This window comes from Dendropsophus ebraccatus, chromosome 7, assembly GCF_027789765.1.
Source record: "Dendropsophus ebraccatus isolate aDenEbr1 chromosome 7, aDenEbr1.pat, whole genome shotgun sequence".
In the NCBI taxonomy this organism is placed as follows: domain Eukaryota; kingdom Metazoa; phylum Chordata; class Amphibia; order Anura; family Hylidae; genus Dendropsophus; species Dendropsophus ebraccatus.
The window spans coordinates 24,066,496-24,138,584 of NC_091460.1; the positions used below are offsets into that span (position 1 = coordinate 24,066,496).

The following is a 72,089-nucleotide window of genomic DNA, read 5'->3' on the forward strand; positions in this document are numbered from 1 at the left end:
GCTCCTTCACTCCCTGCCACTCCTCCCAAGATGCAGGGAAAAGCTGGATACAATCCTGGGGAACTTTTCCTAGTTTCCCAGGATTGGATCCAGCTTTTCCCTGGCAACCAGGATGGAGTGGCAGAGAGAGGAGCAGGGCTGAAAGCTGGCGGGCTTGATGAGCCGATCACTGATCAAACGAATCACTTTGCTTCATTTAGATGATCGATTCAGTCATCTCTAGTTTTATTATACAGAAAAAGGATAGCAGAAAGAGATCAGTGGGTAAAAGTGATTGAGCTGGGGGTAGGTAAAGAATTTGAGGACAAAGGAAGCTAAAATAGCTAAAATGAACATTCAAGGTTAAGAGAAGGGGCATAGGAGAGAGTATGGAGTAACATTACCTTATATTCACTTCTTGTTTAAGTTTGGTTTTAATTTTGTTATTACACTTTGACTAGAAAAATTTTGCACGAAAGCACAGATGACCATGGTCACAAATAACCTAAACTTCATGATATATAGTGAATTCACTACTCAGTAGTACAAGGTGTGACACATGGGGTGGGTGGGGAATGGAAGAGTTTAGTAAAGACAGGGGGATCACATAGAGGAAAAATACACTATACACTCCATTAACAACAACTCTCTGATGTCTATCCTTCAGCCTACCATAAGTTCACGGAACTATCCAGGGAATAAATCCAACTCCCACTAAATTCTCTATCAGCTCTTTATGGGGAACTGTATCAGAGGCTTTGCTGAAGTCCAGATAGGCGATATCCACAGCACCACCGTCATCCAACACTTTTGTTACATAATCAAATAAATCAGTAAGATTAGTCTGACATGATCGGCCCGCAGTAAAGACATGCTGGTTTGGATCCATCAAATTGTTGATTCTTAGGTGATCCATTATCTTCTTTCTTAGAACTGTTTCCCTATTTTATTTTCCTACTACATATGTTAACCCCTAGACGACCCTGGGCATACCCGTATGTGCTGGGCCGCCTAGAGGTCTTCAGAGCAGGGCCGCTCGCCGGCCTCGCTCTGAATAGCCACATTCCTGGGTGCTGCATGTAGCCCGGGACCACAGCTATTATCGGGCACGGTCCGATCCCCGTGCCTGCTAATTAAGTAATCAGATGCAGCTATCAAAGTTGACAGCTGCATCTGATTACTATTTGCAGCCTTATCCCTGGTGTCTAGTGGGGGGATCGCCCTCCCGCGACGAAATCGCGGAGGGGCAATCCCCGTGTCCTATACCAGCCGGGGTCTGCACTGTAATGGCGCTGATCCCGGCTCAGCACTGAGAGATGAGTGTGCATATACTAGAAGTCCCCCAGGGGAGCTTCTAGTATAAGTGTAAAAAAAACAGTGTTTTTATTAATAAAAAGCCCCCTCCCATAATAAAAGTTTGAATCACCCCCCTTTTATAAAACACCCCCCTTTTGAAACACCCCCTGTTATAAATAAAAATAAATAAACAAATAAACATGTTTGGTATCGCCGCGTGCGTAATTGGCCAAAATATTAATCTATCACATTCCTTATCTTGCACGGTAAAAGGCATAAGCGCCAGAAGATCCCAAAGTGCAAAATTGCGCATGTGTGGTCGCATCAAATCCAGAAAAATTTTAATAAAAAGCGATCAAAAAGTCGCATATGCGCAATCAAGGTACTAATAGAAAGTACAGATCATGGGGCAAAAAATGACACATAAGGCAGCCCCATAGACCAAAGGATAAAAGTGCTATAAGCATGGGAACAGAGCGATTTTAAGGAACATATATTTGTTAACAATGGTTTGAATTTTGTAGCCATCAGATAAAATAAAAGTTATAATCGTAACAACTTATATAACAAGACAATTTACCTCAGGGCAAACAGCGTAAAAACAAAAACCCTCCAAATAATTTTTTTTTTTTTTTTGCTCCTGAAAGTTTGCTTCCTGGTAGTGGTCTCATGTGCTGGCTCTTAGGTGTGTCACCAGGGCTGGAGATGGGTGCCGGGGATCTTCTTCCCACTCCTCCGACTCCATGGCAAAAGAGAAAGTTTCCAGGGCAACAAAAAAGGTTGGGTGATTGTGGCAGCTCACTATTTACATAGCCCTCACAGAGGGGTGTACTCTTCCTCCTCATTGGGTTCTAGATAATGCATGAACTCCGAGAGGTAGTGTGCTTTTATGGAGCTCTTACCAATAAATAGGGAATTAAATTGTCAAATTCTACAAAAGTGTCTAGAATTTGACAAGATGTCTTCTGATGTCCCACTCCTGCTCCTTCTTCAATCCAAACCTTCTAAAAAAATACAGGGGCGGAGTAGCAAAAAGAAGGTGTGACAGGGTGACAGAAGTCTTCCTAGCCCAACTGAGGATCTGCCTCTAAGGGTTCTTGAAGCGGGCTAAAGAAAGCATGGCGGCCATGGTGGGACTGCTGCACGCTCAAAGCATGATGAGCTCAGTAGGGCTGCTGCACGCTCACCTTGCCCACCTTGGACGCAGGAGCAGCCACTTGTCATGACTATCTCCTCCTTATGGCCCGGCAAAGACATCAGCAGATGGCCAGACTCCAGGGAAGCACCACACTGCCCAATGGTCGCCATACTTCCTTGTAATCTACATTTGCTTTATAAGGGGGCAGAGTCTCAGCTCCCTATTGGTGTTTACCACACTTTTCTGCTCCAGGTTTTGATCAGTTTTTTTTTGGCCGCAAAATCACAAGCAGAAACAATCCAAAGAGCCGCTTCTACCCTCTAAATCAGGGGTGGGGTTCCTTTAGCCCTCCACCTGTTGCAAAACTACAATTCCCATCATGCCTGGACAGCCAAAGCGTAGCATTGGCTGCCCAGGCATGATTGTAATTGCAATTTGCAACAGTTGGAGGGCGAAAGGATCCCCATCCCTGGTCTAAATGAACGGGACACTAAAATGCACTTTTTTGGTGTTAAAAAAAAAAAAAACTCCCTATGGTCCTACTCTAGTTGTTGCTATCGTTTAGCTTTTTTAATGCGGTTTGTTTAGGGTTCAGTTTGGTTCAAACTCAAACTTTTCGGTAAAGTTAAGCTTTAAAAAAAAAAAAAAAAAGACATACATTTTTCCCCAAATAACAGGTCTGCTTTAAATCAGCAGAATAAAATGTTATTTTTAGATTTTGGATGTCAAATTTTTATTTTATTTTGTCTTGTATTTCACTTTTCTTGTAGAGATTATTAAATAATTCAATGCATTATAACCTGCATTGTCCAGACTTATAAGTTTACAGTATAATTCACTGGAATGGATGTGACATTGAATTGTCCGGTATAACCAGATGAGAGATCAGAGCTGCAGTCACACTCCGCACCCCCTCCCTCACTTCTCACTACATAGATATTTATATAACACATCCAGTTACCTGAATATGGAATTACACAGTATGGAGAAAGAATCAAAGTCAAATAAAATATAATTAACCAAATGACAGGAGCGGCCCCCTCCTCCGTCATGACAATGCCAGGTGGGTGAAGGAGGAATTCCCCTGCCATCTGCTGTTCTTTCTAACTTTAATAACAGGGGAGGAAACATAATGATGGCTCTAGAGAACGAGGACAGAACTTTTACTTATTTACAGCTCATGAACTTTCTTTCTAGTGGGAATTGGTCGCTGAATTTTCTCTTAACTCTTCTGTAACATAAGAATAATACTTTTTCTTTTACTAAACAAGAGCTGAAATCAATATGAATGGCCATAAAATACATTGAATATAAGGATCAATAGAAGAAACACCATGTAAAAGTAAATAAATAAATGAAAAGATGACATTTCTCATTCTGTCAGTATTGTCCTTAATAGTTTATTTATTTTATTTTTTAAAATACTTTCACATTTTTAATAAATAAATACATTCTATTAAAATTGTGCTAACATTTAGACCTGTACATTACACAGTAGGACCCAAATACAAATGTTGTTCTGATAAACTTCAACTTTACACCAGCGCCAGTTCGCAGAGGGATACTCCTGGTCCGTTGATCCCGCATGGATCATTCTACTTGACATTGACTATGCAAGAAAAGAGTCCGTGGAGCCTCGGTTGCGAGTCTCAAAACACTCTTGTTTTGCATATTTAAATTTTTGGGGGCATCAGTGGAGACTCTTGATTGAGTTTAGTGATTACTGTGTTTTGTTGGTTGATTTGTCATAGCCCCAACTAGCCAGAATCCTGCTCCAGTACCCCGAAACGGCTGTCTGTGGATGGCTGCCTGCCTTGACAAGCCCTTGTCATGATCACAATACTCGCACCTTGAGTTAGACGTTGACAAGAAGGGGCCACTCTGTTGTTTCCCCTTTTATGTTCCAATACTCGCAATTGAGTGGGGCTATCTATCAAGGTGGTGTGGTGCTCTCCCCACCATGGAGGCACCTCGTGGTAACAGGCTAGGGATGCCATGTTTTGAGACTCGCAACCGAGGCTCCACGGACTCTTGTTTTGCATATTTAAATTTTGGGGGGCATCAGTGGAGACACTTAATTGAGTACTTCATTGGAATTTTTCACTGATCTCCTTGAGTTCAGTGATTACTGTGTTTTTTTGGTTTACTTGACATTGAAGAAATGTCTTGCAAAGCCCCTACAAAATATAACCCTTTTGAGGTTGTTGTTGTTTTTTTTTTTTTTTTTCAAACATATTTTTATTGTTTTCACTTTTTACATCATAAACAGCAGGTAATCAAAAAGTCAGTAAAAGTACATCTGTGTGCCAGAAGAGTAATCTAGACAGAATCCAGAGTGTAGGAACAGATAAAAAGGATGCCTGCTATGCAAAATTTTCTAACATAAAAACCAGAGAAAAACATCCCCTAAATTCTCCCTCCCAACCCCTGAATGCCCTCCCCCCCTTCCCCCAAAACATCCCCCCCCCCCTCTGGCAGGAATAGGTACTCGCATCTACCCGTCAAATACAGTACTTAATCTTGAATTTTCAGGATTCCTAAAGAGCCCGCAATATCCGCCTTCAGATACCATGTGGTGTTCCGGAATCTCCGCCTGGTCTATAAAAGTTATTATAAACGTCTTCCATTTTAAAAAAATGATTTTGCTCTCAGTTTCCTTGCTGGTTCAGCATCCAATTGGTCCATTTGCAAGTAATGTTTCATTTGTGAAAGGATGTGTTCTACAGAGGGCATCTCCACCGTAAGCCACCTCGCCAGTATGCCGCGTTTAGCTACCAAAATCCATAAATGAAAGAGATGTGTAATCCTAACATCAGGTGGAGGGATATGTAACATATGAAGTGGGGAGTAAGCGGACAGGTGAAATGAAGTTTATTCTCCAACCAAGCTAACAATGTCGACCAAAATGTCTGGACTATGGGGCAGGAGTATAAACCATGTTCCAGATCCGTACCCAGCTCTCCACACTTCGGGCATGCTATGATTCTATCGGGGTGGGCCTGTGTTCTAGGGAATGTGAACCCAAACGTGGCATGGTGCATTATTCGAAATTGGGATTCCCTCCACTGTTCAGAAATAACAATAGACCGTATAGTGTTCCACCCCTTCAAGGCCTGAGCCAGTAGATCTTCCATAGGCCACTTAGCTTCCCAATATTTCAAAATAGTGGACGCCGGCCCTTTGGTAACTGCATCTCTAAGGGTCATATATAGAGCAGAGAGAGAGTGCATAGGAGTAGAAGCTGTAACATACGTAGATATAGGATTAGAAGACAGTTCTGTATTCAAGTTGCGTAGGCGGGAGAGTAGGAAACTATGAATTTGGTGGAAGGCCAAAAAGTGTCCCGGGCCCAACTCAAACTTAGTCTGCAACTAAGGGAAGGTAAGATACAGTTTCTTAGAGGTGCACACCAAGTCCTGGACTCTCAAAATACCTCTAATCTTCCATTGGGTAAAAAGGGGGTTTTGTTGCCCCTGGGGGAATGCTGGGTGATGCCAGAGATCTAGAAAGGCGCTAACTTGCCAAGGGAGCCCCAGGAGTTTCCGGCCTATTTGCCATGCTTTAATAGAATCACGGAATAACAAGCTAAGTTTTATGTCACGTGGCATGTCCCCGTATTTTGTGTGCAATAGGCTATTAAGGGACCAGGGACTGGCTAGGTGGGCCTCCAATGCGTAATTGGAGTAATTACTAGACCCTCGTAGCCAGTCCAGCCCATGTCTCAGAAGGCAGGCAACATTGTATAAACGAGCATCAGGTAAGTTTAGACCTCCCCTCTCTTTAGGTAACATAAGCTTCTTGTGAGCTATTCTTGGCCTCTTTGCAGACCAAATAAATTTACAGATAGCCGTTCTGATAAGATTTACATCAGTGTGTTTTAATAAAAGCGGAATGGTCTGGAGTGGATAGAGAAGCTTGGCAAATCCTAGCATTTTGACTAGGGCTACCCTAGCGAAGAATGAGAGAGGTAAGTGGGACCATCGTTGGAGGTCAGAGCGTATCTTCTGTATTATGGGGGGGGGAATTTAACGAGTAAAGGGACTCAGAGTTAGTGCCGATCTTAATTCATAAATATGTAATAAAGTGTCTAGTGGATCGCACCTGTAAAGTTAGTGGCGGCAGAGAGACGGAGGCATGACGGTGGGAGAGGTCTAGTAAATTGCTCTTGTCCACGTTGACCCTAAATCCAGAGTGCTGCCCAAAGTCATGCAAATATTGAAAGACCTTTGCCAGATCTCTACCAGTGTTGTTCAAGAAAATCAGAAGGTCATCGGCGAAGATGCAATGCGTACCTCATGTGCCCAGACTTTGACACCCTCAACATCTACCGCTCTCTGCAGCCTAAGGAACAGAGGTTCGATAGCCAAATTAAAGAGGAGGGGTGAAAGGGGACATCCCTGCCGCGTCCCCCTTTGCAGCAAAAAGGCGTCAGAGAGAAACCCTGGTGTGTGTATCCTAGCTATGGGAGATGTATACAATGCTCCTATATAATCCATGAAGGGCCCTGTGAAACCCATCTGGTTCAGCATCCGTAGCATCTATCCCCAGCTCACGCTGTCAAAAGCTTTTTCGGCGTCGATGGAAAGTAGAGCTGGGGATGGATGCATGTGGGGTCGGAGTGTTATCTCATCCAACACCGCCATAACTTTACGCACGTTCATTACTGCAGAGCGACCTCTCACAAACCCAAACATAAGATCTGGAAGAATACAGGCTTGTCTATCTGCCATGATTTTGGATATCAATTTTAGGTCCAAGTTCATGAGGGAAATTGGCCGATAAGAGGCAGGGGAGTGAGGGTCCTTGCCGGGTTTCAGCAATAGCTTTACGTGAGCGGTGTTGGATGAACTAGGGATAGGGGCACCTCCCAAGTAAGAGGAATAGCAGTGTTGGAGAAATGTTATCACTTAAAATCTTATAAAAGTCGGCTGAAAACCCATCAGGGCCGGGCGCCTTATGAGATTTCAACTTAGAGATAACCTGTTTAAGTTCCTCTAATGTGACAGGTGAGTTGAGAATGGCTAGTTGTTCCTCCGACAACGCTGGTAGTGTATGGTCCTGGAGCCAGTCAGGCACCTCAGTAGTATCAGTCCTAGTAGGGACAGAATATAGAGATTCATAATATTTCATAAGTATAGAATTAATTATCCGAGGGTCTCTCTGTGGAAGGCCGTTAGCATCAGTGAGTCCCGAGATATGGTGAAGTGTATATGTTCCTTTTGCAAAATGGGCCAGTAATCTACCAGCCTTGCTACCGTGGCGGAACAGCAAGGCATCATAATAAGATCTGCTCAGGTTCTCTTTTCGCTCTATTCACTGCTCATATTGTTGACGTGTGTCCTGCCACTTCTTTTTTGTGTCTGCTGAGGGGGAGGTTAGAAAAGCTGTATAAGCATCTCGTAGTGCAGCACTAAGCTGTTGCAGCTGTGTTGAAACCTTCTTCTGCATAACAGCTTTATAGGCCATTATGCGGCCCCGAAAAAACGATTTAGCGGTGTCCCAGGGTTATCTGGTGACAGACTTCCAGGATGTAACTGTATGTCCAGGGTCGTCTAGGGGTTAAAGCACTAAATAAGGTTCAGGAGTACAAGAGTACACAGTGAGAGGTTAGTTGAAAGAAAAATCAGAAGCAACGTGATAAAATATTATTTTACTGAAACTACTGAGTAGTAGATGCTTGGAAAAAACTTCCAGCAGATGTGGTTGGTAAATCTACAATAACAGAATATAAACCTGCCTGGGATAAACCTATATCTATCCTAAGATAATATGTCTTAGATAATATGTCTTATGTCTAAGAAGGGAAATACTAAAAAGGCAGACTAGATGGACCCAGTGGTCTTTTTCTGCCTACAATCTTGTATGTTATATGTTTAGATGGGAATGCCCCCCTAAAAAGCCACTGTCAAAAATGACTGCATCATATGCCATTAAAGGGTTGGCCACATTATCATTGTATGGCAGCTGCCCTGACTGATCTTGCCGCAGATGAGAGTGACAGCGCTGTGGCCAGTGATTGGCTGAGCAGGCTGTCACTTTTGAATAGAGAGAGTGTTGATCCAATCACTGTCCGCAGCGCTGTCTCGTCAGTAGCTGGACTGGAGGCGGGTAAAGACATTGGAGACACAGAAGAGGAAATTAGGGGAGCGTGGACAGCTGAACATATTATTATTATTATCATTATTATTATTATTATTATTATTATTATTTGTACAAGTTTCCTTGGATTTACTTTGCTCATCCGAACTCTGCTCTTCCCAGCTTCTCTCATCTTTACCTAAAACTTGACCAGCTAAACACAAACTGCAATTTGAAATGTAATACCTATATTCATATAAACCGTTCTGGTGGAATCCTCTGCTATTCGTTGGTTATAACAGGATTTTATTAACCTTTCGGTAACAGATGGCGATTTATGGCTATTTGGTTATCCATTGCCATACAGACTTTATTTATTTTGTTGCTAAGGTCACACAGAGGTAAAGGAGTGCATTTTGGGGGCATTTATTAAGAAGTTGGTCACAAGTTGGTCACAGATTTTGCTTAAAGTTAAAGAGTGATTCTTTTTTTTTTTTATGTTGAGGTCCAGAATGGATGGTACAAGTATACTTATAGCAGTTCAGGCTGCTTTTAGTGTTTTGCTGGTGAAAACATAAAAAAAAAAAAAAAAACTTCAAATCACCCCCTTTTATCATTAAATATCCGTAATTTATCACTTCCTCAAGCATTACTAAAAGAAATTAAAATGTGTAATGTCTTAATCCTTACCTTTATGTGTTTTAGATGCGGAAGTGTTCTTATACTGAATGGCCCAATGAGACAAGAGACAAGTGTGTCCCTAAAATTATTGAATTTCTCTCTTATGAAACAGATGTTGTAGCTTATGTTTTCTTATTATTGTCTCTATTGTCTTCTATAGTGATTGTATTAATAATTAGAACATTTCTTTATTTCCGGAATTCTCCTGTTGTCAGAGCTAATAATCGTAACCTCAGCTTCATCATCCTTATTTCCCTCCAGCTTAGTTTGCTTAGTATATTTCTCTATATCGGTAAACCAGAGGACACCACCTGTATGTTCCGTCACATCTCCTTTGGAATCATCTTCACTGTTGTGTTGTCATCCATCTTGGCCAAGACTATCATGGTTTGCATTGCTTTCAAGGCCACCACCCCTGGCAGCTCCTGGAGGAAATGGATGGGTGTTAGACTCCCCAATGCTATAGTGCTGATCTTCTCATCTCTTCAGGTCCTGAATGGAATACTATGGTTGACTCTTTCTCCATTCCAGGCGTTAGACATGGACTCATATCCAGGAAAGATCATTATACAGTGCAATGAGGGTTCTAGACTGACCTTTTACCTCATGTTGGGTTATATGGGGTTTCTGGCAGCGGTGAGCTTTGTTCTAGCTTTCCTGGTGAAGACATTACCTGATATCTACAATGAAGCCAAGTACATCACCTTCAGCATGCTGGTGTTCTGCAGTGTCTGGATCTGTGCCATCCCGGCCTATCTGAGCAGTAAGGGGAAGAGTATGGTTAGTGTAGAGATGTTTGCTATATTGGCTTCAGGTAATGGAATAATGTTTTGTATGTTCTTACCTAAGCTGTGGAACATACTGACAAATCCAGAACGATTTTTAGAAAAACAAACCAGAGTAACACAGGTCACATGAACAAGGTGCACTTTATATTTCTTAAACTGTAGATCTTTCCTAAAAAACAAACAAACAAACAAAAAAACACTATCTAATAGTTATTTATGTCTGTTGCCAGGGGCAACTATTACTGGCCGTGTATTGTCTCTGTAGTAGAATTTAGTGCAGTATTATATACCTAGAGATAAATTGTCTTTTATCAATAAATGGTGTGGCATCTACTGCATATGTTTCTGTTTTGCTGTTGGATTACTCCACATCCCCGCTACCTGACACATTACCCACCTCAATAACCGCCAAGTTTACAAACCGATAGATGAGCAACAAAGCGTGTGTGTGTCTGTTTGTTGTTTTGCAATAAAGATTGTTGAAAAGCTGCTTTGCTAACAGCTTAGCAGCCAATCAGCAAGCATGTATACGTCACAGTTGCCCTGTAAATCCCAGCTGTGATTGGTGAGGTGAGACATGTGACCCTGGTGTATAATAACCCCAGCCATGTGTCCTGCTGCCATTTTGCTGCTGGTTTGTGCAGGAATAGGTGAGGGTTTAAGGCAAGGAAAGCTAGGGATTGCCAAGGAGAGCAGAAAACCTTTACTAACTTTACAAAGCACAACAGTGGGGTCTTTAGTGCTGAAGAGCAGGTGGCTGTGAAAATGTTATTGAGACAGGAGAAGGGAGTGAAAGTGTCCAAAGATTCAGACCCTTATTTACACTAGAGATAAAGATGGGCGACCTTTGGGCCTCCAGCTGTTACAGAACTACAATTTCCATCATGGCTGGACAGTCAAAGCATTAGCTTTAGTTTTGCAACAGCTGGAGGACTGAAGGTTCCCCATGTCTGAACAAGGGAAAGGTTGCTGATTTCTGGCAGGGGTTGAAAGGCCTGAACGAATGTCCTAAAACAGAATGGTTGTCTGTGCTGAGGAGCTTGCAGCTGTCAGAACGTCAAGTTTTCTCTAGGATAATTTTTCCTGGGATAATTGAAAAGGGTCAAAGGCCAGCTTTTGGCCAGTATATCAGTATATATGGTTCTTCTTTAAATAGGGGACACAGACAGTTTTGGCGTTTATGACACGGCCAAATTTTTCAAATATGACGTGTCACTTTAAGCATCAATAACTTTGGAATGCTTTAAGCAATCCTTGTAATTCCAAGATTGTTTTTTTTGTGACATATTCTTCTTTATGTTAGTGGTAAATTTGGGTTTATAACTTTAGAATTTTTTTGTGAAAAAACTCCAAAATGTTGTGTAAAATTGAAAACAATAGCATTTCTCTACATTTGAAAGTCTCTGCCAATAAGGAAAATAGTAATACTACATAAATTATTTATTAATTCATATCAAGAACAGGTCTACTTTATAATAACAGCATTTGGTGAACATGCTTTTACTTGTTTAGGATGATAGAGGCCGTTAATGTTTAGTAGCAATTTTCAAATTTTCCATGAAAATTTCAAACTGAGAAATTCTTTAGGCACCAGTTCAGTTTTGGAGTATATTTTGGAGGCCTGTATACTAGAAACCCCCATAATTTACCCCATTTTGAAATCTTCACCCTTTCAAGTATTCAAATCTACAGTCACACAGTTGTTTTTAACCCTTTGGGCATTTCACAGGAATAGCTGCAAAGTAAGAGTGAAAAGTTAAAATTTGCATTTTCTTTGCAGAGATTCCAATGTAATCCTATGTATTTTTTACCACACCAATTACCGTTACCGATCCACCAATGCCGGCAATTTCCGATGCTGGAACTCTTTTGGGGGTCCAGTGGCAGTTACACTAGACTGTCAGCTATCAGCTGACAGTTTAGTTGCGCCTCCCGGTCACTGTTTGTGTAAACAGCAAGCATCTGAAGCTGCGCAGTTATAATACGTCATAATGCTGAAACTAACCTTCTACTATGACGTATTATAACTGCATGGTGCGGCTAGGGGTTAAACTGAACCTTAACTGCACTCCTTGTTAACAGTCGGAGGCTAGTTACCTAGTTGGGTTCTCTGTATTCTAAATAAACAAAAGGCTTTTCTTTCAATTGAACCACAATTGCCTCTATTGGTAACAGTCAGAGGATAGCTATATAGGTTCACTGTATTAAATTAAAAAAAGAGTTCTTCTTTAAACTGTGCTTGTTGTTAGCAGTCGGGAGCAGTAACATTTTGGGGTTCTCAATTTAAAAAAAAATGTTTTTTTTATTTGAAATTTTAATAAAATGTATCAAACAGCTTATTTTATATTACAATAAAAATTATGTTTCAAAATAAAATTTAATTATCTGCTGTCAAATGTAAAAATAAAAATTTGGAGGGTAACACCAGACTCTAGCCATGAATTATAAGAGGTTTTACCGCAAGACCTCACCATGGATTATATGGAGGTTCACCAACAGGCCATCACTATGAATTATGGGAAGAATTACCCCCAGGCCATCACTATAAATTATAAGGAGGTTCACCACCAAGTCCTCACCATGAATTATAAGGAGGTTCACCACCAAGTCCTCACCATGAATTATAAGGAGGTTCACCATCAGGCCCTTACTTATGAATTTTCTGAGATTGTGTATTAGGCCCTTACTATCCAGGATGGCCTCCCATGCCAGTTAGTAGCAACGCACAGTGAGGTTATTGTTAGGGCAGAAATGAGAGGGAGGACATGTGAATGTCAAGGTGCTTATTGTCCCATCAAACTTTTAATTCAACTTTTCAATATAAAATTTTAAATAGATTTTAAATTAAATTCAAAATTACAGTGAACAATAGTTTGAGAATTCCAGGCATTACATTTAATAACACTCAATTCGAATTAGCTAGACCTGTTGTTACACCCATTTCACAGCCATTTTTGTGGCCCAAAGTTCAGGGCCTCGTTGACTTCTGGGTTGTTAATCTTTGACTTCTGGGTTGTCAAAGTTTGAATACATTCGTCAAATCTACATATTCCGGGGTCCATTCATCACTGATAATAGTAGGTCAATGGTTTGAACTGTTAGCCAGAGGGATACTGTACTAGTAGATCACCAGTTTCACAGTACATTGCAATACCAATCTAATGAGACACTAAATCCAAGGTGGACCTTCATAACTGCCAATATAGAGATTGAAGATTTTTTGGGGGGAAAATACAAAAACTTCCCCCTCCAGTATCTAGTTACCGCACTCGCTCCCCTGCTGCTTCTAATGTAAGACCTTCTGGTCTCGGCTGCACTTCCAGTCTGCTAGCTTCTAATGTAATTCTGCTTCTTATGTCATTCTGCGCGTATCAGAACTCAGCGGCGCTAAAGATCTTTCGGTAGGATCTTTTCTGTGACCGGCCGTTCCGTGACCCGGCCGAGTCATGCAATGGCTGGTCTTATACAGCGTGTGAACATAGCCTAATACTGTAGATGTAATTGAGTATTAGCTTTGATATCTTACTATTTACTTCCTCTATTCTACTGGTTGGGATTATGAAACCTCAAACCCAGATGGTTAAATAAAAAAAAAGAAATTGTTGGGGGTAGGTAAAATGAAGAACTGCTAATAACAGCAACAAGAAATATATAGCTTCATTAAAAGGATATTCTGGCCATTTATGTGTTTTTTCATATCACATGACAGGAGGACCCTGGGGGAGCTTGGCAGGCAAGGTCTCAGCAGTAGATGCAATAATATTTTGGGCTGGAGTACCCCTTAAAGCTCTACACAGGATTGCAACGGCCAATATATCTCAGTAATTTATAACTGTATTTTGTAAGTTGTCGCTTTTTTTCTTGCTGTTTCTTTTTCATTTTTTTTTCTCTAAAATTCTAATCTATCCCGCACACCTGCCACTTTTTCTGTTTTCACATTTGTTGAAATCATTATAACACATCAAGTTTAAAATATAACCGAGAACAATATATAAAACCCTCACCCTGTGACTGTCAGTACAGACCTGATCTTTCCTTCAGAGATTCATGTCGGTCATGTATTTAAGAAAAGAGAGAAGACTCTTCACTACTTACTTGACATTCTGTTACATTGTACGTAATATTTTACCAAAATTTTGCTGGATACTTCTCTTGTGCTTGATTTTTTCCTTCGCACAGTCACAGATCTCAGCACCCGGATGCCATCTCTCCATGAAGGATTATACATTTGAATATAAATATTCTCAGGATGGAGACATCATTATAGGAGGAATCTTTACTGTACATTCATGGACTATGCCCTGGAGCTATAGTGGGGAAATATTTCCTAGAGTTGTCTGCATATTGTAAGTACAAAAAAAAACAAGGCAAAATGTAACATTTTAAATTAAAGTCTTAAAAATATGTTGTTGATGGCAAATCATCAATTTGTTTTATTTGTTTTCCCTGTTAAGAGCCAATTTTGTAAAAAAAAAAAAACCTCTCAGACCAGTAAGGGGCATTTTTACTGCCACCAACAGCCATGTCTGTTCTTGACTCTGCTCTGATCAAGTGACCAGCATCACAAAGGATAGTAGTCACAACTCATTCTACAAAGGCTTCCATACATGTCTGTATCAGTATCAATAGGCAATTGGGGCATCCATATTTGATCCCATTTCTAATTTATAGTACTCCTACATAGAAGTTGTTACAGTTGCCTCATCAACTAGACTGCTCAACATGAACTAAGACATGTCCTCTCTGATTTGAGATATTGCTGTTTTTTCCACTTTTTTACAGTTATTGATGGTTCACATTGCTAGTAATTCTTGCTCCTTACTCCATTTGAAACAAGCTTCTGGCACTACCTTTATGGTTAATACCTTGGTGGGATGTATTTAACATATATATTTCTTTATTTTAAATTGTACTATTAGGACCATGTTTAATGCAGGTACAATGTAATTTTTTCTTTATGTTGGCTTCTTGATAGATTTCTTGCCGATGAGAATTCATATGCATCACTTCACTTACATTTTCTTCTGGCAATTTCAACAATTTTTGGATTAGTGAAGAGGGCATATAACGATACATGGAAGAAGAAGCCCCATCATGGGGTTAGGTCCTCTCCAAACACTGAGAATTGGCTGCAGATTGCTTCCCATTTTATGGAAGTCAACAAATGTCCAAATTCTGGGGGAGTCATGGATGGGATGCTCATCTGGGTCAAAAAGTCACCTAATTTAAGGGCTCCACATTTCAACTACAAACACAAATTGCATTCAGTGCTGTTAGAAGTTACCAAAAGTAGACAAAGAATTATTGCAGTTGATATCCGGTCCTTTCAAAGTATTCCACATGCCAGGTTCTTCAATTTTTCCAAAATGGGTCAATAAGGGGAAGTCCGGCGTCAGGCATGAACGTAACAACATGGCTGAACATAACATGTAGCTACCTGGCAGGACCGAACCAGCACCCCACTTCTATCAGGACGCAGCCGGGGGCTCGGGAACCAGAGCAGAGGACAGCTGCGCTGGAGCAGAGGCGATATGTGCATGTAATGTTCAGCAACCTCCTCTTTAGCTATTTTGGAAAAAATGCACTTCTTCTCTAATGACTAACTGGCTTGATCTCCCCCTCCAAGAACAGTACCCAGGATGACTGGACCACCAGTCTTTGAGTTCTTGCAGCTGATGAGGGCTTTGCCCTTTACAGTCATGTGCTAAGGCCTTACCCAAGAGATCATGATTAACAAAGATCAAACATACCACTTTAGGCTTGCCCATGCCAAGAGATATCTAAAATGCCCTTTTGATATCTTAATAATATAGTGTGCTTCTTGGAGCATGGTTGGAATATGAGAACTATACATTTCATACAAAAGTGTCATTCTTCATACTTATTTTCAGATAAATGAGTACTAAGATGATCTGGATAAGGTAGCACAATCTCTAGTTTCTCTAGTTTATTTCATGTAAACATAACTGGAATTAATATCTGACAATTTCTTTTCCCCTACATGGTCTGTTCCATGGCAACTGTTACTTCGTATGTATGCAAAATGTATTTAACTTTTTACTCACTTTTTACTTATTTGCATTATATTTCTGTTAAAAAACATATTTTATTCCAATAAAATTACATTTTCTAACAATTTGTTAAATTTAATGTCATCAATTCAAAAATTAATTCCTATAAATTATTCCGTTAGCAGGGGTATCTAGTAAATTAGAACCACAGTACCTAGTCTATATGACTTCAGACATTATTGAAGTGTTGTGGATACCTTATGGTACTGTGACATTTTTCTTCTTTCTATTATTAAGCAATTTTTAAACAATTTTAGAGATTGAGGGAACTTCCATGTTTTTTCAGGTGTGTCACAGGATTGGCTTCACCCAGGAGAGCTGTGGACAGTGGTGGATCACTTGGGTACAATGACTGACTTAAAAAAATAAATATGACAAAAACATTAAAAAACACAAACCCCTTCTAACCCTATATAATAAAGTAATCAAACCATTCCATTCCCAGTCACCCCCATATGAATAACTTATTTAAATATGAATATATGAATTTTATTCTATTTGACAGCTTTTTAAAAATAAAACCTTTAAAAAACGCTTTTATTTTTTAGTCTATGTGGCGGTGTGTACTTTCTAATGATCGATGTATTTGTGTATATGCGACTTTTTTATTACTTTTTTTTACAATTTTTCTGGATTTTTTGCGACCAAAAATGTGCACTTTCGTATGTTTTTGCTCTTACATTGTTTACTGTGCAAGATCAGGAATGTGATAATTTAGTTCAGGCAATTATGCACGTGGCACACCAAATATGTTTTTTTAGGGGAGGGGGTTTTTAATTATTGAAAATTTTTTTTTTTTTTTTTTACACACTAACTAGAAGTCCCAGATGGGGACTTCTAGTATACCTAATTTGATCTCTCATTGAGATCTATGCAATATACAGTAGTTATACTGCATAGCTCAATGAGATAGGAGATCTATTGCTCTGGCTTGCTTTAGACCCTGGCTGGCTCAGATGGAGGGACCGCTCCTAGGTGATCGTGTCGCGGGGACATCCCGCCCCCACTAGACCACCATGTATGCATTTAAGCAGCCATTTAAATGCAGATGTCAGCTTTCACAGCTGCATTTAAATGGCTAATTAGCAGGCACAGCGATAAGCCGATAGCAACTAGGATCGCAGCGGTTCAGAGTGGGGTCGCCGCGCGCCCCTCCCTCTGAACTCCCCTAGCGCACCATGAAGTACCATGGATCGTCTACGGGTTAAAACCCCACAGCTATGGTAACAAGAAGAGAAATGTCCTCTTTGATCAACATAGTCATGGGGATTTGTGCCTGGGTAATACTGTTTGTGGGGTATGGGTTGCAAGGTGCACTATGGGGAGGCATTAAACTGCTGTGGATAATATATGCCTGTGTTGGAAATGGTTTAATTGGTTTAGCCCATGGTCAGTAAATCTGAAGATGGGGGTCTTTAAAAGTATGCAAATTTACTATGTGCATTTCCTAGAAGGTTATCATATTTAGTGATGAGCGAGTTTACGGGTGCTGGAAAAAGATGCATCCAGACCTCGGAAACCTCTCCCAGTTTCCCAGGACTGGATCCATCTTTTTTCCAGCGCCCGGGGAGGAGCAACAGGAAGAGGAGCAGACTTCAAAGCCCCGCAGCCTGATGAACGCAATACAGATAGGAACAAAGCGATTCGCTCATCACTAATCATATTATTGGAATTGTAAATGGGATACATTCCTTGATATTGGTAAAAAATGTAAATACTTATGATGCACGAATATTTTGTGGGGAAATTTTTGGGAGAGAAACAGGAGAGCTACAGGCTCACTGCTGGCTGATGTTGCAGTCCTTTACATCAGGCACTGGAGTAGTCAAATATGGTCCTATCTATGCTTGGATCAATTTGATAAAAGTCAGCTTCTTCACACTGGGGCAAGACAGCTTTGTCCTCCTTGGTTCCCCAATGGCTCCTGCCGCAGTAAATACCCTTTCAAATTTGACAGCTGCATCTAAGTACTTACTGTGCCCTTACCCTGGTGGTCTAGTGGGGGCGATCCCTGCATGTGTCCCGGGCCAGGGTCTGCGCCATAATGGCGCCGATCCCGGCTCGGTATTCTATTGCTTTCAGCTGCAGCAGCCGAAAGCAATAGAGAACAGATCTTATGGATCTATGCAGTATATCTATACTGCATAGATCTCTATGAGAGATCAGAGCAGGCATAATAGAAGTCCCCCAGGGGGGCTTCTAGTATTTGTGTAAAGTAAAAGAAAAATGTTTTTTTAATAACACAAAATCCCCTCCCCTAAAAAAAGTTTGAATCACCCCCCTTTCTGCATTTTATAAATAAAAATAACTAAATAAACAAACAAACATGTTTGGTATTGACGCGTGCGTAATTGCCCGAACTAATAAATTATCACAATCCCGATCTCACATGGTAAACGGCGTGAGCGTAAAAAAAATCCAAAATGCAAAATTGGGCATTTTCGGTTGCATCAAATCCCAAAAAATTGTAATAAAAAGCGATCAAAAAGTCGCATATGCACAATCAAGGTACCGATAGAATGAACACATCATGGCACAAAAAAATGACACCTCACACAGCCCCATAGACCAAAGGATAAAAGCTTTATAAGCATGGGAAGCATAGAGCATCTTTAAGGAACATATATTTTCTTAAAAAGGTTTACATTTTTTAAAAGCCAACAAATAAAATAAAAGTTATACATTTTACATATCATTGTAATCGTAACAACTCAAGGAACATGTATTATAACTCAGTTTTACCCTAGGACGAACAGCATAAAAACTGTCAGGAATGGACCCAAAATGCCCTACTCTTTCAGAGAAGGGCCATCCCAGGCCTTTTTAGCATCTAAACTTAGGAACAGTGCCTGGTCAGACTGCTTGTTGACCGCATCAATTATGTCAATCGCCCTTCATGTATTATCAGTGCCTTGGTGACCTGATACAAACCTCACTTGATCACAGACGGAAGCCTTTTACCCAACATATAAGCGAGGAGATTAGCAAACAATTTTAGGTCCGAATTGAGCAGGGCTATGGGACAGTAGTCGGAGCATCCCTATCCAGTTTGGGTATGAGAGTAATATTGAAATGTAGTATACTGGCAGGTACGGGCTAGGTGACAGTTCTTGGGAAAAGGTTTTGTAACGTGAGTATGAAAACCCATCAGGGCCTTGAGATTTCTCAGCAGGCAGGGAGGATTTTAGAACCTCAGCGAGTTCCTCAGCTGTCAGTGGGGAATTCAGGGATTCCAATGCCTCCGCCAACAGTGTTGGAAGATTGCAATTCTGCAGAAATCCCATCTTCCGTCTCTTGCAAGCCTCCATGTTGGCTGGTTGGGGTGAAGGAAGGGAGTATGATAGAATTTTTTTTTTTACAAAAATGACCACTACATCTGTGGAATTCATTTTTGTAGTAACCAGGTGGTCCTTCAAGGCCTGAGGGGATTGGGTAGCTATCTGCTCTCGGAACATCCAGGCCAATATGGTATGAAGTTTATTGCCCTTTTCATAAAACCTTTAGAATATAGCATTCACACTTATTTTTTTTTATATTTTTTTAAAGGTTAAATTTTTTTAAAAGCACCCAAATAAAATAAAAGTTGTATTTCAATGCCTATGGTAATCATACTCAAGGAACATAGACAGCATGTTTCACAGCTCATATGGGTCTTTTAGGTGAAAAAATGCAAATGCTATGGCTTTTTAACAAAAAAAAGTAAAAAAAAACAGAAGTGCAGCGACGCTGCTTAAAGAGTTAAAGTTTTTCTATAAACAAAGGAGTCTGGTGACAAAAAAAAAAGTCTGGTGATGAGATGAAAGGTCTGACACTCCTTTTAATAAGAAGTCGCTTTTGTAGATCCTCTAGCACAATGTTGCTCAACCTTTTCAAGCCAAATACCCCCATGCGACGAGATGCTCCAGCCGAGTACCCCCAAGGATGCCATCTATTAATAACATTGCCTCAGGGTAGATTCATGTGCACGTTTCACAGCAAAATCCACTGCAATACTCTGTACTCTGTTATGGCCTATGGCTCTGCATTCTCACAGAGGATTTTCATCCTGCTGCGAGAATGTATCTCCCCCAATGTAGCCTATTTACCTAATTAGCTGCCGGCCCTTAACAGATCATGCTTACCTGTCTGTACTTCCACCTGCTTCTCTGGCTCCCGGCTCACTGACAGCAGCTCATCCAATCAGTGGTTACAGTGAGACAGTGCACTGATTGGCTGAGCAGGCCGTCAGTAAACCGGGTGCCAGAGAAGCAGGTGGGATATATCCCACAGAGCTGGATATGTCCCCCTGCAGCCAGATATCTCCCCCCATGTAGTCAAGTGGCCTCCTTCTATGTAGCCAGATACCTCCCCCCATGTAGTCAAGAGGCCTTCTTCTATGTAGCCAGATATCTCCCCGATGTAGTCCGATACCTCCTCCCCATATAGTCAAGATATCTCCTTATATGTAGCAAGATACCTTCCCCAGGTAGCCAGATACCTCCCCCATGTAGCCAGATACCTCCCGCATGTAGTCAGATACCTCCCCCAGGTAGCCAGATACTGCCCGCCATGTAGTCAGATACCTCCCCACTGTAGTCAGTAGAGATAAGCGAACTTTTCAAAAGTTCAGTCCGATCGGACTTTAGGATTTTTTCAGAAAGTTCGGTCCGACCGAATTTCGGATTTCTTCGGATTTTATAGTTTAAAGAATCTATATGATATGGGGGTAGTGTATTCGGTTGAATTTTGGGCACTACATGTCAGTAACATCATTATCTTTTCAATATCTCAAAGTAATTTTTTTTTTTTTAGACTTCAATATTCACCATTACAGGGTCTATGCAGGGAAAAGGTCACAAATGCAGTGAAGGAGCAGCAGTAGTCATTGGAGGCCAGTGGAGGTCCAGCAATAGTCATTTAAGGCAAGTACAGGAGCAGCAGTAGCCAACATGGAGGCCAGGCAGGATCAGCAGTAGCCGACATGGAGGCAAGGCAGGATCAGCAGTAGCCAACATGGAGGTCAGGCAAGATTAGCAGTAGCCAACATGGAGGCCAGGCAGGAGCAGCACCAGCCAACTTGGAGGGCAGGCAGGATCAGCAGTAGCCAACATGGAAGCCAGGCAGGAGCCTACATGGAGGCCAGGCAGGAGCAGCAGTAGCCAACATGGAGGCCAGGCAGGAGCAACAGTAGTCAACATGGAGGGTAGGCAGAATCAGCAGTAGCCAACATGAAGGGCAGGCAGAATCAGCAGTAGCAAACATGGAGGCCAGGCAGGATTAGCAGTAGCCAACATTGAGGCCAGACAAGATCAGCAGTAGCCAACATGGAGGACAGGCAGGAGCAACAGTAGTCAACATGGAGGGCAGGCTGGATCAGCAGTAGCCAACATGGAGGCCAGGCAGGATCAGCAGTATTTAACATGGAGGCCAGGCAGGATTAGCAGTAGCCAACATGGAGGCCCGGCAGGATCACCAGTAGCCAACATTGAGGCCAGGCAGGAGCAACAGTAGCCAACATGTAGGTAAGGGCAGAAGCAACAGTAGTCAACATGCAGGAAAAAGGTCACAAATGCAGTGAAGGAGCAGCAGTAGTCATTGGAGGCCAATGGAGGTCCAGCAATAGTCATTTGAGGCAAGTACAGGAGCAGCAGTAGCCAACATGGAGGCCAGTCAGGATCAGCAGTAGCCGACATGGAGGCAAGGCAGGATCAGCAGTAGCCAACATGGAGGCCAGGCAGGAGCAACAGTAGTCAACATGGAGGGCAGGCAGGATCAGCAGTAGCCAACATGGAGGTCAGGCAAGATCAGCAGTAGCCAACATGGAGGCCAGGCAGGAGCAGCACCAGCCAACATGGAGGGCAGGCAGGATCAGCAGTAGCCAACATGGAGGCCAGGCAGGAGCCTACATGGAGGACAGGCAGGATCAGCAATAGCCAACATGGAGGCCAGGCAGGAGCAGCAGTAGCCAACATGGAGGCCAGGCAGGAGCAACAGTAGTCAACATGGAGGGTAGGCAGAATCAGCAGTAGCCAACATGAAGGGCAGGCAGAATCAGCAGTAGAAAACATGGAGGCCAGGCAGGATTAGCAGTAGCCAACATTGAGGCCAGACAAGATCAGCAGTAGCCAACATGGAGGCCAGGCAGGATCAACAGTAGTCAACATGGAGGGCAGGTGGGATCAGCAGTAGCCAACATGGAGGCCAGGCAGGATCAGCAGTATTTAACATGGAGGCCAGGCAGGATCAGCAGCATTTAACATGGAGGCCAGGCAGGATAAGCAGTAGCTAACAGGGAGGCCAGGGCAGGAGCCAACCTGTAGGCGAGGGCAGGAGCAGAAGTAGTCAACATGGAGGCCAGTGAAGGCCCAGCAGTAGCCTATATGAAGGCCAGGGCAGGAGCGGCAGTAGCCAACATGGAGGCCAGTGCAGGAGTAGCAGTTGAAATGGAGTGACCTGTGCAGCGGAAGCAGAATAATGAGGTCCATGGACAGACGAGAGGGTAGAAGGGCGGCAGCAGCAGCAACAGCAGGAATGGTGGAATGACCAGTACGGTCTAGTTCACATATAGGCCATAATAGAAGCAGAAAAGGTCCTACATCTTGGTGACAACACAACCAAATCCTACTCTGTGGTATCAGAAGCAGGTGTCACAAAGTCCTTATTTATCCATGTGGTGTTCATTTTGATGAAAGTCAGATGCTCCACACTATCACAGGACAATCTGGTTCTCCTGGGACTGACAATATGAACTGCTGCGCTGAAAACTCGCTCGGATGACACACTGCTGGCCGAACAGGAGAGTATGTCCAAAGCAAATTCAGCGAGTTGTGGCCAGACATCTAATTTTCCCACCCAGTAGTCCAGGGGTTCGAGGACGTTAGGAGTCCAAAAACACCTGGACTTGCTGTTTGAGGTGTGCCGCCATGTCCTGCTGCTGTTCGCGCGCCCCTGTTACCCCGGAATGTGGATGCATGAAAGCATGCATCATGGACATCAGGCTCAGACTGGTGCCGATGCTCATGCCACCCAAGCTGCTTGAGGAGGATGTGGAGGAGGCAGCGCTGCTGGTGTGGCCCTGGTGGGAATGGTGTGAATGAGAGCGTCGTGTTCCAAAGGCTGCCACTAACTTTGCACCCACCTCCTCTCTATAATATATATTTTTTTCCTCCCGTTGGGAAAGGTGAAGGAATTCACACAGCTTGTTGCGATACCGTCGCGATACCGTGGGTCCAGTAGTCTGGCCAGCCAGAACTCGTCCCGTTGACTAATCCTTTGCAAGCGTGGGTCGGCCCGAAAGCATATCAACATGCGCTTAGCCATTTCCACCAGTGAGTGGGAAGGAGTCCCCGCCTCTGTCTCCACAGCATACTGCTAATGGGTACTGCCTCCATCCTCCTCATCTTCCTCATAGCCCTGCATATCCTCCTCTGCCCCCCGCCCCTCTGGTCTGGCAGGAAGGCTCATCTCCTTCTCCTCCACCCGTCTCCCCTAAGAGTTCCTGTGTGTTCAGGTCCTCCTCCTCCTCCTCAACTTTCTCTCCCTCTCCTTCTGCCAAGCCTTCCTCCAGAGACCCAGGCTGTGACAGTGGCAAGATCTCTTCCGCCTCGCCTCGAGTTGCATAAGCATCAGCTCCAGTACATGAAGCATGGGTATGATGGGGCTCAGTCCTGTGTCTTGCCCACTGAATAGAAAGCTGGCCTCCTCAAAGGGTCGTAGCAAGCGGCAGGTGTAACGCATGAGCTGCCAGCTGCCGAGCTCCAGGTTACACAGGGGAGTCGCCGTGTCCGCCTGCATCAAGAGGAAATCAGTTAAAGCCTTCCTCTGCTCATAGAGCCGGTCAAGCATGTGGAGGATGGATTTCCACCCCGTGGCTACATTGCAAATGAGACGATGGTTGGGAACACCATTCCTCCGCTGCAGGTCGAGGAGGATGTTGTGAGAGCGACTTGAATAGCTGAAATGGTTACACAGCTTTCGAGCCATTGACAGCACAGTCTGTAAATGAGATGAAGACTTTAGAAAGTGTGTAACTATTAGGTTTAAAACATGTGCCATACACGGGGCGTGCCTCATACCTCCTTGATGCAGCGCGGAGAGAATGTTGCTCCCATTGTCATTCACCACCGTCCCAACTTTAAGATGGCGTGGAGTCAGCCACGAGAGGATTTCTGTCTCGAGCAGGTGGTGCAGCTCTTCCCCTGTGCGTCTCCTTTCACCCAGGCAGGCTAGATGCAGCACAGAGTGACACCTCCGTGCTACACTAAAGTGGTACAAGGGAGGAACACTGGCGGTTAAGGAGGTTTTGGACCTACTGGAGGAGGTGGAGGAGGACTTTGACACAGGAACCCTGCTGTGACAATGGAATGGTGTCATCGCCCTTTCCTGGCCAAGTTGCTGGGGGTCCGCCGGCCATATTACATTTACCCACTGAGCAGTAATGGGCCTTCAGCTTTACTGCTGTGGGATTGCTGGATGCATCATGGGACTCCATGATGGGACTCCATGATGCCAGGCTGCCTGCTGCTAGCAACACAGGGGCCACCAGCCGAAGAAGGGAGTGAAGCCACACTCACTTCCACAGAAGAGGTCTGACTCCAGACTCCTGACTACTGCTGCTTCCTGCTGCTGTTGACCACGGCTCTTCCTGGGCCTGCTGTGACCCACTATCACCCCGTTTCTCCCAGATGGAAAGGTGATGGCGCTTCATATGGGCAGCCATGGCGCTGGTGCCAGGATGGCAACTCTTGCCTCTTTTAATGCACCTGTCGCACAGGCGACAGATGACCACATAGGTATCCTCCAGGCAAAAAAACTGCCACAGGCTGCGAGGATGGGCAGTCGCTGCCGATACTAGGACCTGCAGTGGAGGAGGGTTCCCCAGTGGTCATCTGCTTGTCCCGGCTCCACTTCCGACTTGTTAGTTGACTACTGCTGTCTGTCTGCTTTTTAGTTTTGGTGGGCCTGCTGGCAGACGGATTCCCGGTTGACGAATCCGTCAAATAAGCCAAATCCTGCCATGGATCCCATGTAATATCCGATTTAGCAACATCCTGTTCCAGAATGATGCTATCATCCTCATCAGGCTCCTGCCCAGCCCTCTCTCATCTACTGCCTACTGCTCCCCCGCCAGGCCTAACAGGGGCCTGCGCTGATATCGCCTCCGACACAGCTATGCCATGCACTTGATTGTCCCCTATCTCTTCCCCCTCTTGCTCATCATCATCAAAGAGCAGTTTGCTGCTCGTAGACGCCAACAGTTCCCTTCCAGGCGGCGGGTCAAAAGTTAGAGGGATGTTGCTAAGGATGCCAGATGGAGGACGTGGGGGAATTGCTGCATGCCCCTGCCAAGTCAGGGTCGTGTCCAAGGTACCCACAGATACCTGGCTGGCTGTCTTACCACTCATCCTTGTGGACGTCGAAGTGTGAGCCAGCCACTCCAGGACTGTGGAATTAGACGTGTGAACACGACCCTGGTGTGTCAAAGGAAGCTCAGGCCTGCCACTGGACACTCTTACTGCTCTAATTCGGATTTCTACACTTGGTAGATGAGAACAGTATTTTCTGTGATATGTAGGACTTGTGTATATATATATATATATATATATATATGACTTGTAATATATAGGACAAGTATGGAAATTGTCTATATCTATCTATCTATCTATCTATCTATCTATCTATCTATCTATCTATATATATATATATATATATAAATATATACATAGATAGATAGCACTTTTTTTAAGACTTTTGTGCTATACACCTGCACCAGGTATTTTTGTCTCTTAGAATAAGACGGATGTGATATACACACTATCAGAAGGGTCCAAGTATAGACATTATCTTTATATATATATATACAGTATAGCACTTTTTTTAAAGACTTTTGTGCTATACACCCGCACCAGGTATTTTTGTCTCTCAGAATAAGACGGATGTGATGTACATACTATCAGAAGGGTCTAAGTATAGACATTATCTTTATATATATAGCACTTTTTTTAATGATTTTTGAGCTATACACCTGCACCAGGTATTTTTGTCTCTCAGAATAAGATGGATGTGACATACACACTATCAGAAGGGTCCAAGTATAGACATTATCTTTAGATAGATAGATAGATAGATAGATAGATAGCACTTTTTTAAAGACTTTTGTGCTATACACCTGCACCAGGTATTTTTTTCTCTCAGGATAAGACGGATGTGATATACATAATATCAGAAGTATAGGACTTGTATATCTGTACAGCATGTTTTTGTTCCGTACACCCTTTGCTGTCCTATGCCTAATCTATCTATCTTTCGCCCTCTCTATATTTCTCTCTCAATCACTGGATGTTTCTCCTATCCGTTTTCCTAATCTTTCCTTTCCTACAATATCTTCTCAGTAGTTTGTAGTACACAACAGCAGCAGCAGCAGTAGCTTTTTGTCAATGATGAGCTCTGTGCACTGCTAACAGTATGCTTCCTCTCTCTCTCTCTTTCTCAGAACACTACCTCATGCGGTCATGTGACCGCTCCTTTTAAAGCAATACCGACGTCACACAGGGGGTGGGCTAGTGCAAGATCCCTGCTGATTGGATGTGTTCCGGGCATCATGGGAAAGTGCTTTTCCTGCCCCGAACACTTCCTGCTTTCTAGAATGGCGGCTGCCATTTTAGAAAGCAAGAGAAAAAAAACGGAGCGGATTTCTAAAAATCTGAATCCGATCGGACTCGGATTTTTGGAAAAATCCGAACCGGATCCCATACTGGCCGAACCGGTTCGCTCATCTCTAGTGATGATAGAGGTGAGAGGAGATGATGATGGGGGTGTGAGGAGGAGATGATGGGGGTGAGAGGAGATGATGGGGGTGAGAGGAGGTGATGATGGGGGTGAGAGGAGGAGATGATGGGGATGAGAGGAGATGATGGGGGTGAGAGGAGATGATGGGGGTTAGAGGAGATGATGGGGATGAGAGGAGATGATGAGGGTGAGAGGAGATGATGAGAGTGTGAGAAGGAGATGATGGGGATGAGAGATGATGAGGGTGAGAGGAGGAGATGATGGAGGTGAGAGGAGATGAGGGGGGTGAGAGGAGATTATCGGGGTGAGAGGAGATGATCGGGCAGAGAGGAGATGATGGGGCAGAGAGGAGATGATGGGGCAGAGAGGAGATAATGAGGGTGAGAGAAGGAGATGATGGGGGGTAAGAGGAGGAGATGATGGGGGATGAGAGGTGGAGATGATGGGGGGGTGAGAGGAGATGATGGGGGTGAGAGGAGGTGGAGGAGGGTGAGAGGAGATTACAGGGGTAAGAGGAGGAGGTGATGGGGGTGAAAGGAGGAGATGATGGGGGAAGAGAGGAGGAGGAGGAGGAAAAGGGAGGAGGAGGAGCAGGAGATCAGCCGGCGACCACGGGAGGCGCTGGCAGTGACACCCCGTACCCTACTTGGCTTTTGCGATAGTCCCCCGACTTCCCTTCCCTCCCGGACCCCACTCTGAAGATAGTGGCAGCCCGCCCTCCCCCCGGCTCAGCATCGGGCGATGGGTCCCGAGATGGAAAGTGCAGGTGCTATGCACCCTCGGCGTCAGGGGCGCAATTGCCGCAAAGCACCCGCGCCCTTCTTCCCGGCACCCAATAGAAGCTGAGCCAGGGGGAGGGCGTTCTGCCGCTATCCTCAGAGTGCGGTAAGGGAAGGGAAGTCGGGGCACAATCGCAAAAGCCTAGTAGGGCCCGGGGTGTCAAATCCAGTTTACCCTTTATTGATCTGGCCATGCCCGCTCCTTTATGTTGGGAAAACCACGTATGACATAAGGACTAGATTGGGGCAGCACAGATATACCATTAGAAAGGGTAAACTGGATTTGCCAGTCCCCAAACATTTTATGGAGGTTGGACACACTGAGCGCGACTTGAAATTTATGATCCTAGATCAGGTTGCACCATTGAGCAGAGGAGGAGATCGGCTTACCATTTTAAAAAAGAAGGAATTCGAATGGATTCATCGTCTAAACACTTTGAGATCACATGGAGTCAATGTAGACTTTAAAATAATACCAAGATTTTGTGTTTAATTCAGATATACGTATCTGGTATGACCATTTTTCATCTCTCTGGAGTGTCACGTCCTCGCCCTCTGTAACACAGGTCCACGACACACGTGTACATTATTATATTTATCTTCTTTGTTTCTGTGTCAATGACTTACAAGTGCTTACCTTTGCCGTTCTCTTTTTGTTCATAGATCCAAGCTTTCTGTGGGAATAAGTGATCGCCTGACTTTTGCGAAGGAACATATGGTGACCATCCAATTTCTTCTATTTGATCAGGAATTGTCTGATGCAACATACATCATGAATAGAGATCTGCACCGTGTTTTTATTTATTCTTTGTTTGTGTTTTTGTCGTACATCTTATTCCATCTTATTTTCTGCTAGCATCCACCCAGTAGATCACATGGGCCCCCATGGACACAGGCAGGTTTCGTCGCTGTTCACACACGATGCAGCTTCCCAGCGGCATTGATGCGTGCCGGCGGTGATTCCCTTCAGGGATGATTATGGGACCTTCGGTCTCTAGTCCCTGGACCGTGCTAATGGGTTGGCCCTACATTTTGATTCTGGGTTCATGTATATTCTTAAACGATTTGCAGTTACTAACAAGTAAGTCTGCTATGTTGTCAGATCTCTATGCATATGCTCTTTACTAGGGGGGTCTCCTTGACGAACCTGAGACTCTCCAGTGCTCCACGGGAGTTGACTCGTGCATGCGCAGCCCGAACGTAGACACACTAGGTTGCGTTCCAAGCGGGCGTGCGTTCCATTGCCATAGCAGTCGCTCATATGGATGGTCTTAACCATATAGCTCCGGCGCATATGGTGAGCGATCACTTTTGATTCCTTTATGTTACCTTGATTTTTATAGATTGACATTGCTCTTTGTAATATTATCACATGATAAACGTATAGTGTATTTTTTCTTGGGTTTATCCCCCTTACCACATGACTTGTGATCACATGATTTGTTATTACATGGCATTGTATATGGTGGATTTGGTGGTTTCCTAACAGGAGCTGCCACTTGGCTGGGTCCTTCCAGGAGGGATATCTGGCTAGTCCTGTGTTTTGAGACTCTTCAATGAGGCTCCACGGACTCCTCTTTTGCATACTCATGTTTCCCAGGGGGCAATGCACCTAGGACTTCACTGCATTGAGCGCTTTCATTAGCAGCCGGCAGTGTTGTCATTTGGCTGTTCTCCCTGAGTTCAGCAATCTGTTTCTCTTATGGCTCTACTAGGCATTGCTCCCACCTAGCCAGAATCCTGCTCCACACTGATGAGGGGCAACACCCCGAAACAGCTGTCTGTGGATGGTTACCTAGCCTTGGTTTATCCCTTGTCATTACACTGACTTATAGGGCCACTTAATATGGTGGATTTGGTGGTTTCCTAACAGGAGCTGCCACTTGGCTGGGTCCTTCCAGGAGGGATATCTGGCTAGCCCTGTGTTATGAGGCTCCACGGACTCCTCTTTTGCATACTCATGTTTCCCAGGGGGCAATGCACCTAGGACTTCACTGCATTGAGCGCTTTCATTAGCAGCTGGCATTGTTGTCATTTGGCTGTTCTCCCTGAGTTCAGCAATCTGTTTCTCTTATGGCTCTACTAGGCATTGCTCCCACCTAGCCAGAATCCTGCTCCACACTGATGAGGGGCAACACCCCGAAACAGCTGTCTGTGGATGGTTACCTAGCCTTGGTTTATCCCTTGTCATTACACTGACTTATAGGGCCACTTAATATGGTGGATTTGGTGGTTTCCTAACAGGAGCTGCCACTTGGCTGGGTCCTTCCAGGAGGGATATCTGGCTAGTCCTGTGTTTTGAGACTCTTCAATGAGGCTCCACGGACTCCTCTTTTGCATACTCATGTTTCCCAGGGGGCAATGCACCTAGGACTTCACTGCATTGAGCGCTTTCATTAGCAGCCGGCAGTGTTGTCATTTGGCTGTTCTCCCTGAGTTCAGCAATCTGTTTCTCTTATGGCTCTACTAGGCATTGCTCCCACCTAGCCAGAATCCTGCTCCACACTGATGAGGGGCAACACCCCGAAACAGCTGTCTGTGGATGGTTACCTAGCCTTGGTTTATCCCTTGTCATTACACTGACTTATAGGGCCACTTAATATGGTGGATTTGGTGGTTTCCTAACAGGAGCTGCCACTTGGCTGGGTCCTTCCAGGAGGGATATCTGGCTAGTCCTGTGTTTTGAGACTCTTCAATGAGGCTCCACGGACTCCTCTTTTGCATACTCATGTTTCCCAGGGGGCAATGCACCTAGGACTTCACTGCATTGAGTGCTTTCATTAGCAGCCGGCAGTGTTGTCATTTGGCTGTTCTCCCTGAGTTCAGCAATCTGTTTCTCTTATGGCTCTACTAGGCATTGCTCCCACCTAGCCAGAATCCTGCTCCACACTGATTAGGGGCAACACCCCGAAACAGCTGTCTGTGGATGGTTACCTAGCCTTGGTTTATCCTTTGTTATTACACTGACTTATAGGGCCACTTAATATGGTGGATTTGGTGGTTTCCTAACAGGAGCTGCCACTTGGCTGGGTCCTTCCAGGAGGGATATCTGGCTAGTCCTGTGTTTTGAGACTCTTCAATGAGGCTCCACGGACTCCTCTTTTGCATACTCATGTTTCCCAGGGGGCAATGCACCTAGGACTTCACTGCATTGAGCGCTTTCATTAGCAGCCGGCAGTGTTGTCATTTGGCTGTTCTCCCTGAGTTCAGCAATCTGTTTCTCTTATGGCTCTACTAGGCATTGCTCCCACCTAGCCAGAATCCTGCTCCACACTGATGAGGGGCAACACCCCGAAACAGCTGTCTGTGAATGGTTACCTAGCCTTGGTTTATCCCTTGTCATTACACTGACTTATAGGGCCACTTAATATGGTGGATTTGGTGGTTTCCTAACAGGAGCTGCCACTTGGCTGGGTCCTTCCAGGAGGGATATCTGGCTAGCCCTGTGTTATGAGGCTCCACGGACTCCTCTTTTGCATACTCATGTTTCCCAGGGGGCAATGCACCTAGGACTCCACTGCATTGAGCGCTTTCATTAGCAGCTGGCAGTGTTGTCATTTGGCTGTTCTCCCTGAGTTCAGCAATCTGTTTCTCTTATGGCTATACTAGGCATTGCTCCCACCTAGCCAGAATCCTGCTCCACACTGATGAGGGGCAACACCCCGAAACAGCTGTCTGTGGATGGTTACCTAGCCTTGGTTTATCCCTTGTCATTACACTGACTTATAGGGCCACTTAATATGGTGGATTTGGTGGTTTCCTAACAGGAGCTGCCACTTGGCTGGGTCCTTCCAGGAGGGATATCTGGCTAGTCCTGTGTTTTGAGACTCTTCAATGAGGCTCCACGGACTCCTCTTTTGCATACTCATGTTTCCCAGGGGGCAATGCACCTAGGACTTCACTGCATTGAGCGCTTTCATTAGCAGCCGGCAGTGTTGTCATTTGGCTGTTCTCCCTGAGTTCAGCAATCTGTTTCTCTTATGGCTCTACTAGGCATTGCTCCCACCTAGCCAGAATCCTGCTCCACACTGATGAGGGGCAACACCCCGAAACAGCTGTCTGTGGATGGTTACCTAGCCTTGGTTTATCCCTTGTCATTACACTGACTTATAGGGCCACTTAATATGGTGGATTTGGTGGTTTCCTAACAGGAGCTGCCACTTGGCTGGGTCCTTCCAGGAGGGATATCTGGCTAGTCCTGTGTTTTGAGACTCTTCAATGAGGCTCCACGGACTCCTCTTTTGCATACTCATGTTTCCCAGGGGGCAATGCACCTAGGACTTCACTGCATTGAGCGCTTTCATTAGCAGCCGGCAGTGTTGTCATTTGGCTGTTCTCCCTGAGTTCAGCAATCTGTTTCTCTTATGGCTCTACTAGGCATTGCTCCCACCTAGCCAGAATCCTGCTCCACACTGATGAGGGGCAACACCCCGAAACAGCTGTCTGTGGATGGTTACCTAGCCTTGGTTTATCCCTTGTCATTACACTGACTTATAGGGCCACTTAATATGGTGGATTTGGTGGTTTCCTAACAGGAGCTGCCACTTGGCTGGGTCCTTCCAGGAGGGATATCTGGCTAGTCCTGTGTTTTGAGACTCTTCAATGAGGCTCCACGGACTCCTCTTTTGCATACTCATGGCATTGTATTTGTGTGAGGTCACTACCCTTGATCCAGCTGATTTAACAAATTATCACTTGAGTTGCATTTATATACCCCTGTGGGGCACGTGTGTCACTATGGCTTGAAAAAAGACCTCTGTTGTGATCAGAAACGTCGATGTGTTTGCTGTTGGGATGTGAATAAACTTTTTTCACCTTTTTGCCTTATCGGAGTGCTGCAGCCTTTCTATCTATCTATCTATCTATCTATCTATCTATCTATCTATCTCCTATCTATCTATCTATCTATCTATCTATCTATCTATCTGTAACTGACCTGCAAAATATATCTCAGTTCTAAACTATTGATTAATATCTCATTTTCTACAGCCCTGGCTTTAAAGAATACAGACATCTTTTGACATTTATTTTGGCTATAAATGATATTAACAATGATCCAACCATTTTACCTAATATCACTCTGGGATATCACATATATGACTCCTGTGGCAATGTTAATAAAGTTATAAAGGATGTCCTGCAGATAATGTCTGGACACACAGTAACAGCTCCAAACTATTCCTGTGTGGATCATGAAACGGTAGCTGGATTTATTGGAGACCTTATGTCTGTCACTACTCTACCAATGGCCCATTTATTGGGGATTTATGGATACACACAGGTAAATTCTAATGAGAAAGCTTAAAGAAAATCAGGGACAATCGATTTGTCACTGTGGGGTGGCGGCTATAGCAACAGGCAACCTCCCCCAGGTATAATATATATATATATATATATATATATATATATATATATATATATAGTACATATGGAGGAGGGGTATGATGGCAAAGTGGCCTGTGGCACCCCTTACTGCTGCCCCTCAAGATTAATTTATTTTCGTTAAATTAAAATATATTTGAAACTAATAAAATTTTATTAAAGCAATATATTTGGAAAAATAAAATGAAAAATCTCTGGAGTACCCCTGTGACCCCTTGACAGCCCAGGGTGTACCTGTGCATCCTGGGGCAGATATATATATATATATATATATATATATATATATATATATATATATATATATATATTATAATGTATAGTATAAAATTAATATATGTCCTGCCTTTTATTTTCAGGTTAGTTATGGGACAAGAGACTCTGCTCTCAGTGACAGAAGATTGTATCCACATTTTTTTAGAACGGTTCAGGACAGTGAGGCACAGTACGCGGCTTTAGTGAAGTTGTTGTTGTACTTTAAGTGGAACATGGTTTGTATTTTTGCTACAAATGATGATATCGGAGAACGAGAACTTCGACTTCTAAGTACAGAACTCACAAAGTCTGGGATTTGTATTGAACTAAAATTACTTCTTACACAGAAAGTCATAGATGAGTTCACCATGAAGAATTTAAAAGCTGAAGTTGTGATACTTTGCGGGACAAGTAGTGGACTGGTTAAAGATATTCTTCTTACATCAGCCCTAAGTATCAGCAACAAAACTTTCATTTTTTTGTCCTCTTGGTCACATGATTCTATATTTTATGGAGCGATCATTAATTGTAGCCTTATGTTTAGCCCTTTAAGACACAGTATAATAGGATTACAGGAAGAGGTCCTAAACCGTCATCCATCCACACACCCACATGACCCAATTCTAGAAGATCTGTGGATTACCTCATTGTATTGTTTTTCAAGAAATGTTTTAAAGAATTCTCTTTTACAAAATACTATTTCTGTTCCCCTTCGTAACTGCAGCGGTGAGGAACGCTTTACAAATCAGACCCATTATTATGTGGATGGAATCCCATACAAAGTGCACGTTGCTGTACGAATGATGGCCCAAGCCTTGGATTATACATATAACGCCTTACAAAGGAGGAAAATACACAAAAAAGAAAATGAGATTGAGACATACAGAAAAAAGGTGAGAAAACATTGTAAGGCTTAGTTCACAAAATGTGAATTTTCTATCAATCACGGCTTTTGTTGACGATTTGCAACAACGGCCGTGATTAATAGAAAATTTATGTTGCACTGCAGCCAATGGAATCCTGGCCAGAGTGTATACACATAGGGGATTTATCAAACAAGGTGTAAAGTGAAACTGGCTCAGTTGCCCCTAGCAACCAATCGAATTCCACCTTTCATTTTGCAGTCTGTGAGAAATGAAAAGTGGAATCTGATTGGTTGTTAGGGGCAAATGAGCCAGTTTGATAAATCTTCCCCATAGGATACAATCCGGCCAGGATCCTTAGCGGCTGCAGGAAAAACTGACATATCAGTTTTGTGCGGCCGTTATTTATTGAATAGTTGTCACACAGAAGTGTCAGTTCACACAATGGAAAGTGTGGCTCCGACCACACTTTCCATTGTATGCTATGGGAAATTGGGATGCCAGCACACACAGATGTGCCCGCATCCCAATACAGCATAAAAGAAGTTCATCCGCCCGGTACTGCAGATCTTCACTGATACCGGCCATTCTGTCACATGGCCGGGTCACAGAACGGCCAGTGTCTTACAGCGTGTGAACCTGGCCTGAAGTTGATTTGTCAGCAGGATTTGATTTGTGGCCATGGCCTTGTAAGTCTCTTAACAATTGAACCCTGCATTGCTTAGATCTCACACTTTTATTTGATATAGAGAATAACTTTAAGGAGGACCTATTGTCAATCCAAAGAAAATAAGATGTTGCTATCAGTATGCAGTAACCCTAAGAAGCCAGGTGGTGTTAACTGGAAAAGATGCTAGCGTACACTTAAGCATTTGTCACAGTAGCCAAGAATGGTATGTGCCCACCGCTGAATGTACCCCAAAAAAACACCCGCCCTTTAATAGAACAGTCTTTAGTGCAGATGTAGGTGCAAATAAATCACCCAGTCTCAAGTAAACTTAAACAGGTTTAAAACTTTACTGAATTCTCACGTAATTTCAAGTGGAGCCCATGCCGCGGATTCTGATTGAAGTTCTTCTTGTCTTATTTATTGAATAGGATGCCTTTTGCACTCTCCACGGAAAGAATTGACATGTAAAATGTTTAGTCAGAGACCAGAAGACGTACAAGGCATCCTGTTGAATGAAAATGACAGGCAAAACTTTAAGCGGAGTCCGTGGCATGGGCTCCGCTTGAAATTTCTTGAGAACTACTCAGTGTGCCACTGCTTTTTTTCAGTACAACTTTAGCTTGGTATCATTGTAGGATGAAAGTCTTGCACTCTCCTTTTTTTCTCCATTTGGTGTCAGTATAGCCTATGTACTGAACTGCGCAGCTGAAGGAAAAGTATTCAGGGGTTAACTACACGATTGTTGTTTGTCACACATTTCCTGTTTCAGGCCACTTTGTTGTTTGTTCAATGGTTGAGATGAGCACCTCACACTGTCTACACCTGTGAGAGGCCAAGATTAGAGCCTTTTAGGCTGTTCTTGTCCAATAACAGGGTGGCATATTTGCTTTGGCAAACTAGTTTGGACCAGTTCTGTCAATGTATTCCTGAGAGAGATTGCAGATAAAAGTGTGTTTCTGCTGCAGCCTATTCCTTGTGTGGAAATTTATACAAAAGACTGTTTTTTTTTCCCCTAAAAGCCTTATCATCCTGGCCATGCTAGTGTCTAAATGGGGTGAGGCTGCGATGAAGAGAATCAAGGGACAACACTGTCTACGCTGGGCGGCTATCTTCTCTTCATCTTTATGTTCATGTCAGTATTTTAAGTCAAGGACTATGTAGACATGACAAAGCTGAAAAATCCATTGCTTGTGCTAGGTTTCCTTAGGGGTCACCCTGATGGCTAGTTCTACCCACTATGTGGGGCCTGCATCACTGGATCTGTGTCACTCGTACCCACAGACAGCATTATTAGAATGAAGGCTGGACGGCACTCCGCGGTAAGTGTAGTGGTGCAGGTGGAGAGGAATGTAATGCCGGTCACATAGAAGTCAAGAAAATCCTGGCATTCACCAAAGTAATTCTTTAATCTTTATTCAGCTTCACTTATCCATTAACAATAACAATGCATAATGTATTTCGGCAATTGGTTTTATCAACGGGAGTTACCAAAACGCGTTCTGCGTTCTTATGATATGGCAAGGACTGATGTATGTGTCAGGCGGGGAGGTAGGGATAAGACACGACAGTGAGCCCTGATACTGAGCCCACCCACTGTCCCTACTTACTTGCCTCAAATGGCCCTAGACAGCCGCGGACAACCACGAAAACGTTCCTTTTTCCCTGCACACAGAAAAAGACAGAAAAACAAACACAATATCGGATGGTCAAACAAGCAAGGTCAGAACAAAACGAGCAGTACAAAATCAGGTAACAGTCGTATAGTCAAAAAGTCAGGCAAGAAGTCAGATAACAAAGTCGAGTAAGCAGAGGAAGTTAGGATGGGGAACACAGGAATAGACAGGGGGAGCTCGGACCAGGGTATGAAACCTAATAGCCAGCGCTGGGAGACTGCCTTAGCTTACTTTTATGAGGATCAAGAGCCCGATCTGGATCCCCATTGGACCGATTCTCTGATCCTTTAGGTACAGACAGGTAGAGAAGTACATCAATCAAACAGACTTGCTCAGCTGCGGCAATCATGGCTGGGAGAGTTAAGTGGTAACTCTTGCATTGCCAGAAGCTGAGAAGGAATCAAGTGTGTCACACAGAAGCAAAAACCAGGCCTAGTTCACACCAGGCTACTGCACATTCCTGACAGTATGTTGTTGTTTTTAATTAATTAAAGATTCTTCTTCTTCTTATTATTATTATTATTATTATTATTATTATTATTATTATTATTACCACCCCCCTAAGCTTGATTAGAAAATTCTCCCTGAACAACCCCTTGAAACGACAGTTATGCTTTAAAAAACGTAGCTACATAATGAATGTACAGTATTTATGTTACAGCTCAAACATTACATGAAGTCAATGTGTATCAAGGATCTGGAGAAAAGAAACATATGTTTTAATAATAAAGGTGAAATATTGGAAACATTAGAGATTCTTAATTCAATATATAAAATACATTATGATCCTGCAAGAGCTAAAAGGGTAGAAGGTCTTACAAGAGATGTTGGTACATTTGATGAGTCCCTTCCACCTTTGCAGCAGCTAGAATTGTCTTCAGATATAAATTGGATTAATAATAAGGTGAGTAACAATCTAAAAAACCACACACATAAAACTGCATAGTTTACCATCCTCTTACTGCATCATACTACTATATACTAGTGAGCACTAGGATCCGGGAAGCTGTGTGCTACAACTAGTGGTTACTGCTACCACTCTATAAAATCAACTGTAATTATAAAAAAAAAATATGTTGTGTCGGGCTAATAAAATGTCCAGTGATGTGGTAGATTAATAAAACTAATGCATGCACATCTAATTCATGAGCATGGTTTGAAAAAACGCCACTCATGAAGTCTGTTTGGACTTAGACATAGTCCTTCACTTCTATGGACAAAAACATCAGTAGGATTGGCTTTCCCAACTTTCACAAGTTAGCTTAAAGTCCTGTTCGCAAGGCGCGCGCCTCAGCTGGTGGCGAGTATTGCACTTGCTAGGATAATCCTGACTGGGAATCCCCTGTGACGTCACAGGTGCTAAGGATCGCTATGTGAGGCAAACTTCGCCTTGCGAACCAACAGGACTTTAAGCTAACTTGTGGAAGTTGGGAAAGCCAATCTTACTGATGTTTTGTCCAGAGAGGTGAAGGACTACAAGTCTAAGCACAACCATCCAAACAGACTTGGTGAGTGGCGTTCAAACCATGCTTATGAATTAGATGTGCATGCATTTGTTTTATTAATCTACCACATCACAGGACATTTTATTAGCGCGGCACAACTAATTTTTTTTATAATTTTTCACATTATACCAGGGAAGTCTATCTTCAAACATTTATCCATGTTGACTGTCCTCGTGAAACATAGTAAACTTTGTGAAATACGGTTATTTGTCTACAATATTTTATTTTACGATATTTTTATTTGTCTATAAATATAATAAAGTGCAAGTATATGTAGACCTATAGATATGTATACGGGAGGTTTGTCATTAACCCCTTAAGGACCGGGCCTGAAATGGCCTTAAGGACCGGAGCAAATTTTATGAATTTGACCAGTGTCACTTTATTCATTAATAACTTCGGGATGCTTTTACCTATCCGGCTGATTCTGAGATTGTTTTCTCGTGACATATTGTACTTCACATTTCTTGTAAATTGGAGTCGATACTTATAACGAATCTTTATGAAAAAACTCAAAATAGCGTGAAAAATTGTGAAAAAATGCATTTTTCCAACTTTAAACCTTTTCTGCTTATACAGAAAGTGGTTATACCACATACATTATATATTAAATAGCATTAGCAACATGTCTACTTTATGTTGGCGGCATTTATTAAACTATATTTCATTATTTTTAGACAATAGGAAGCTTAAAACATTAGCAGCAAATTTCCAAATTTTCAGTAAAATTTCAAAATCAGATATTTTTAGGGAACTGTTCAGGTTTAAAGTGTATTTGAGGGGACTGTGTGTTAGAAAGCCCCACAAAGCACCCCATTTCAGAAACTGCGCCCCCTAAACTCTGCAAAAGCACATCCAGAAAGTTTTTTAACCCTTTAGGGGAGTCACAGAAATAAAAGCTAAGTGTGTAAGAAATTTGAAAATTTTAATTTTCTGTGCAGAGATTTTATTGTAATCCAATATTTTTCATAATTATAAACCTATTACCAGAGAAATGCACCCCAATATTGATTGCCCCGTTTCTGCAGTTTATAGAAATACCCCATATGTGGCCCTATTGCGCTATTTGACGCAACCACAAGCCTCAGATATAAGGGAGCGCCTAGTGAATTTCAATGGCTCCGTTATTTTTGGTCATTTTTGACTGTACCACTTCAGGTTGGCAGAGGCTGTGGGGTGCCAAAACCTAAAAAACACCCCTAAAGGGACACCATTTAGAAAACTACACCCCTCAAGGAATGTAACAAGGGGTGCGGTGAGCATCTGGACCCCACAGGTGCTTCACAGATTTTCCAAACAATATGGCTTGAAAAAAGACTAAAGTATTTTTTACACTAAAATGTTGTTCTAGCCTTCAATTTTTCATTTTCACAAAGGGATAAAAGGAAAAAAAAAACACAAAACATGTAGCGCAGTTTCTCCCGAGTACGGAAATACCCCACATGTGGACATAAAGTGCCAAGCGGGCGCAGGACGAGCCTCCAAAGGGAAGGAGCGCCAATTGGCTTTTGGAAGCTGGATTTCACTGGAATGGATTTCAAGGGCCATGTCGCATTTACAGAGCCCTTGTGCTGCCAAGACACTGGAAACCCCCCACAAGTGACCCCATTCTGGAAACTACACCCCTCAAGGAATCTAACAAGGGGTGCAGTGAGCATATGGACCCCACTGGTGACGGGCACAAATGTGGAAAAATGTGACGTGAAAGTGAAAATTTTCATTTTTTCACTTTCATGGCACAAATGTGCCCGTCATCCAGGGGTCCATATCCTCACTGCACCCCTTGTTAGATTCCTTGAGGGGTGTAGTTTCCAGAATGGGGTCACTTGTGGGGGGTTTCCAGTGTTTTGGCAGCACGAGGGCTCTGTAAATGCGACATGGCGTTCATCATCCATTCTAGCCAAATCCAACCTCTAAAATCCAAATGGCGCTCCTTCCCTTCGGAGGCTTGCCCTGCGCCCACATGGCGCTTTATGTCCAGATGTGGGGTATTTACGGACTCGGGGGAAATTGCTCTACACATTTTGTGTTTTTTTTTCTCTTTTAACCCCTTGTGAAAATGATAAATTCAAGGCTAGACCAACATTATAGTGTAAAAAATTTAATATTTCATTTTCACGCCACATTGTTCCACATTTGTGTCCGTCACCAGTGGGGTCCATATGCTCACTACACCCCTTGTTACATTCCTTGAGGGGTGCAGTTTCCATAATGGGGTCACTTGTGGGGGGATTAACTGTCTTGGCAACACAGAGGCCTTTTGAATGCAACATGGCCCCTCGAAATCCATTCCATCCAAATCCAGCCTTCAAAAACCAAATGGCGCTTCTTCCCTTTGGAGGCTTACCCTGCACCCGCATGGCGCTTTATGTCCACATGTGGGGTATTTCCGTACTCAGGGGAAATTGCTCTACACATTGTGGTTTTTTTTATCTTTTAACCCCTTGTGAAAATGAAAAAATCAAGACAAGATCAATGATTTAGAGTAAAAATTAAAAAAAAATTACACTAAATGTTGGTCTAGCCTTGATTTTTTTCCATTTCCACAAGGGGTTAAAAAAGAAAATGAACACAAAACTTGTAGGGTAGTTTCCCCTGAGTACGAAAATACCCCACATGTGGACATAATTTGCCATATGGGCACAGGGCAAGTCACCAAAAGGACAGAGCGCCATTTAGAGGCTGGAATGGGGGATGGAGGCCATGTCGCAATTACAAAGCTCCTGTGCTGCCAGAACAGTAGAAAACCCCCGACAAGTGACCCAATTCTGGAAACTACACCCCATAAGGAATCTAACAAGGGGTGCAGTGAGCATATGGACCCCACTAGTGATGGGCACATGTGTAGAACATGTGCCGTGAAAAAAAAAAATACCATTTTTTTCATTTTCACGTCCCAAATGTGGCCGTCACCAGGGGGCCATATACCCGCTGCCCCACTTGTTAGATTCCTTATGGGGTGTAGTTTCCAGAATGGGGTCACTTGTGGGGGGTTTCTACTGTCCTGGCCGCACAGAGGCTTTGTAATTGCATCATGGCATCCTCTAATGGGAATGGCGGCCATACCTATTTAGCTGGGGAAAAGGGACAATTCTGATTTATTTGGGGGTATTAGGCCAATTATTAGTTTATAAGGTTGAAAATGACAGGTGTCCATCAAATTCAATCTGTGTTGATCCAGGGGAAGGCAAAAACCCCTCGTAAGGCAGACGACAGTAGCCTCATCACAGGGGAAAAATTCCTTCCCGACTCCATAATGGCGATCAGAATAATCCCTGGATCAACGTGACCCCTGAAATAGGAATAAGGGACAGAATTTAGATAATGTAGAACCCCAGTGACGTGTGGTACGCCTTGGAGCGATCCAGTATGCAGAGGCCGGGGGGATCAGGACAGGTGTCACACTGGAAAATGGTGTCCTTCCTGATCCCCCTGTTACACCACACTCTGCACTTCTTCTGGGGTCTCCCGTTCTCCAGTGTGGGGGACGTCACCTGGAAAATGTTGTCCTGGTGCGATACGGGGTCCTTCATATCCAGAAGCGCTGGGTCCGCTGCATGGCTGCTAAATATTAGGGCTCTATTACTACTTCTGATATGTTCGGATCGTGCCGCAAGCTACAGTAGCTCGGGCAGCGAGGGACCGGAAGAGGGGGTGCTGGTATAAGAGTTATCCCCGTACAGGTGGTGACCTTTATCCAGCAGTGGGAAGATCAGTTCCCGGACGATCTTCCCACTAACTCCGAGGATGGGGGGGAGGGGGCATCTGGGGGCTGGATTCGGGTGTCCCTTCCTTCATACACTCTAAGGGTACGTGCACACTGCGGAATCGCGAAGGATAACCCTTTGTGCATTCCGCAGTTGGCACCCACCGGCGGACTGATGCGGGCGCGCGTCTCCGTCCGTGTCATAGACTCCATTCTATGCACGGGCGGATTCCGCTCTGCGTCCAACATGTTGATGGAATGACTGATGATGGAATCCGCCCGTGCATAGGATAGAGTCTATGACACGGGCGGAGACGCGCCCCTGCATCAGTCCGCCGGCGGGTGCCAGCTGCGGAATGCACGAAGGGTTATCCTTCGCCATTTCGCAGTGTGCACGTACCCTAAATCTGTAAGTGTACCCTGAGGTACTCTCACAGAGTTTGTAGAATTTCACGCCATACCGTCATCTCTTATTGGGACGGTACTGGCGGAAAAGACGTGTCTGGGGGGCAGCGTACGCTACGCTACTCCCAGACATGTCACTGGATGATGAGGAGGATGAGGATGAATGGAGGAACAAAGGACCCCCCATTCATCCTCACTGGCTGTTTCGGTGTCGGAGGCAATAATAATGTATGCGTCCGATACCGAAAACACCCTGGGGGGCCATCTTTATATGGGGATTGGTATATGGGGTATGTAGTGGTGTAGTGTAAAACTTTATTCAATGTAGTGTGGTGTAATGTAGTGTTTTTTTACGTGTTTTTTACAGTAAGTATACAAAAAAAAACTACGCCAAAAATGGTGTTGCTGATGAATGCCGCACTTATGTTCGGCACTTATCAGCAGACCGTGGCAGTAGGATATAAAAAAAAACCACCCTACGCCAAAAAGGAGGAGTTGCTGATTAGCAGCGCACTTTCGTGCAATGCTGATCAACACTCAGCGGCGATAGGGTGCGGAAAATAGAAAAAAAAAAAATTGGGAAAAAAATTTTTTTTTTTACTACATTCTGAACATCCCTGTAGTGGCTGATACGTGTATTACACTTATCAGCCGCTAGGGGGCAGCAGAGCGCAAGATCCGAAAATAGACGACGCTGGAGCCGGAAAAATACGAAAATAGACGACGCTGGAGCCGGAAAGAGACGATCGGGACTCACGGAAGAAGCCGAAGATGAAGAGGACGCCGGGAACCCGGAAGACGCCGATCAGGACCCCGGGACAGGTGAGTAATGTACAAATACCTGCTCCGGACCCCTCAGCTACCTAGCTGAGGGGTCCGGAGCAGGTATTTATTACTTGTGGGGACTTTGATCGCCGTGAACGGCCGGCCGGCTGGCCGGCCGTTCACGGCGATCGGGACGGTGGTACCGTGACCACCATTACTTTTTACAGTAATGGCGGTCGGTGCCGTCCTCGGACAGCACCGACCGCCATTTTTTTCCGGGTCATCGGGCCACCGATGGCCCGGAAAGGTTCCGATCGCCGCTATGGGCTTATCAGCCAATAGCGGCGATCGTCGGCATGGGGGGGGTTAACAACCCTCCATGCCGACAGGGAGAGATGGCCTGCTATGTATTATAGCAGGCTATCTCCCCCGATCGGGACCCGGCCGGCCGCGGCGCCCGTTTAAAGGGATGACGTACCGGTACGTCATGGGTCCTTAAGTGACAGTGATCCATGACGTGCCGGTACGTCATGGGTCCTTAAGAGGTTAAAGAGTCACTGTCGTATTTTTTTTTTTTTTGCAGAAATCAATAGTCCAGGCGATTTTAAGAAACTTTGTAATTGGGTTTATTAGCCAAATCTGCCATTATCTGCATGTAAAAAGCCTTTTCCCAGGTCCCCCCCTCCTTCCTCTTTTTCATCCACTCCAAAAAATCTGAAAATTGTGACTTGTTGCAGGAGACGTCCCCTGTCTGCTCTAGGGAGAGGGGAGGGGGGAGGAGGAAGGAGGGAGTTAGCCGGCAGCAGAAAGCAGATAACAGAGGATTACAGGCACGGAGCTGGGTGACAGCTGTAATCCGAGCTCAGACAGGTCACTGGTGATGGTCAGAACAGATAACGGGTGAGGGATTTGTAGATTAACTCTTTGTTGTCCTGTTTTGGTCTTTTCTTTAGCTCTCTCCATAGGAGAACAATGAAGACAGGGGGGGAGAGCTTCAAACTGCTTTTTAATGATAAAAATGCATTTTTCGGATAATAAACCCAATTACAAAGTTTCTTAAAATCGCATGGACTATTGATTTCTGCAAAAAAAAATTTCACGACAGTGACACTTTAAGGTTTTGAACAGAGCGTCACAATTTGGATATATTTTTGTCTGTTTTTTTTAACATATCTTTTGACAGTTATTTTACTCCCATTATGCTTCTGTAACTACCAAGCTTGTACGTAGAAAAAGGCAGAAAAAAGGAGAGCACCAATAGAGTAATGGCACTCAGGCAGGTGACAACAGACATTGTGTTGAATGACTTTCATGGCAAATTGTGTTCCTTTATTTAACTAGTGGAAAGGTAAGACTGGACACATCTGTACTAATGCTCATTAGAGATGAGTGAGTATGCTTTACTGAGTACCCCGTGCTGCTTGTGTGCTCAAGATAAAGTAAGATGGTTTATATGTTAAACAGGCTTTCAATAAGCTTTAAGACTGTGAAAATGCATAATACATTTCCACAGCCTGAAAGTGTACCTGTTGTTTCAAAAAACTTAAGTTAATATGTCCTCCCACTCCCTGGTTGAATAGCAGTAAAGCTATGAAGTATATAACAACCACACTAGACTCCACCAGCCTAATACCTATTCAACATTTTTATTTACTACAGACACAGAAGGAGAAACCAGCTAAGAGTGCCTGTAGGAGGAACCTGTGTTGTTGTAAAGCTGTCATACTAATTGCGGCTGAGCACTTTTTTTTTTTCCTTTGACCTGTCCACCATTAGCATGACAGCTTTACAATAACATAGGTTCCTCCTATAGGCATTCTTAACTATTTTTTCTTCTCTACCCACAATATACCTGGGTGACAAAGGTCCAAGTGACTGAAACGACCCGTGATTGCATACACTGGTATCGTGAGATATAAAATATTATATTGTAAATAAAAAGTGCCTGAGAGAATCCTACTTTGTGTAATAAATAAAAATGGAGAATAAGCTTTAAGCTAGTGGAGTCAAGCGCAGCTGTTACATCCTTCATAGTTTCAAAAAACGTTTGACATGTCATAAAGACATAAACAAAAAAACTAAAAGTGCAACAGCAACCTACAAGGAAAAAGTGCTTACCATACATACTTCCCTGCTCTGTAGATATTAGAAATTAGGATGTTAGAAAACCATTTGATCAGAGTGTACCATGTCACCACGTTAAGGCGTTTTCAGAGACATGGTCCTACTCTAGCATTCTCACTCTAGCAATGGTCTCTACTGGGCTAAGAATAACCCTACAACTGGGCAGACAGGATCCAAATAATTTCTATTTATAGCAACCACAGGACATGGGTGGAGTGCAAGCCAACATGAGGTACCCCCAATCTACATACAACAGAAAAAAAGGAAAAATTGGCAGCACCCCAATGCTTCTGTAGTTCAGCCACATACAGCATGCAACCTACAGTGTGAACAGAGGCATTGGAGTGCTGTTTAATTTAGTTTTTTTTTTATGTCATAGAAACATGCCAAATGTTTTGATTGGTCTGGGTATAACTTTACCCCCCCCCCCAAAAAAAAAAAAAACACAAAAAAAAAACCACTGTGTTGACTTAACCTCCTGGGGGGCAGACTGTCCGTTAAGGTTAGCAAGGAGGTGACACCTGGTTAAATGCTCAACTCTCCCAATATTTTCAATAGGGCTTGTTACCCGATTCAAGCACTTGAGCATTAAAAGTTGTTCAATTTGAGTAATAAGAACTCAAGCATTCAGGTGCTCAGTCAACTTTAGTGAGCATTCCAAACTTCCCAAACCAAGATTCGTTCTGACCTTTGCAAAAAAAAAAAAATTGGTTCGGTAGAGATCCCAACTTTCTGAAAGGTTTGTAATGAGTTTGTAAAGATGTACATATAAAGATTGTACATTACATTACACTACATTACAAAAGTAAAAGGTTAATCCATAATCCCCTGCAGCTGGCCAATCGGATGCAAGCCATCCCTCTGCAGTGTCAAACTTTTCTTCAGTATACATGCAGGAGCGTGCCATCAGCCTGCCATTAACCCTTAGAGGACCGCGCCAATTCCAATGTTTGCGTTTTCGTTTTTCCCTCCTTGTGCTTAAAAGGCCACAGCACTCGCATTTTTTCACCTAGAAACCCACATTACCCCTTATTTTTTGCACCACTAATTGTACTTTGCAATGACAGGCTGCATTTTTTCATAAACTACACTGCGAAACCAGAAAAAAATTCAAAGTGTGGTGAAATTGGAAAAAAAATGCATTTCTTTTATTTGGGGGGGTTTAATTTTTACGCCGTTCGCCCTGGGGTAAATCTGACTTGTTATATATGGTATGATCCTCAAGTTGTTACGATTACAAACATATGTAACATGTAAAACTTTTGTATCTGATGGCCTGTAAAAAATTCAAACCATTGTTACCAAATATATTTTCCTTAAAATTGCTCTTTTCCCAGGCTTATAGTGCTTTTATAGGTCTATGATGTGTTCTTTCTATCGGTACCTTGATTGTACATATGCAAATTTTTGATCGCTTTTTATTACAATTTTTCTGTATTTGATGCAACCAAAAATGCGCAATTTTGCACTTTGGGATTTTTTGGCGCTTACGCCATTAACCTTGCAAGATCAGGAATGTGATTAATTAATAGTTTGGGCGATTACGCAAGCGGCGATACCAAACATGTTTATTTATTTATTTTTATTTATAACATGGGAAAAAGGGGTTGATTCAAACTTTTATTAGGGGAGAGGGCTTTTATTAAAAACAACACTTTTATTTTTACTTTTACACTTACACTAAAAGCCCCCCCTGGGGAACTTCTAGTATAAGTACACTGATCTCTCATACCAATCTATGCTGCATAGATATGCAGCATAGATCAATGAGATAGGCACATTGATTGCTTCCGGCTGCTGCAGCCGGAAGCAATCGAGTGCCGAGTCGGGATCAGCGCCATTACGACAACGTCCCGGAGGAGCAATCCTCCCCAATAGACACCAGGGAACGGCTGCATCAAGTAATCGGATGCAGCTGTCAACTTTGACAGCTGCATCCGATTACTGTATTAGCGGGCACGGCGATCGGACCGTGCCCGCTAATAGCCGTGGTCCGGGGCTACGAGCGGCACCTAGGACTGCGGTGTTTCAGAGCTCGGAAGCCGCACAGCCCCGCCCTGAACACATGGAGGCGGCCCTGGACGTACGGGTACGTCCAGGGTCGCCTAAGGGTTAAGCTCCAAATCAATGAATTGAACACATGCACATGGTAGAGAAAGAGATACAGTAGGTACAGGTAGAGAGAGGAACAGAGAAGCAGGGAGAGAGAAGGTTGATTGTGTAGAGATTGAAAAAAATTTGAAGAAAGTAGTTGTGTAATCTGCGTAGCTGGGAACTTGATTCTGTTACTTTATGTGTCCACAGCTCTCCTGGGTGATGTTACCCTTTGAATGACCTGTAAGGATACATGTTCAGTGCTTTAGAAAATCACTCTCTGGCAGGATAAAAGACGTCTTTTCTGGGGGGGGGGAAGGGTTTTATAAGTCAGCCATCCAAATCACCTGGTTCAATTTAACCCTTTAAATAACCTGTCAAGTGATATCAGTGTTTTATAAAAAAAAAAATATATATATAATTTAGGATTAAAAAAAAGTGATTCATCTATGTTGCTTCAATTTAACCAATTGAATCTCCAGTCAGGTGCTTTATAATCTTCAGTGCTTTATAAAAAAAAAAAATTGTGTTTTTTTTCCCTTTAAATAAAAATTGTATTATACATCGGTCCAACTCTCTCGGTTCAATTTAACCCTTTGAGTTACTTTCAATGCTTTATAAAAACTGTGATTAGCAGGATAAAAACTGCATTCATACAGCAGTTCACTTGCCGTTCTAGTCCCTACTGGGTCAAAGAGAGTGGTGCTGGTGTGGCCACATTCAACGTTCTATCCTGTGCCATGTGGGGTCACATACATTGTGGCTAATGATGCCAAACTTGTTATGGGGCAAGTAAGGTCTAAATAAATCGTACACCTGTCTGTCTTTGGCCACGTAAAGTTAGGTCTGTTTTTGCCACATGAGACCACTGTTTTTGATGCAATTTTTTCCACGGTTTTACTGCAAAAGAGCTTTTTAATGCCTGAAACAAGCAAAAACGCTACTACAAAGTGACGTTTCAATTTATTTTAAACACAGCTTTGAAATTTGCATTTTGGACGCTTCTCTCTTTGATATCAATGGGACATTAAAACGTGCTTTTCGCTGTAATAGAGACTTGTACCTGCTCAACAGAAATTTTAACTTCTTCCTCTGGTGCAGCTGCATTGGAATAAACCATTTAGTGGAAAACCCACAAATTAGGGCAGATGTAATGTATTTTTTTCTAGGCTAAGAAGTCATTATCGGTCAATTATATTATTTACTAATATGTCAGATATCAGATAAGCTATAAGGGCATGAGGCAGTAACCTGATGGACCCTACTGAAGTTTATGGCATCTTTTATGATCCTTCAGAATGCGGTGGTGTCCACTGTAGAACGGATCGTCCTCTTTAATTTTTTGGTAATTAATTGATTGCTATACAACTTCAAAGCAAGTTTAAACGCAGTCAGATATATACTGTAACTCTCCTTTTAACATATATTCTATTCCTTTCCTTGGTTCAGTTTGATATTTATGTCTTTCTTCAACCAAACTACAATGTAACAGTAATATGGACATATGGACTTTTCTATGTACTCATTTGGCAGATCTGTCAGGTCACATAAATCCTGGTCATAAGTTCTTCTTGTAATTCAGTTTTTGAAACTCTCTTTTCATAGATGCCATATAGCCGCTGCTCAGAAAAGTGTCTTCCAGGCTTCAGAAAAGCTGTGAAAAAAGGAAATCACATTTGCTGCTATGACTGCGTCTTCTGTTCCGAAGGAGAATTTTCCAATGAATCTGGTAATAAAGTGATCACTACACCCAATAATAAATGCCAGGGGAGGTTTAGTCTGTAAAATAGATTATTTTCTTTTATGATCAATCCTTATTAGAGATGAGCAAATAGAGAAATATTCAAAAATTTGGAATTTGATTCGAAAAGCCCATGATATTCGACTATTCGATCCAATTTCGAATCCCATTATAGTCTATGGGAGAAAAATACTTGGGACCTGGAAATCAAGATTCGAGCACTTGGGGGTCACCAAGTCCACAAGGACACCTCAGGAAATGATTCTAAAACATCTGGAATGCCACTGGGACAGCAGGGGACGCATGCCTGGGTGCAGCTATCACACCCAAGTGACAGTATCATGCCACTATCACAGCCTGTCTATAATACACTCCAAACACAATATAACCGCTATGTATAATTGAAAAAATACATGGAAACCTCCTTTCCTCTACATTAGCGTGGACAGAAAGCCAAATATTAAGCAAAAGAAACTTTATCATGTACCCCTTTAAATAACGTTGCCCATGACAACCACAGATGGCATAGACAAGGAAGAAATTAAACAGTACCCACCCTTAACTGTCATTGTATTTGTGTGTAATGTGTTTTAGAAAACCAAACAGACAAAGGTGTTCCAATTCTTTATAGGAAGCACAGTGCGCAAATCAGTAGTACCAAGATAATTGTTTTTATGAAACATTTGCAGTATACAGCTGTATACCAGATATATGAAAAAAATTTTAGAATTCCAGACAGAAAAAGGCATTTAAATTCTTTAGAGGACGCACAGTGCGCAAATTAGTAGCACCAAGCTTGTTTTTTGTTATGGCACACTCGCAGTATTCAGCTGTATACCCTATCTCTACAATAGATACACTACAGCCTATTGATGCCTGCCTGTCTGAACACACTGTCTTAAAAGACCTTCTAAATCTCTGCTTTCTATATTTTTTGTCCTAACAAGGGCTTTTGGGGGTCTCTTCCTACCTAACTTCACCTAAAAGCTTTCTCTCCCTGGTATACAGTCTGTCCCTCTCTAGCTCCAACCAGCAAGTGACACAAATATGAAATCCCCTATTTGATAAATCAGGAGGTCACATGGCTTAGCCAGCCAATCACAGTTAAAGCTTTTTTTAAACTTTTGCCTATTCCTAGTGCCTGTCCCCCCGTATATTTATTGGCTGAAAAAAAGCATTAGGGAGGGTGGGCGGGCGAGTCGATTTTATACTGTGTTTTCGATCGAATATTGGATAGAAAAAGAATAGTTTGAATAGCGTAGTATTTGACTGAATAGCTATTTCATCGAATACTACTCGCTCACCGCTAATCCTGATCAATCCTGAGCCATGAAATATTTCCAGGTGAAAGATCAGCAACATGTAGGGAGTTTCTCAAATCAGAAAACACCACATTATGCCTTGTAGAGTGCTGTAATTTTATAATAGCATAAGCTGGGAATAACATATAAGTCAGTGCTATGGCAAATCTGTGGACAAATTATATATTTAAGGCTATGTTAACACAATGCATTTTTTCATATTTCTACAACCGTTGTTGGCAATTGCAACAATGGCCATAGTTAATAGGAAAAAATATGTTGGCTTGCTGTCTATGGGGTCCCAGCCGGAGCGTATACACATAGTAAACGTTCCGGCCTGGACCCCTAGCGGCGCCGCAAAGAACAGACATGTCAATGAATAGCGTCTGCAGAAAGCTTTGTCAGTACACACTATGAAGGAAGGGGCTGTGGCCGCAGTTTTCATAGTGTGCTGTGGCGAGTCTTGATGCGGGCACGCGGTGATGCGCCCTCATCAGAACTCTGCGGCGTGAAAGCTCATCCGGCCGGTACCGGCCAGGATGATCTTTACGGAGACCGGGTCACGGAATGGCCGGTCTCTTAAGCCATGTGAACATGGCCCAAATCTGTAAGCATCTATTGTAGTTGATAAATAAGCAACAGAGATATAATACTTACTGGGAAAGCGGAACACTTACAGAGTATAGTTTCCAAAAATATGAACTCATAGGTCACCCTTCCCTTCTTTTCTATATCCCCTAATCCTTACCTTTATATATTTCAGATGCTGAAAACTGTGAGAAGTGTTCTTATACTGAATGGCCCAATGAAACGAGAGACAAGTGTGTCCCTAAAATTATCGAATTTCTCTCTTATGAAACAGATGTTGTAGCTTATGTTTTCTTATTATTGTCTCTATTGTCTTCTATAGTGATTGTATTGATAATTGGAATATTTCTTTATTTCTGGAATTCTCCTGTTGTCAGAGCTAATAATCGTAACCTCAGCTTCATCATCCTTCTTTCCCTCAAGCTTAGTTTGCTTTGTAAATTTCTCTATATCGGCAAACCAGAGGACACCACCTGTATGTTCCGTCACATCTCCTTTGGAATCATCTTCACTGTTGTGTTGTCATCAATCTTGGCCAAGACTATCATGGTTTGCATTGCTTTCAAGGCCACCACCCCTGGCAGCTCCTGGAGGAAATGGATGGGTGTTAGACTCCCCAATGAAATAGTGGTGATCTTCTCATCTCTTCAGATCCTGAATGGAATACTATGGTTGACTCTTTCTCCTCCATTCCAGGAGTTAGACATGGACTCATACCCTGGAAAGATCATCATTCAGTGCAATGAGGGTTCTAGACTGGCCTTTTACCTCATGTTGGGTTATATGGGGTTTCTGGCAGCGGTGAGCTTTGTTCTGGCTTTCATGGTGAGGACATTACCTGATATCTACAATGAAGCCAAGTACATCACCTTCAGCATGCTGGTGTTCTGCAGTGTCTGGATCTGTGCCATCCCGGCCTATCTGAGCAGTAAGGGGAAGAGTATGGTTAGTGTAGAGGTGTTTGCTATATTGGCTTCAGGTAATGGGATAATGTTTTGTATGTTCTTACCTAAGCTGTGGAATATACTGACAAATCCCGAACGATTATTAGAAAAAAAAGACAGAACAACACAGGAAAAATTAACAAGTTGCTCTACGTAGATATTGTAACTACTTCTTAAACTGTTAATCTTTTAATTGGGACAACTGCTCATGTATTTCCTTTGTAGTAGAATGTAGTGAATATCTTCATTCATTCCAAACCTCCGATCTTCCAATGATCTCCCTTTGTGCTCCCCCCTTGTCTGTACCTCACTCAACCATCACCAAGATTTTGTCCGAGCTTCCCTCATACTCTGGAACTCTCTATACTTCTGGCTCTCACCCACCATCAAGATCTTCAAAAATAACCTTCTACTAGGCTACAACTTACAATAACTCTGCATCAAACTTTGACTAGCTGTCTTTTACCTTCTCTCTCCCTGCCCTTACCCTGTAGATTGCAAGCCCTCATGGGCAGGGTCCTTATTCCCTATGTACCAATCTGCTAAGTATGTAATGTGTTTTGATTTTGTAATGTTCCTGTTCGTTACCCCCTATCATTTCTCTAGCGCTCTGGAATCAGGGGCGCTTAATTTTTTTATTATTATTATTATTATTATTACTGATATCATATTGGGCAACGAGATTCAAGTGATCCTGTTATCCAGTTGCATAGCCATTGCAGTCACAGGGGTCAATGTGTGTTAGTTAGAGATTTTTAAGATAAACAATGGAGATTGAACAGTCTGCGCACAATGCAGACATCCAAAAAGGGTTTATTATTCTCATTTTATAGTACAGTTGAAAATTTGGGTCAAAATGTACATTCAGACATGCGTGTTATCATGAGTAGTCATCACAATCTCCCTCTCCCTTTATGTTGGTTATACCTCTAGCTATACAGCCCGTTATATGATTTTTCTTTCCCTACCACCTGGTTGCTCTGGTGACTCATTTTAAAGCTTTTTTAAATTGAACTACAATTGTACTTATTAATAACAGTCGGGGTAAGTGACTTAGTTGGGTCCTCAGTTTTTTTTTTTTTTTTAAAGAGTTCTTTTCTTGAAATTTGAAGAAAATTTGTCAAGCTTAATCAAATAAAATTAATCAATTTTTTTCAAAATAAAATGAAAATATCTTCCATCAAATTTTTTAAAAACTTTCTAAGGCTCACACAAGGTTCTTGCCATGAATTATAAGGAGGTTCATTGCCAGTCCATCATCATGAATTATAGGGAGGTTCACCACCAGGCCCTCACCATAAACTATAAAGAGGTTCACCACTATGCCCTCACCCATTTTTCTTCTGAGGGTGTGTGTTTGGCCCCTCATAATGCAGAACTCTGGTCTCCTCTCTCAGTTACCAATCACAGGCCATGGCACAGTCACACTTCAGTCAGAGATAAGCTGAGTGGGCTGTTACTGTTGGGAAGAGTGTCTCTTGGAATGAATGGCCTTATCATTAAGAGGAGGACCTAATGACATAACAGGAAGACCCTGGGGGAGCACGGTAGGTGAGGCTTCAACATTACATGCAATAATATTAATGGCTGGAGTACCCCTTGAAGCTCTACTTAGGACAGCAAAGGCCTTTATATTTCAGTAATATACAACAGCATTTTGTAAGCTTTACATTTTTATCTTACTTTTTCTAATATATCCTGCACACCTGTCACATGTGTTTCTCATTTTCATTAAATACATATTGAAACATCTAGTTTAAAATATAACTGAGAACAATATATAAAGCCCTCACCCTGTGACTGCCAGTACAGCCCAGTTCTTTCCTTCAGAGATTCATGTCTGCCATGTATTTGAGAGCAGAGAGAAGACTCTTCGCTACTTACCTGACATTCTGTTACATTGTACATAATTGTTTACCAAAATTTTGCTGGTTATTCCTCTTGCATTTGATTCTTTCCTCCGCACAGTCACAGATCTCAGCCGCCAGATGTCATCTCACCATGATGGATTATACATTTGAATATAAATATTTTCAGGATGGAGACATCATTATAGGAGGGATCTTCACCGTTCATTCATGGACAGTGCCCTTTTACTATAAAGAGGAAACAATGCCCGACGTGGTTTGCGTATTGTAAGTACAAAAAAAAAAAAAACTATAAAGTTACATTTTACATGCAAGTCTGAAGTTGGACGTTAAACACACTCCTTCATGACTTTCTTTTTTTAATTTATTTTTTATTACTATGAACAGACAATTTTGCAATTAAAAAGAAAAAAAAAACACAAACAAACATGCATTTCCACATGTAACTGACTTTTCTATAAGGCAATGGAGATCTATAGGAGAAAAATTCCAATGATGGAACGGTTACATGTATAGAGACATGTTAAAAGTTTTGATCATTCCAGGTCTGAATGTCCAGACCCATACAGATTGTGAGAATGAGCTGGGAGAGGATTTTGCTGCAGCGTGGTCCACTCCCTGTACTTTGTCAGTGAAAGAGTTGGGCACCATTAACTTACATGACATTACATTACACTTACACAATGACTCATAATATTATACAGAGCCAGGAGAGGGCCGCAACAAACTGGGACTTCTCTCGACTCATTCTTACGATCAGCATGGGTCTTAACTCTCGGACCCGGACCGATCAAAAATGTTGACATTTCTATATGGACAAACAGAAAAAAATAATAATATTCAACTGCTCACTGCTAATGGAAAGACATAAACCCAATACAGATATGAGAATCACTAAAAGCAGTCCCCTCAACTGCTAAAGAAAATCTCCATAAAAATGATGAGGCTCTTAGCATACCATTCGCAAACAGTGTGCACCATCTCGCCACAAAAAGATTGCCTTGTGTCTAGGATGCACCCTACACTATACTCTGGCCCCATCTTGGTTAATAATAAGCCTATACTCATGCAGGATACAACTAATGCTGGCCAAAATAACCCCGGGGGAATGGGTGGAGTGCATGACCAAGTAAAGGCAGCCACTCCCCATCGGCAACACAGACAAAAAGACAGATTTGGTCATCTCTACTACAACACCAATCACAGTAGGCAGGAGCATGTTGCCGAAAAGCAAAAAAATTCTACAGCTTACTGCTAATGGCAAGAAATAAACCCAATACAGATATGAAAATCCCCTCCCCCCCACACACAGAGACTCAACTGCTAAAAAAAAATTCTCCATAAAAATGATTAAGCTCTTAGCATCTTGTCATACCATTCGCAAGTAGTGTGTACAATCCAATCTATGACATGTCAAACTTTTTTGAAAAAACATTGAAACAATTGAAAGAAGTACTCTAGATAGTAACTTTTTTTTTTTTCATTGTGCTGTACTTTGTTCAGTGGCAGAAGTAAGTGACCTTTTTGTCATGTCATGGCAGTTCCCCAGCTCTGATCAACTTCTGTTGAGGAAACATCACTAATATTAGTAGTCACAGCTCTTTTCGCTAAAGCTGCTATGCCTACAATGCTACTGACAGCCAGCACCCCCATGTACTGTATATTCTAATAGGCCTGTATCAGTATTGCTGGGCCATTGGGACATCCATACTTGAGCCCATTTCTAATAATAGAACTTCTACATAGAAGTTGCTGGGAGTCATACAGTTGCCTCATAAACCAGATTGCTCAACATGAATCAACGCATGTCCACTCTGATCTGAAGAATTGCTGTTTTTTCCAACCTCATAAAGTAATTGATGGTTCACATCGCTAGTAATATTTGCCCCTTAACAACTATGCACAAAAGTTGGGGCATGCACTACCAAATGTAATGAATAAACGGGTGCTTCCTACACATACCTAGTAAGGATGCACAACACCAAAAAAGAGAGACAGGGGTGTGTGATATGAAGGAGCAAACCAAAATTAGAAATAATACAAAAATGTTTATTAATAATTACTAGAAAAATAACATATACTGACACAAAGGTTGGCAGAGGAACAAAAATCCCTACACATTTAAAACAATTAAAATTCCCAGAAGGAAAAGACACATGGTGGGACCCACACGGTATAGGGGACCCCCAGAGTAAGCACACGGTCCTACAGTAAAGCTCAACTGACCCTCACTGGTGAAACACAATAATTATACAGCCTAGTGATGCAAAAATCAAGAAATATAAGTGTGTATAACTGTATGTGTATCAAAAAAATGGTGACTAGAAAAAAATTGATGAACAAAAATGAATATAAAAAAGAAATAAAGACCATCAAAAAACACATCACCAAATAGAGAGGGAGAGGAGTGATCTGTGGCTACCCATGATGCCCCAAGGGTTTTTTTGGCACTTATGGCACTTCCTATATGGTTACTGTTCCAGCTTATGGCACTTCCTATATGGTTACTGTTCCAGCAGGATTATTTTTTTTCCCTTTAATTTTAAAATATACTATTAAGAATATGTTTAATGTAGGTACAATGTCAATTATTCTTTATGTTGGCTTCTCAATAGATTTCTTGCTGATGAGAATTCATATGTAGCACTTCACTTACATTTGCTTCTGGCGATTTCAACAATTTCTGGATTAGTGAAGAGGGCATATGATGCAATATGGAAGAAGAAGAAGAAGAAGCTTCATCATGTGGTTAGGTCCTCTCCAAACACTGAGGAATGGCTGCAGATAGCTTCCCATTTTTTAAAAGTCAATAAATTTCCAAACTGTGGGATAGTTATAAATGGGAAACTCATCTGGGTAAAAAAGTCACCTAACTTAAGGGCTCTGATTACAAACATAAATCACGTTCGGTGCTGTTAGATGTTACCAAAAGTGGACATATATTTTTAGCAGTTGATATCAGGTCCTATAGAAGTACTGCAGATGCCAGGTTCTTCAATGTTTTCCAGAGGGGTAAATAATTAATGACTGACCCCCTCCAAGAACACTACCCAGGATGACTGGACCATCAGCCCCTTGAGTCCTTGCTGCTGATGGGGGCTTTGCTCTTTCCAGTCAGGTAATAAGTCCTTACCCAAGAGATAAAAGTCAAATACACCATTTTGGGCTTGCCTGTACCAAGAGATATGTAAAAAGCACTTTTGGTATCTTAACAATATAGAGTGCTCCACGAAGTTGCACGGCTATGATACGGGAACTATATATTCCAAACTTAACACAAGTGTCATTCCCCACACTTATTTTCAGATACATGAGTACTGAATGGACCTAGATGATCTGGACGAGGTGGCACAATCTCTGGGTCTCCTTAATTTGTCTCAGATCAGCGTGTCTGTGATTAATATCTGACAATTTCCTCTCTCCTACATGGCAAATGTCACCTCATATCTGCGTATAATTTATTTAACTTTTAAGTAATTTATTTGTATTTTAAGTGTTTATTGTTAAAAACCATATTTTATTCCAATAAAGTTACATTTTTGCTTGCTACATTTTTGATTTATTGCTAATAAAAAATAGATACATTTCCACTTGAAGGTCATATTACACGGAGAGATTATGTGCCAAATGAGGCAGGTATCTCCCTGTTTATTAGAACCAGTGATCCTCATTGGCTGATCGCTTTCTTTCAGCATCTTAAAATACTATTTTCCATTGGTTGTGCATCTCTCCTTGTAATAAAACGTGCCAGACCAATAGGCTGCACAAACAACATTGATGTAATGATTGTGCAGCTCAGGTCACACGATTATCAAACCGTGTAATAGGCAGATTCTTCATCAAAGCTCAGTTTGTACAAAGAGGATGAAACCAGGACAATAAAAGAACAAAACAAGAAGAACAAAATACACTGAGCTACACCCTGCAAAGGATATCTGTCCAAGGAATATCCAAGGATACACACACACTTCATTTGGACCCTATTAAAAAAGAGTATAATGATGTTTCAGATCATGAATTATTCAGTTAGCACGGGGAGCAAGTAAATTATAACCACCTTGTCTATGTGAATTTGGCTGTGTTCAGACATTATGGATGTTTTGTGGATGCTTTATGGCAGGGGTCTCAAACTCGCGGCCCTCCAGCTGTTGCAAAACTACAATTCCCATCATGCCTGGGACAGCCAAAGCAAAGCTTTGAGACCCATGCTTTATGGTATTGCCATATGTTTCTTCTTTCTATTACACAGCTGTAATGGAACATTTTAAAATTTCAAAGATTGAGGGAACTTCCATGTTTTTCCAGGTGTTTAACAGGATTAAGTTCACCCAGGGGAGCTGTGTGCAGTGGAGGCTCACTTGGGTACAATGACTTATTGTACATTAGTGATCCACCAACATCCACAGCTCTCCTGGGTGAAGTTAACACTGTTATGATAGGAAGAGAGTATTGAGTGTTGAATCAATAATAAAGGCTTGTTGCAGGCCAGTTCCCATAACTTTTTTCTTGAGGAGGTCTGCCACAGAGGTTAAAGGGGGTCTGTGCCTAGGTGTTAGTAATTGCAATTAATCTTGTATTTTACCCTCTGGCAAACTGCCTAATACTGCTGTCTGAGGTTAATGCAGGGATACCCTGGGTATTGGTAATAGAACTCAGCTAACAGGGAGAATAGGGAGAACAAGTGTGGTTGAACAATGACATTGCTGTAACATCAGGTACAACAGGTTAAAGTCTGGGCATTAACCAGAGTTGATTTTTTTAAGATGAGTCATTAAGTGCAAATCTCTCAAATACACTACATATACTTAATTTGCAATATAATAGCAAAGTAGGTGAACATTCCCAAATACAGTGCCATAGGTGTAAATATCACAATAAATAGAAACATAATTATACAGCGGGATGTGCTTCTGCCAAATGGGAAATACCCTTTAAGTCGTTAATAAAACACTTGTAAACAGTATTTCTCTTCAGCAACCATTATGTTACATAGAACTCCCTTAACTTTTAAGAGACACATGACACAGTGGCCATAATAAACCCTTAACGATGGATCACAGGTATACCCGTCATGCAGCCGTTAGAAGGGTACAGAGATGGATCATGACATTAGCCATTAGAAAAGTTATACAGGTGGCCTTTTTTTGTAATCATATTAATTTGACGTGAAGGCGAACCTGTACATTTGAAAAATAAAAAGAGCGTGGAGGAGACTACAATGATTGTAGGTACTATATAGACAATTTATAAAATCACAAGCAATAGATATATAAAAACAATAGTAGCGATAAGAAACTTTCTAAAACTCTATAATGGAGAGACAACCCAAAATCAGCATGAATGTCCCAAGATTACTGTGATCGTTGGCTGGTGCTGTGAACGCAGATCTTACTCACAGTTCATTACGCTAGTATTCACGAAGTCTAGTCCATGAGAGCACAGCAACCAGATGGAGTAATAATCAGCATATGATCTTTCAGACACCGTGCCATGGCCACAGCACGTGATATCCGCCGCGTAAGAGTGATTGGATCTCTTGGACATAGAAGAACTCCCAGCAGAGCCATAAAAGGATCGCAGTTAGAGTAGGTTGAATGAATGTATGATGGGGGTAGTTGTCCACCAAATTGTACTGTGCTAGACGCGTTTCGGAAACTCTCTTTCCATCCTCAGTAGCGAAGTGGCTAATTCATTCTTAAAGGAGACAATTTATAGTGGTGAAAAAAAGAGAAAGAAAAAGGGGAAAAAATAAATGGATGATTTTGGCCTGGGTCTTTGGTATGTTCCAAAGGCCGGATCCTGTCTGTGCAATTAGAGCTCACATCTAAAAATTAATACATATGAACAAATCAATCAATCAATCAATCAATCAATCAATCAATACAACACAAAAATAATCCAATTCAAACAATAATAGTCTATATTCATATAGAAACTCATATACTGAGAAGGAGATAGTCTAAGACACAAAAGGCATAAAAAAAACGCATATAAAACGCATCAAAAACGCATACTGTGTAAATACAGTTCAAAAAACATAATTTGCTGGAATCATTAATATTTGTGCAATTCACAATAAAAAGATTCCAAAAGAGGACACATAATGGTGCTGTTAATCAGCCTGACACATGATGTGTCATCTGTCCTGGAATCAACGAAAAATGCAATAAAAATCTTTACAAAAAAACAAAAATCTCAAGATCTGAATTAAGGCCACGAGGAACCAATGACTGAAATTCATAGATAGTCTTAGATTGTTATTGGGACATTTTCGTGATATGATTACCACCTCGCCAATTTCTTTTAATTGTAAAGAGAGCAGAAAATGACAGACCTGTTGGGTCTTGGTTATGGCATTTCTTGAAATGTGCAGATAATGAATGGTTCTCAAAGCCAATTCTAATATTTCTAATATGTTCTGCTATTCTTATTTTAAGAGGCCTGATCGTCCTTCCAATATACTGCTTGCCACAAGGGCAAATTATAATGTAAACAACTGATTGGCTATTACAGGTTAATAATCCTTTTATAGATAATAAAAAATCATTTGTGGCTGATTTGACTGTCTTAGTGCACTTCGGAAAGCTAGTGGTTCTACAGCTACTACATCTACCACATCTGAAAAAGCCCTTCAGTGCTAGCCATGATTCCGGTTGTGTGATAGGTTGACTCATTTTCTTAGTAGTTGGAGCAACTTTTAGGCCAATGTTAGGGGCTCTCGTATACACTATTGGAGCTTTGGCTGGAAGAAGGTCTGCCAAGATTCTATCTTATTTTAACAATGGCCAATATTTTTGCACAATCTTCTCTATCTGTTTGTATTGGGCATTGAATAGGACAAGTTTGGCTGAACTCGTTGTTGTCGGTAGTGTCACTTCTTTTTCCAAGAAGAAGGTCTTCCTGTCCATCTGTCTTTCTATATCTACAGACTTAGTGAGTAATTTATCTGGATATAATTTTTCTTTAAAATCTTTAGTGAGTTGTATTGCTTCATTCTCAAACTCACTAAGTCTAGTACAGTTACGTCTGTAAATTTGTCCAGTGTCCTTTGGATAAGAAGTCCAATTTTGTAAACAAGATGGGACAATTACTAAATTTTGGCAATTTGGGCTTACATAACATAATAAATGCTAACTTAACATAATAAATGACAGTTCTACAGAGCTTATGCAGGTCAAAGATACAAGCTCAATCTCTGCCCCCTGAGATGTCTGAGTATCCTCTCACTCCTGATGGCAGAGACAGTTGGAAGTCTTTTAGATGTACACATGTAAGCCAGTATGGTTCAATATACCCCATCTGGTTTTTAGGGGAATGACCGCAAATACAGAAGAAGGAGAGATGATGACTGATGACTTGGGGACTGCCACTAAAGGAGAGAGTGAGATGGTGTCTGCCAACTTGGGGACTGTAAGTACAAGAGAAGGTGAGATGGTGTCTGCCGATTTGGGGACTTCTTCTTAAGCAAAACGTGGGATAGTGTGTCCCAACTTGGGGATTGCACCTAATGCAGAAGGTGAGAAGGTATGTCCCAACTTGGGGACTGCGCCTTAAGCAGGTGAGAATGGAGAAGTGGAGTAGGCTGCTGTAGGACCCTCAGGCATGTCCAGGCTGTTGGGGATCTTCCTCTGACACTTTATGTTCATCTAATGACATTTTACGTTCTGGAGTCAAAGCACCCGGCCAGGTGATTACAGCCACCATCCCAGTGGTCCTTGCATAGAGGTGTACTCCACCTCTTTACAGGGTAGAAGATTATGTAATTAGTCCGGGAGGAATTTCCTCATTGTATGACGATTCACCAAAGAAAGAATGCCCATTTTGGAGATCCTAGACAAAGCCGTTCCTGTAACTGCATTTAATTTGTGTCAATGGCTTGTCTTAGTTCAGGACACTGCTTTCCCAGTTTGGCCTTTCCAGACATATTTGCACCACATTAAGGTAAATATTTTTTTATTATGAGTTACATGTTTGGCATGTTTTTTTTTTTATTATTATTATATTTTGTGTAGAGAACACACTTTCATTAAGGGACAGAGGTGCAGCTACCTAGGGACAAAAAGACAGGGACCGGGATGTAGTTTTCTATGGTATTTAGCAAACTTTTTATTTAAGGCAGATTTTATTTAAAAAATAAATAATAAAAAGTGATCAATATGCTCGATGGACACAAATGTGCTTCTAATAAAATCTAGCGATCATGGCAAAAAAAAAAAAAACGACACCTGGACATCTGTGGTTTAGCAGAGGGAAAGATTATCATCAGGGGGTCCTACCGTCAGGGTAGAAACTATCCTCTGGGGGGGACCTACCTAAAGAGGGTAAACTATGCCCAGTTAGTTCCTACCTATTAAAATACTATTAAAAAATGTAAATTGATCTGCAAAAATGAATCATTTGTATAGCTACACAGACAAAACAATTAATACTTCTTTGAATGCAACAACTATAAATTAAGAAAATGTTAATAATGCCCAAATTGGCACTGAGCAGTTTTTTTTTTCGCCCTTTTAACATGCTATACTTTATCCACGGTACACACAGGATAAGACATATCTAAGAAATGATGCTGGGACCCCCACAATCTCAAGACCAGGGACTCTGAAATCAAAGCGGCAGACCTTGCATACACACCGCTGCTCCATTTATTGTTTATGGAGCTGCCAAAGACAGCTAAAGCTGCATTTATCGATTTTGAGTGATCCTATAAAACATTAATATTTTAGTTCTAAACTACTACATAACCTCATTTTCTACAGACCTGGCTTTAAACAATACAGACATCTCTTAGCATTAATTTTTGCCATTGATGACATTAACAGTGACCCAACCATTTTGCCCAATATGACTCTGGGATATCACATATATGATTCATGCGGCAATGTGAATAAAGTCATGATGAATGTCCTGCAGATAATGTCTGGACACACAGTAACAGCTCCAAACTATTCCTGTATGGACCATGGAACGGTAGCCGGATTTATTGGAGACCTTCATTCAGTCACCACTCTACCAATGGCCCAGTTATTGCGGATTTATGGGTACACACAGGTAAGTTCTCATGAGAAAGCTTAAACCCTTAAGGACCCATGACATACCGGTACACCAGTGGGTCCGGGGACATTATGATGTAAGCTTAGGAGATGAGCTCACTTCATAGCACGTGGAGACTGTCTGCTATCAGCAGTCGGGTCCTCACTGTTGATGACAAGCCACTGTGATTGCGTGGCTGCCCACCATTAACCCCTACAGCTGCATTTTTGTCACTGTCCTACCAGGACCTGTGCATTGTGACTGCAGGGGTCAGATAATTTTTACTGACTGCCGGAGTATTCTTACCTTACTCCCGGCAGTCACCCCTGAGATTATCGCATAGAGTCTGCCACAGGCAGATTTCATTTAAATAAAAAAAATAGAAAGTGATCAATATGCCCAATCTACACAAATGGGATTTTAATAAAATCTAGCAATCATGGGGAAAAAAATAGAAGATTTCCCATACAACCTCGTAGGTGTAAAAATAAAAGCAGTCACAATAGAGCCATTTTAAATATACCTATTTGGAGAAAAACAGTTCTACTCTTAACCCCTTAGCAACCCATGACGTACCTGGTACGTCATGGTGCTGCGGGGGGTGTTCAGAGCGGGGTCCCGCCGGGACCCTGCTCTGAACGGCACTGATCCTGGCTGCAATCTGCAGCCGGGGAGTGCCTCTATTAGCCGGTGCGGGTCCCGTTGCCGCGCCGGCTAATTAAGCACTTCAATGCAGCTGTCAAACCTGACAGCTGCATTAAAGTGCTTTGTATTGCACATCCCTGGTGTCTAGTGGCACGGATCTCCCCCCCGCGATGCGATCGCGGGGGGGAGATCCGTTCTTCTAGTCGGCCCGGGCCTCAGCGTCGGAATGACGCTGATCCCGGCTCGGCAATAGATTGCTATGGCCTGCTGCAGGCCATAGCAATCTATCACCGATATGATGGATCATTGCTGTGTATATACAAGTCCCCCAGGGGGGCTTCTAGTTTATGTAAAAATAAAAGTAAAAAAGTGTTTTTATTAATAAAAAATCCCCTCCCCTAATAAAAGTCCAAATCACCCCCCTTTTCCCACTTTATAAATATAAATTATTAAATAAACAAATAAATAAACATGTTTGCTATCGCTGCGCACGTAATCGCCTGAACTATTAATTACTCACATTCCTGATCTCGCACGGTAAATGGCGTAAGTGCAAAAGAATTCCAAAGTGCAAAATTGTTCAATTTAGGTCACATCAAATCCAGGAAAAATTTAATAAAAAGTGTTCAAAAAGTCGTATATGCACAATCAAGGTACCGATAGAAAGAACACATCATGGCTCAATAAATGACACCTCATACAACCCCATAGACCAAAGGAAAAAGCGTTATAAGCCTGGGAATAGAGCGATTTTAACCCGTTAACGACAAAGGGCGTATAGGTACGCCCTATTGCCGGTAAGGGCGTTCAGAGCCCGCTAATACAGTAATCAGAAGCAGCTGTCAAACATGACAGCTGCATCCGATTACCGGATCCAGCGTCTCCCTGGTGTCTTGTGGCGGAGATCGCTCCTCCAGGATGTTATCCCGGAGGAGCGATCTCCGTTTCTGAAGCCGGCGGGGACCACTCCAAGATGGCGCCGTACCCGGCTCGGCACTCGTTAACTTCCGGCTGCAGCAGCCGGAAGTAAACGAGTGCCTATCTCATGGATCTCTGCAGCATATCTATGCTGCAGAGATCTCAATGAGAGATCAAAGTGTATATACTAGAAGTCCCCTAGGGGGGCTTCTAGTATATGTGTAAAAAAAAAAAAATATAGTGTTGTTGTCAATAAAAAGCCCCCTCCCCTAATAAAAGTCTGAATCACCCCCCTTTTCCCAGGTTATAAATAAAAGTAAACAAATAAATAAATAAACAAACATGTTTGCTATCGCCGCGTGCGTAATCGCCCGAACTATTAATTAATCACATTCCTGATCTCGTACGGTAAACCGTGTAAGCGCAAAAAAATCCCAAAGTGCAAAATTGCGCATTTTTGGTCGCATCAAATCCAGAAAAATTTTAATAAAAAGCGATCAAAAAGTCGTATATGCGCAATCAAGGAACCAGTAGAAAGAACACATCATGGCGCAAAAAATGACACCTGACACAGCCCCATAGACCAAAGGATGAAAGAGCTATAAGCCTGGGAATGGAGCGATTTTAAGGAACGTATATTTGTTGACAATGGTTTGAATTTTTTACAGGCCATCCGATACAATATAAGTTATACATGTTACATATCGTTTTAATTGTAACGACTTGAGGAACATGCATAACAAGTCAGTTTTACCCCAGGGCGAATGTCGTAAAAACACATTTCCCCCAAATAAACAAAATGCGTTTTTTTTTTTTCAATTTCACCACACTTTGAATTTTTTTCTGGTTTCGCAGTTTACTTTATGCAAAAATTCAGCCTGTCATTGCAAAGTACAATTAGTGACGCAAAAAATAAGGGCTCATGTGGGTTTCTAGGTGGAAAAATGCAAGTGCTATGGCCTTTGATGCACAAGGAGGAAAAAACGAAAACGCAAAAATCGAAATTGGCTCTGTCTTTAAGGGGTTAAGGAACGTATGTTTGTTAACAATGGTTTGAATTTTTTAAAAGCCATCACATAATTAAAAAGTTATACATGTTATATATCGTTGTAATCGTAATGACTTGAGGAACATGCATAACAAGTCAGTTTTACCATAGGGCGAATGACGTAAATGCAAAACTCCTCGAAATCAAAACAAATTTGTTTGTTTTTTTTCAATTTGACAGCGCAAATGATTTTTTTCTGGTTTCGCAGCATATTTTATGGAAAAATAATGCCTGTCATTGCAAAGTACAAATGGTTTTGCAAAAAATAAGTGCTCATATAAGTCTCTAGGTGAAAAAATTCAAGCGCTATGGACTTTTAAACATAAAATGGAAAAAGCAAAAGCGCAAAAACGAAAATTGGCTTTCACCTTAAGGGGTTAAAGAGATAGTGAAACATTCATATTGGCATATTCAGATTGACCTATAGAATAAAGATATCATGACAGTTTTACAGTAAAGTGCATTACGTAAATACGCCCCCCCCCCCCCCCCCAATTAAAAAAAAATAAAAATGGAATTGTATTTTTTTCCTCCAATTTCTTTCCATTAATAATATTTTGGGGGTTTCTTCATTCATTCTATATAGTAGATTAAAGGGCACCATTACAAAGTACACTTATTTCTGAAAAAAGCAAGCCCTTACATAGCCCTGTAGATGCCAAAATAAAAGAGTTGTGGCTCTTAGAAAGCAAGGAGGAAAAAAGAAAAATGCCAAATTGAAAGTTGTTGCAGTCACTAAGGCCATTTTAGGCTCTGTCCTTAAAGGGTTGAAGAAAGGTTATTCTTTTGCTATGGTCCTACTACAAATATCTTTAAATAACATTTAAATTGGGTTTAAATTTCAGAGGAGCCGTTGGCTGCTATTAAATAATCTGTAAAAAAAAAAAAAAAAAAAAAAAAAAAAATATATATATATATATATATATATATATATATATATATATACACACATATGCAAGCAGTATATTTAGTTTTTCCGATAGTAACCAATCACAGCTCATCTTTAATTTTTTTTTATTTTTATTGCTGATACATTGCGTTGATAATTTTACATTACTTTGTAATTCTTCAATAAAATAAATGTTCAATTTTACATACTTCTGTTGAGTGGCAGCAGTAAGGGGTGAAACAGGGCTCTCTTCTGCCACTAACCTCTATTTTGGGACCAGCAGGGCTGTCTAAGCCCCAACATTCCCAGATCCCTGCTCTGATCAAGCCCAATTACCGCTCACTGTGGAGAGGCTGCTATAGTGAAAGGCAGTCTGCCTTCAGATATATATATAGGTATATACAGTACATGGTGGTGGTGGTGGTGTGATCAGGGCAGGTGTCCAGAAACTGAAGGGCTTAAATATTCCTACAGTACCTTAAACAAACATTGATGAGGGCAAAATGGCTTGTGTCTCCCCTTACTGCTGCCACTTAACATATATCTATTGTAATTTAATTATATTAAAAACAAATTTAATTTTATTAAAGTAATGTATTAGGGAAAATAAAATGAAATCTCCGGAATACCCCTTTTATCGATTTCTAGTAAAATAAAAGCTGAGCTCTCATTGGTTGTTTGAAATTAGGGGCTTGAAGCTTAAAGGACAACTTCGGGACAACATGTATTTTTTAACCCAGCAATACCTACCTATATGTTCTTGCTGCACTTACCCCGTACAGTAGGAATTTTTTTCTACGTTTCTGACTGTGAGAGTCTGTAGATGTGTGCCGGACCGCTGCAGTGTGAGCAGTCCCGCATACACCAGTGTCTGGGGATCCCTGCATAATGACAGGCAGCTTCAATCCCACAGCTGCCTGTCATTAACCCCTTAAATGCAGCAATCTATAGCGATCTTGGTGTTTACGGTACTCAGTGACAGGACAGCAGGAGAGCACTGTCTCTCTCCCGCTGAACATAGTATTTTCTGCAGTGGGAGAGAGACACCGGGGAAGGAGACATGCCAAACACAGGAGGTAATGCAACTCTTCATGTGGTTCAGAGGGTGAGTTTGGGGGACCTTGGGGGAGACTAGCAGTGTTTTCACTGGGGGCTGCTGGCGCTAAGGGGCGAGCTGAAGGGGGGCAGCCACACCGTGCTGTGGACAGGACTGCTGGTACTTGTGATGCGTTTGGGATGGCCCAGGGAGGAGTTTGGGGTTCCTTGTGGGGGTACTTTTTACACTACAACACAGGATGAGGTTAAGGGGAGAGCCACAATAGCTGTATTTTGTGAATAAAAGCACAAGGAAGACCCTATTTATTTTTACAATGTAATTTCTACATACTGTATACTGCTAGGCCTGCTGGACACTTCATATGATTCGTGACGTTAAGGGTTTTTGTTTTAGAGAAATTAAAGCCTGTCTGATCTACTAAATTGAGAAAAATAGCACTTTATGGGCATTTTCCATAATAAGTGTACATTAGAAATTTGTCTTACTTTCCTTATGTAATAATTAAAAAATACATTTTGGTCAGAGTTCAACTTTAAAGCAGCACCTGGATGGTTTAAAACCATACACCAGTTTCCTAGTACAATTGGCACACATTTGCAGGGTGCTAGTTAGTTGCCATGGCAGCCAGAAGCCTGAAGACCTCTGTGGCTATCATATAAAATCTACAAATGCAGCCTGTCTCTGGCAGTAGATCCTCAATGCATTGCACTATATAAGCATGAAAAAGAATTATTATATAAGTTTCTCTGGTGAAATAAAACAGTTTTTTCCACGTATGAAAAAAAATATATAAAATTTCGCCTTTTGTTTTCAGATTAGTTATGGGACAAGAGACTCCGCTCTCAGTGACAGAAGATTGTATCCACATTTTTTTAGAACGGTTCAGGACAGTGAGGCACAATACGCGGCTTTAGTGAAGTTGTTGTTGTTCTTTAAGTGGAACATGGTTTGTATTTTTGCTACAAATGATGATATCGGAGAACGGGAACTTCGCCTTCTCAGTACAGAACTCACAAAGTTTGGGATTTGTATTGAACTAAAATTACTTTTTACATACAATGCCATAGATTCATCCATTATGAGGAATTTAAAAGCTGAAGTTGTGATACTTTGTGGGACAAGTAGTGGACTGGTTAAATTTGTTCTTCTTAGATCAGCCCTAAGTATCAGCAACAAAACTTTCATTTTTTTGTCATCTTGGTCACATGATTCTATATTTTATGGAGAGGGCATTAATTGTAGCCTCGTGTTTAGCCCTGAAAGACACAGTATAATAGGATTACAGGAAAAGGTCCTAAGCCGTCATCCATCCACACATCCACATGACCCAATTCTAGAAGCTCTTTGGATCACCGTGTTGCGTTGTTTTTCAAAAAATTACTTGAAGAATTTACTTATACAAACTACTATTTCTGTTCCCCTTCGTAACTGCACCGGTAAGGAACGTTTTAGAAATCACACCCATTACTATGCGGATGGAATCCCATACAGAGTGTACACAGCTGTACGAATGATGGCCCAAGCCTTGGATGATGTGCATAAAGCCCTACAAAAGAGTAAAATACACAAAAAAGAAAATGAGATGGATGCATACAGAAAAAAGGTAAGAAAACTATATAAAGTTGACCATGGAATTGTGGCCAAGGCCTTTTAATAATTTAACCCTGTTTTGTTGATATCTCACACTTTTACTTGATATGGAAATTAACCTTAAGGCCAGGTCCATACTACGTAAAAACACATCCATATTTAATAAAAACTTCTGTAATTGCGCAAGCAACGGCCATTTTTATTAAATATGGCCGTGTTTTTTACATAGTGTGAACCCAGCCTTAAGAGGACCTGTAGCCGATCCAAAGTAAATAAGTTGTTGCTACCCTTACAAACAATAATTTAGGATTTCCTGATTACACATCTCTTTACAGCTTCTTGATAGACCCTTACATTCCTAAAATATGTAGGCTTATCAGTTGTCTGACAATTCAGTCAATTGTCAGATGGGTGTAAACTTAATTTTTATATTTAGAATGAATTTCAGGCATTATTATATAGTCAGGGGGTATGTATTAGACATATGTTAATCAATGTTCACACCTGCTGACTATAATAATGCCCATTACCTGATATTACTCCCACTATTAAAATTAAAGGGGGTTTCCACCTAAGAGTGAAAAAAATAAATGCTAGCTGCTCTTACTCATCAAGTCCACCTGAGTATTTTGAGTCGTCTCCGTCTTTCTAGCTGCTGCCATTCCTGAGTTACCAGTTTTTCTAAAAGCTGATCTATAACCAAGATAAGAAACTTCATTTCCCATCAAGCATTTCCCTGTTTGGTCAATTTACATACTCACCCTGTTATCTTTCTTTCCTGCCCACTGCTGTCATTACTAGAGATGAGCGAGTAGTACAGTACTTGATTGAGAAGCTATTTGATTGAATACCATACGAAAAAGCTGTAAAAATGTATTTCCTTTCCCACCTTCCCTGGCTTTTTTTTTTTTTTTTTTTTACCAATAACTATGCAGGAAGGGGGGTGACAGGCCCTGGGAGTATGCGTCTGCAATCATTAACTGGCTTACTCATGTGACCTCCAGAAGAACTTGGCTTCTCCTGCTCTTCGTCAGATGCCATCTTGAAGGTAGTCAGGAAAAGAGGCTGGAGCAGGGAGAGTGAGGATTTAGCTGATTGTAGATTGTAGGCAGGAAAACCCCCAAAAGCCCTTCTTAAGACACAGGCCACTACAAGACACAGCACAGTATATTCTGTTTGGCTATAGTGTGAATCGGCTAACTAACCCTACTACTAACTGTACAGAGGCTGCTTATTCTCACAGACAGGCAGCTGCTGTGTGTTCTAAATAGGCTTTACTAGATCTATTTGCTCCTACATTCTAATTGTTGCAGGACAATTTCAGAGATATTGGAGTAGGGAAAGTGGGGATTTTGCTGATTGTAGTGTTATGGATGCACCTCAAGAGTGCTGTCATTTTGACTGTTCCAAATTACAAGTTATAAGTTTATAGTGCGCACTGATAAGCAAACACCCTGACACATTGATGGTTAAGGTGGTTAAGGTCACCCAAACAATTTTGTGTTTTCCATGACAAGTCACACTTATTCACCACCATACATTGTAAAATGAATAGAAAATAGAGTCAAGACATTGGCAAGGTTAGAAATAATGATTTGTATTTGAAATAACATTGTTTTTACATCAAACTTTGCTTTCGTCAAAGAATCCTCCTTTTGCAGCAATTACAGCATTGCACACCTTTGGCATTCTAGCTATTAATCTGTTGAGGTAAGCTGGAGAAATTGCACCCCACGCTTCTAGAAGCAGCTCCCACAAGTTGGATTGGTTGGATGGGCACTTCTGGCGTACCATACGGTCAAGCTGCTCCCACAACAGCTCAATGGGGTTCAGATCTGGTGACTGCGCTGGCCACTCCATTACCGATAGAATACCAGCTGCTGCTTCTGTTGTAAATAGTTCTTGCACAATTTGGAGGTGTTTAGGGTCATTGTCCTGTTGTAGGATGAAATTGGCTCCAATCAAGCGCTGTCCACTGGGTATGGCATGGCGTTGCAGAGTGATAGCCTTCCTTATTCAGAATCCCTTTTACCCTGTACAAATCTCCCAGCACCAAAACAACCCCAGACCATCACATTACCTCCACCATGCTTAACAGATGGCGTCAGGCATTCTTCCAGCATCTTTTCATTTGTTCTGCGTCTCACAAACGTTCTTCTTTGTGATCCAAACACCTCAAACTTGGATTCATCCGTCCACAACACTTTTTTCCAGTCTTCCTCTGTCCAATGTCTGTGTTCTTTTGCCCATCTTAATCTTTTTCTTTTATTGGCCAGTCTCAGATATGGCTTTTTCTTTGCCACTCTGCCCTGAAGCCTAAAATCCCGCAGCCGCCTCTTCACTGTAGATGTTGACACTGGTGTTTTGCGGGTACTATTTAATGAAGATGCCAGTTGGGGACCTGTGAGGCGTCTGTTTCTCAAACTAGAGACTCTAATGTGCTTATTTTCTTGCTTATTTGTGCAATGCGGCCTCCCACTTCTTTTTCTACTCTGGTTAGAGCCTGTTTGTGCTGTCCTCTGAAGAGAGTAGTACACACTGTTGTAGAAAATCTTCAATTTCTTAGCAATTTCTCACATGGAAAAGCCTTCATTTCTAAGAACAAGAATAGACTGTCAAGTTTCAGATGAAAGTTCTCTTTTTCTGGCCATTTTGAGCATTTAATTGACCCCACAAATGTGATGCTCCAGAAACACAATCTGCTCAAAGGAAGGTCAGTTTTGTAGCTTCTGTAACGAGCTAGACTGTTTTCAGATGTGTGAACATGATTGCAAAAGGGTTTTCTAATCATCAATTAGCCTTCTGAGCCAATGAGCAAACACATTGTACCATTAGAACAGTGGAGTGATAGTTGCTGGGAATGGGCCTCTATACACCTATGTAGATATTGCACCAAAAAACAGACATTTGCAGCTAGAATAGTCATTTACCACATTAGCAATGTAAAGAGTGTATTTCTTTAAAGTTAGAACTAGTTTAAAGTTATCTTCATTGAAAAGTATAGTGCTTTTCCTTCAAAAATAAGGACATTTCAATGTGACCCCAAACTTTTGAACGGTAGTGTATACCCTGGGGGCGTGTTTTCTTCTACTACTACTTCTCATGTCAGTACTTCATTATCTGAGGTACGAGAGGAGTTAGTTACATAGCACTAGTGTTACGAACATAAGCTGTAAGGAATGTAAATATCTCTATTTGTTTAGAAGGTCAGCACCATATTGTAATGGCTGCAATAATTATGCAAAATATCACTTCCTTAACAGTCAGAAAGCTAAAAATCTGCCCACAGTGTATGTGTTCTGAGGTCTTCATCACATTAGGGACAACCCATCTCTAGCAGATAGGCTACCTCTTAAGGGGCTTATACAAATGAAATTTAAAAGTCAAACTCTAGGCTATTCTGAAATGTATGGGGGTGACTTTGCTTCTTCTTTGTTCATTGGTGTCAGGC

At 42.0% G+C, this 72,089-nt stretch overlaps 1 protein-coding gene across 1 annotated transcript; it reads left to right on the forward strand.

Annotated features, from left to right (window-relative positions):
- The first annotated feature begins 23,900 nt into the window (after positions 1-23,900).
- Positions 23,901-52,006, forward strand: LOC138796505 (vomeronasal type-2 receptor 26-like). Its single transcript, XM_069976111.1, has 8 exons — positions 23,901-23,945; positions 24,961-25,037; positions 32,567-32,858; positions 33,316-34,104; positions 37,079-37,321; positions 48,622-48,745; positions 50,822-51,625; positions 51,816-52,006. Exons 1-8 carry the CDS (start codon positions 23,901-23,903, stop codon positions 52,004-52,006), a joined length of 2,565 nt encoding a protein of 854 aa, XP_069832212.1.
- Positions 52,007-72,089: the final 20,083 nt, after the last annotated feature.

What these genes read in the sequence shown, in the direction of transcription:
- LOC138796505 (XM_069976111.1), top strand. Translation starts at nt 23,901, where the DNA reads ATGGTTGGGAACACCATTCCTCCGCTGCAGGTCGAGGAGGATGTT. An exon ending in TAAATTGGATTAATAATAAG is followed by an intron (nt 37,322 to 48,621) that starts GTGAGTAACAAT and finishes CTCTTTTCATAG; the next exon opens with ATGCCATATAGCCGCTGCTC. An exon ending in AGAATTTTCCAATGAATCTG is followed by an intron (nt 48,746 to 50,821) that starts GTAATAAAGTGA and finishes TATATATTTCAG; the next exon opens with ATGCTGAAAACTGTGAGAAG.